Source organism: Panicum virgatum, chromosome 4N (genome assembly GCF_016808335.1).
Source record: "Panicum virgatum strain AP13 chromosome 4N, P.virgatum_v5, whole genome shotgun sequence".
NCBI lineage: Eukaryota > Viridiplantae > Streptophyta > Magnoliopsida > Poales > Poaceae > Panicum > Panicum virgatum.
Genome location: NC_053148.1, coordinates 37,632,848 through 37,704,936, shown reverse-complemented (window position 1 = coordinate 37,704,936; position 72,089 = coordinate 37,632,848). Strand labels below are relative to the sequence as shown.

General features: G+C 44.5%; 1 long non-coding RNA gene and 2 other non-coding genes across 3 annotated transcripts; 2 read left to right on the top strand and 1 right to left on the bottom strand.

The window, feature by feature from the left end:
* Positions 1 to 12,346: 12,346 nt before the first annotated feature.
* On the top strand, positions 12,347 to 16,286 carry LOC120669015. The gene is made up of 2 exons (XR_005672656.1): positions 12,347 to 12,589; positions 15,839 to 16,286. It is a non-coding gene; the product is annotated as an uncharacterized LOC120669015 (long non-coding RNA).
* Positions 16,287 to 27,299: 11,013 nt separating this feature from the next.
* Positions 27,300 to 27,406, bottom strand: LOC120671750. The gene has a single exon (XR_005673840.1). It is a non-coding gene; the product is annotated as a small nucleolar RNA R71 (small nucleolar RNA).
* Positions 27,407 to 41,197: 13,791 nt separating this feature from the next.
* LOC120671653 lies at positions 41,198 to 41,304 on the top strand. The gene has a single exon (XR_005673753.1). It is a non-coding gene; the product is annotated as a small nucleolar RNA R71 (small nucleolar RNA).
* Positions 41,305 to 72,089: the final 30,785 nt, after the last annotated feature.

The window sequence follows — 72,089 nt, the reverse complement described above, 5'->3', positions numbered from 1 at the left end:
TGACTAGCCATCACGGGATGCACCAAGGGGTCATTGACCGTTCACTTAGGTATAACCGGGCATAAGTCACTCGGGGCTTATCCCTTTTCCTTAGTTACCCGTTGCTCTCAGCTCTCCTGATGGCTACCACACCAACTAGTGGGATTTATGCTACGCCATTGCCCATTCAACGGTCGAGTGGTTTGCACGATAGTGGAGTTAGGTGAGATGACACACCAACTCGGTCCTTAGACACGACAAGATGGATATCTCCCTTCTTTGCCCTGCCACACAGGCATAAGCACACCAATCGGCAATTCACACAGAAATGCCGTCCATCCCGTCCATACTCATCTTTCGAAAATCCACATTTTATTCCCTTCCCACACGCACACATTTTCTTTATCAAATAAATTATATTATGAGTAGAGTCCTAAGCGTTCTAATATCGATTAACGTCCAAGCAAAATCAGACATTAATCTAGGTGGTCAAGGAATAGTCGTCACAAATCAAGGGGTGGCTATCCAACCGTGTTTTCATGCAAGTAAAACATATGCCACTTTATAAAACAGGCCATTGGGTCGTGTTTATAAAAACTAGGACAGAAACATGCATCAAAGGATGGGATTGAACTTGCCGTCTTCAAAGCCTTCGGGGAAGTCCTGTCCTTCGGGCTCGGGGTCGCGGATCGGGTCCTCGTCCACCTGCTCACAGCACTGCTCGTCAACGGGTTCTCCTTCGTTCACTCCGTGGTCTACAGCGCACACAAACAAACATTCAATCAAAACAAAGATTTGTCGTCGAGCTCGAAACGGGAACACATGAAATATAGAGCATAGATTGTTATTTTTGAATGGTTTCTGAATGGTATGGCCAAAACTGAGTTAGGAGAGGCGGGGTAAAATTTTAGGTTAAGCCGGGGTCATTAGGCACATAAAATGATAGGTCAGGGGAGCGTTTAGGCCCTAAACAGGGGTTCAGGGACCTAATTGTAATTAAAATTAAGTAAGCAAGGGCTTGGTTTATATTTTAAAAGTTACTTGGGTTAAGCTAAAAGAGTCAGGGCTTATTTATAAATATCCTCATGAGGCGGGGTCTTATCTCATAAATAAAACAAGGGACAGGGTTTCATTTGCAAAGAGTGGAGGGCTTCTTTTCTGAATCAAGGTAAAGGGAGGGGGTTTTGGGCTAAAAAGCCCTTTCTTCCTCCTCTCTCCACGGGAAAACAGGGGAGGAGGAGGTGCTCGTCGGCGGCGGCCGATTCGGCCGCTCTGGGCCATGGCGGCGGCCGGGGTAAGGGGGAAAAGGAGCAGGGAGGCGGGGTGGCTTGATTCCCCCACCTGGTTCGTCTTGAGGTGGAGCGAGGCGGCGGGTCTTCGGGAACGGGCGGCGGTGGCCACCGGGGTCCGGCGGGGCGACGCTGCAGCAAGGGAGAGGGGGCCGTGAGGGGGTCAGTGAGGTCGGGGAAGGAGAGAGGGGGGGTCGGCCCCGGGTGCGCGCGGCAGAGGGAGAGAGAGAAGGAAAAGAAAGAAAAGGAAAAGAGAAAAAGAAAAGGGAAAAGAGGGAAGGGAGAAAAGCGGGCACGTGTCGGCGGCAAATCGCGGGGCGCGCGGCCAGCGGGCGGCGTGTGCGGGTCGGGAGTGCGCCAGGGAGGAGAGGGGGAAAAAGGAGAGATTCGCGCCGTGATGGTGGCGCCCGGTCGGCCACGCGCGGCGCCTGGGCGTGCGTGAGCGCGACGCGCGGGTGTTGGATACGGGTGTCGGGACAAGTTTTTTGGGAATCGGGAGATCGGAACAGGGAGGATTCCGGAAAACTGGGGTTAGGGTTTTAAGGAGGGGTCTCGAGCTCAACGACGAAGCAAAATTTTAGCGCACGATTTATTTTAGGTAATTTTCGGGATGTTACAGAGGAGGTGGTGGGTTGTTTATATTTATTCCATTGGTGGGGTTGAATATTATTAGAAGGTCCCTAAAATTTACAACTGAGTCCCTAAAACTTACAAATAGGTCCCTGGATGCTGCAACTAAGTCCTTAGACTTCACAAACAAGCCCTTAAACCACTATTTCGGGCCTCTTTTGTACACAAAGGTATGCTTACCCCTTGCAAATCTAAGGCGCACCCCCAACAGAAGCCCCTCAGCTAGTTGGTCTCGGCTGGCACAACGAGAGTCAGTAGCTGACCATATCAAAAGAGGCCTATTTACAACACAGTCTCTGGTTACAAGGAACGTCCTTTGTAACCTTATTATGTGCGCCTCACTAAAAACTCCATCCCGAAAACCCAGTGGGCAAAAAGGGCATGGAGAAAAGAGCACGCACATGCTTAGATTTACCCAAGTGCCAGTTTTCGATTTCGTGGGTAGCTTCACTCTTGAGCTTCGATTGGCGAGTGGCTTCTTCTCTTTGCTTCGGACAGAGCTTCATCATCAAAGACGAACTGGTCCTCCAATACACCCCACCTCTGTGCTTTGGACTCAGTGCAGTATACATATCCTTGAGTGCTCAGTGCAGTATAGGACAACTTTTGAAGCTTTGTACTCACAAGATCTTAGTTATGTGGACATACCTTTTGCTGATGAATGGAAAATGGCAGATCTTTTCTGCAAAATATTCAAGCCTTTCTATGATGCTACAAATGTGATTTCAGGTTCATTGTACCCGACCACCCACCCATGTTATCATGTTCTCTGGACAGTAAAAGAAAAGATAGAAAAGGAGGCTTCAAATGAAGATCATTGTATTGCAGCAATAGCAGTTAAAATGAAAGAGAAGTTTCTGAAGTATTGGGATTTATCCTTGCTACAGATCTATGTGCATGTTGTTCTAGATCCTAGATTCAAGTTCAATTTCATAGCCTTTCGCTTGGAGGCACGATTTGGCAACAAAGATCCCACATACACTGCAAAAGTGAAGCCAGCATTGGAGGATTTATTTTCTGCATATTCATCACAAGCACCTGATTCAAACAACAACTATCAGCCACAATTCAATGATGAGATCATCCATGAAGATGACCCCTGGGCAGACCAGGAACAACACCTTACAGCACAGAAAAAGAGCAGAGTGAAAAATGAGCTTCAAGTATATTTGCAAGATGATCTTTTTCCTCGGCATAAGGATTTGGACATTCTACAATGGTGGATGATGCACTCTATTTGCAGCACCTGCATCTACAGTAGCTTCCGAGTCTGCATTCTCTAATAGTGGGAGAGTTATTAGCGACTATAGAAGCCGGTTGACAAGCAAGAATGTAGAAGCATTAATTTGCCTCCAGGACTGGTTGAGAGCATAAGGTAACCTTTTGTTAATTGTTTTTAATAACATGCTTTTTCAAGTAATGATGTGATTCTAAAAAATATGTTCATCTCTTTTTCTTATTTCAGGCCATGGCAACTTCAAAATTGCAGAAGGTGATATTAGTGATGGTGAGGATCGGTTAGAATAAAAACTAATAGGTATATAATGAATACTGTGCTCAGTTCTTTGAATGTTTACTTAATTGTTCAACATGAAAGTGAAAGACTGAGGTGCTGCTGTTGAGTAGGCTGGCTGTAGAGCACTTCTGTGTTGTTTCCCTTTGACCTTATTAACAAGTATTTTCTTCTTGAATTACACTCTTGTCATTTACCTCAACAAACAATGTTTAACTAGATAATAGATACCTTGCTTAAGTTGTTTACTATAATTGGTATTGTTGGGGTTGGTCCCCCGAACAGACGAGAGATGAGATAGAATGAGAGGGAGAGCAAGCCAAGCAAGCAAGAGAGCAAATGGCTAAAAGTCCCCACCTCCACCCCATGGGGCGCTATTTATAGGGAGGAGGTGGTGGTTGTTTATATTTATTTCATTGGTGGGGTTAAATATTACAAGAAGGTCCCTAGGATTTACAACTGAGTCCCTAAAACTTACAAATAGGTCCCTGGATGCTGCAATTAAGTCCCTAGACCTCACAAACAAGCCGTTAAACCACTATTTCGGGCCTCTGTTTTACACAAAGGTGTGCTTACCCCTTGCAAATTTAAGGCGCACCCCCAACAGGTATTGGAATTTAGTCTTGTGTAAGCAATAGTGCTCTTGCTAAAAATACCTGTTCAATTATTTTTGGATCTGGAACCCTTATCCAAACTGGTACTCAGAATTATCCAAACTGGTACTCAAAATAAGTACTCGTCCAATGTTGCTTGTATCCAGTTGTGCTTGTAGTGTGATGACAACACTATCATGTTGTTTGTAATTACTAGTTCTATGCAAAGCTTATATATAATGTCTATTTTGCCATTTTTGTTCACTATTGGTTTGAAAACAGAGCTCTAAACTCTGAATAACTATGTACTGTTGATAAAAAAAATCACGAAATTGCTTGTCCAATGTAGCTACAAATTTTCCCTCACATTGCAGACAAACAGTTCTGTTGAAAACTTCTGTTTTTTGAACTTTTCAGATTTGAAGAAACAAGATGCTTAGGAAAAAAGTACTATGATTAGTGTAATATAGCCTCATTTGATTACCCGTGAGTCACTTTTTTGAGCTACAGAGAGGCGTGGAGCTGTCTTGTCTGATGAAAAAGTACTACAACGTGATGATGTAATCTATCCCAATTTGATAACCCGTGAATATTGGGTTATTAAAATATCATGTGATGATGTGAACCAGGATGTCTTTTGGCAGTGTCATCACTTTTCACTGTAATTTCTGAGTTTCAGTTGAGTTGACGTATTCTAATTCTCCGTTAAGTATTGAGTTGATGTGTTGAAGTCTGAAGAAAGCTAATAGTTAGTTCGTCATGTACAATACAGAAGCGGACAGACATGCCAGCAGACCTGCACTTTGAATTTTGACATTGCATCAGGCTGCTCAAGCCGATTGCATTGTGTTTTGCTTGTTGCTCGGTATTGTGAAGATCAAAAGAAAAGCAAAGCGTTGGTCATTGATTGCTTAGATTATCAAGAATATTTTGGACTTATTGATCACAAGATCAGAAGCATCAAGACCTACTACAAAACATACATGCCGGGTTATTCATATGCACCACAGCAATATTATTACACCACGCCTGAGGTACAGCATACAAATACATTATATGTTTATGATAATTATTATACTAGTACCACAAATTCTAATATTGATGTTGCTAGATATAATGATATTGTGCATATTGCATCGGCTAGTAATTATTCAGACAGTTTTAGTTATGTTGATTATAATTTTGAAAATTACATGCAACAGCCCATGTTAAATAATATGCATACTTTGAATTTTGATGCTACTAGCAACATACAACATACATCTTTTCATACATTGGCAGTGCAACATGTTCACATGCCGATGAACAATTATCAAGGCCAAACTAACATGATGAATTCAGCCAATCTTTATGAGACACCATGTGCTAATAATTTCAGTGCTATTCAGCAGGGTGTTCACATGTTTATTCATCGGCAGCAAATTCACAATATTTGACTCCATGTCAGAGCATTGCCAATGAATGAGAAAATTGGCCATGCTGATTTTAGCTATCCGGCCAACTATTCTCAACCATTATATGCTGCACAACATATTACTAGAGTGGAGGTTGCACATATAAATTCAGCACCATATGCAAATGCTAATAATCATGATTTGGCTCCAAATGTTCCTAGTAACTATAGCCAAATTAATGAAATTTCAGCAAGCATGAATTTACTTCCACATGCACAAAATAGTGCAGTGATTGCAAAATCTGGATATTCAGTTTTTGAAACAAAAAAAAGTCCGATTTTCTAGATGAAAAGGTAGAAGTGAAAGATCTTCCTGAGGAGTTTCACCGATAGTTTGAGGAATACGTGAAGATTAATATAGAACAGTACATGCATGAACATCTTCCTCATATCAAGAACAAGGAAGTGAATGCAAGGGCCAATTCCTCGGTGACTTCCAACAAATCTGGAAGAACCGGTTTGACCGGTTCCATAATCCAGTCTGACCGGTCTACACATAGTGCTATTGCAAGATGCCGTCAAAAGGAGAAGCATGATATCATCCAAGTCAAGGCTCCTGGCCTCTCCAATATATTTGACAAGGTACGCTTTGCAAGTAATTTACCCAATTCCTAATCAGATACTATTTTTCCAGTCGATACATCCACTAGTGATATAATTATGAGTAATCCTAGGAGATTGATTGAGGAGGGTAATTTACTTGCTAGCAATGAAATAATTTCAGATAATATCGGCCAATGCATTGTGAAAATTAGAAAGGCTGATAATAGTAATACTTCAGCATTTAAAATTTCTTCATCATCGTTGCCAAAACTTCTCTCTAATTGGTTTACTTGTGGCCATTCTGGATTTAAGAGTAAAAAGCCAAAGCTGAGAGACAACATAAAGGCCAATGCCAATATAGTGATCAATTCCAAGGTATCGGATATGCAAAACACATGCAAAGGTATAGCCGAATGGATAGATGGAAATCTAAACCATTCTTTTGCTTAACCTTAAAGCTGTCTCCACAAAAGAATCGGCTAAAAAAGATAAAATACACTTTTGATTTGACTTTGTGTGATGAGTTATTTGATATCTTGCTTGAACAGAATTTGATTAAACCTTTTGATCACAAAGTCTTGCTGTCACCTCTTGATGCAAAGGAGCAAGAGTATTCCAAGTGGCATAATTCATTTGATCATAATACTCAGAATTGCAATATGTTTCTCCAAATTATAAAATCGGCTATTAGCTCCGAACGATTGAAATTTGCTCATGCACAAGAAGATAGCCAATTGAAATCAATTGGTCTTGATGAGAACAAGTTACAAAATTGGCCAGCATCAGCTAGTTCATGTAATAATGAAAATAATGGTGAAAAGGAGAATTCTAACTCCTTAAGTGATGATATGGGCATCGTCCATGAGTTACAAAGTGATGATATTTGTGAGGGCGATGAGCTTAGTAAAATTCCAGGAGGCGCTGGGGGCAATCAGGTTCTTCACAATCGGAACAAGAACTGGTTCCTCCTACTGTGCTTGTAAAACAGGTCAGATCGGTTTGCTCAACCGGTCATATCGGTACTGTCAAAAAGGTCAGACCGGTTGCTCAAACCGGTGAGACAAGATTTGATCAAGGACGCCCAGAAAAACTGAAATCAGAGCGTCCTAAAACAAATGGGGGTAAAGACCATTTTAAGCACGAGAGCAGAAAGCCGAAGCTCAGTTTTGATGAACTTCTGGCTAAATATCTAAAAGAGAATGAGGCCAAACGTGCTAATCGGTCAAATGATGTTAAATCATCAAGATTTCCTCCTAAACATAATTCCGGGAGTTGGAATTGGCAAGAGAAAAACTTTCATTCACTAGCATCATATTCTCCTTTGAGACCATCAATGCCAATTCCATATGCTCCACATCCTACTAGTTTTTATTGTTATTCATCATGGGGGTGGGATGATTCATGGGCACATACTCCTTCATATTTTAGACCATATCATGTAGAGTATGCGGCTCCAAGAGAACCATTGCCTGCAGGACAACCACATATTGTAAATGATCGTTTTATGTCAAAGAATCGGTCTAGAGTTCATAAGAACAAAAAGATTGTCAAGCAGGTTTATAGAGTCAAAAAGGATGACCACAAATATATAAGTTCAGATCTGAATTCAATTAGTGAAAAGCCGATTGATGTGTTGAAAACTTCGGCTATTGATAGCAAAGAAAGGGAAAAATTGAGTGTTGATGTTCCTAGTGTCAAATCTGAACAAAGTAAGTTGAAAGGGCCAAAAATTAAGAAGGAAGTGCCGTTGTCCAAAACTGAAGTACAACTGAGGTGCTTACTCGGCTCATCAGGTTGCCAAAAGAAAAAGCTCCAAAGACTTAGTGCCCAAGAGTTGAGAGAGAAGAACATGGTGTGGGTTCCTAAAGGGAGCATCCAAACTTAAGACAAGGATGATGTTCACACAAAAGGTGCAGCACAATTGAAGGAAAAAAGAAGGTCCAAGAGACGATCTTCGAATATGAGGTTTGCACCAAATCATCAAAATTATTGGCTAGTCCATCATCCATTTGATCTACAAATGTCATACATGCCTAGGTCTTGGAATTCATCCTTAAATATGTTTGGTTAGCCCTCACACTCTTATTTTGATCCTTTGATGACATATGGGTCTTTATATCATGGAGGGTCATCACCAAATTGTTATGCATATTGATTAATTTTAAAAGCTGAAATATTTAGTTCCTAGACATGGTTTTAATTCTTCGATTTATATATCTCTCTACACTTTATTTTGTTCACTATGGATGATAATTTATATCATTGTTGACAACATCTACGGCCGATGGATACCTTTGACCATTATCCTAACAGTCATAGCTCCCTGATGAGAGGTCATTTATTAGTGGTTTTAATGCTCGGGGGCAAGGTGTTAGTAAAATGAGCAATTTTCCCTTATTGATTTTATACTTTGTTGAATCGGCATGAAAGAGTTCTCAAGGCATTGGTGCTGTTTTATTTCATCAAGTGATGCTATTTTGAGAAGTATAGCCGATTTAAATACTTTTACACCAATAATTAAGCCGAATATGAAGTTTTGTATTCGAGCTAGAAATCTTGTGATCCATAGGTGTGAAATATCCAAAAGTGTTTGGTGGTTCAATACTGATAGGTGCAGCAAGTACCTAAGTTAAATTAATGCTTACTTGGATCACTAAATGCTTATTATGAGAATATCTAGATGTGATATCTTACTTTGATGGATTCGTCATTTATCATATATCTAGACATGTCAATAACGGAGCTAATATTTTGACAAATTAAACATCTGGCTATATGATTAGAAATGGTCATTTTCATATCAAAAGGCCGATGTTTGTTGATGCCAAAGTGTGCTCTCTGGAAAAACCGGTCCAACCGAATCATGAGACCGGTCTGATTGGATTCCAAGACCGGTCTGACCGCTTGTAAGACCGGTCTAACTGTTTTTCCTGCAGAAAACACTAAGTCGGCTATGGTAGCCCAAAATCATAATACAACCGAGGTTAGTGTTTCCAAAAAATCTTTTATTGATTATCAGTAGAATTTAAGCTGTATAAAGGTTCAGCATTTCACATTTAGTTATATTTTGATGATGAGTTATGCCATCAAGTTGCTGAAGTTGCCAAAGGTTAGTTCTTGACAATCTTGGCCATTTGCACTGTGATTGTGGCATATTCATTTATGAGGCCGATTGCAATATTTTGCACTAATAAGCAAGCCGAACAAGTTTCTTTTATTTCGGCTAGAGATTTATGATTCATGGATGTGAGGCTGGTGGATACTATCTTTAGTCATTATATGCTCCCAGTCTTAATTCTGGAAGACATTGGAAAGACCAATTACTCTTGATCATATTTTAGTCAATTTGTGCATCCATGGTCATTTGAAGATGTGAGAATGATTTTGAACAATATTTCAAATACTTATAGCTGAGGTGGTGTGTACTCATGCTCATCATCTCACTGAAGATGCAGGAACATGAGCAGCAAGGTGAAACCATTGTGTTGAGCCATATCAAGATATGTGGTTGATCGGATTCCTTCATCGTTGAAGACAAGGTGTGATTGGTGCACATGTGCTTCTAACTATTTCAGTGCAATTTTGATTTCGAGAAATGTTTCTTGGTTCGTAAGCTTTACCAAGAAACAGAGGAAGATATATTGACACCTAAAATTGGCACAAGTCAAGGTTTCCTAGACAATATGGGCAAATCGGTCAGACTGGTCTGGGTAAAATTGTCAAATCACTAATTGGACTTCACCATTGTGTAGATCTCGTCGAGACGATCGAAATGCATATATAGAACGTCCAATTTGGAGTCCGGATGAGGAATTTATGCCTTCAGGAAGACCTGCACTTTGGTCTGACTGGTCAGACCGGTCCAGGGGCGGTAAGACCAGTTGGTGGACCAGTCAGACCGGTCCGAACAACCCAATCTAAGTTAGGAGTTGTATTTTGATATGGAATATGTAAGTGTTTCGACTCCTAATGGGTACAAACCTCCCAACCCTATAAATATAAAGGGATATGGCCGATTGAGACACATTCAATCGAATCAAACAATCATGTATCTACTTTTTTACCTTCCAAACCCTAAAACTCTCTTCCAACCTTTCCATGCTATTCATCTGTGATCTCCATGACCATCGATGGCATCCTAAGATTTGCTGGTCAACCTAGGACACGTTCGTCGAAGTTCATGCCCTGACGGGGTCCCTCCCGGGCGAGAGCTTCGACGGCCTTTACTAGTTTGCTCGTAAACTAGTCGTTCTTCGTCACGTAAGCGCGTTGGTTATCCTTTGCTAGTTTGCTTGTAAACCATGCCGTTCTTCACCACGTAAGCGTAAGGATGGCAACGGGTCGGGTTCGGTTCGGGTGGAGTGTCTGGGCACCCAAAACCGAAACCCGAACCCGCCCCGAACTCCAATTCAGGTGAGAATCAATCCCCGAAACCGAAACCCGCGGATACCCGAAACCCGACGGATAATCCAAAACCTGCGGAAACCAGACGGCCAGGTCGTGATTTGGGCGTTTGGCGAGGCGCCGAGGCCGGCGAGGTCGCTCGTCGGGGGCTCGGGGGCAGGGCTTCGGGTGGGTGCGGGCGGACCGGAGGCCGGGGTAGCCCTCGTCGTCGTGCTGAGGCCCGAGGCCCATATCCGTGACCTCGTTCTAGGGCGCTGAGGCCCGAGGTCGGTCGCGCGTGCGGCTTCCCTTCCTTGGAGGAGGCGAAGTTGGGGGTGGAGAGGATTGGGTTTGACCAGCTAAAGAAGGAGCGTTCCCGGGGTTTTATCGGGTGTATCGAAGGACGGAGGGAGACGAGGCGACTAAGGAACAAGGCGACAGGGCCTCCGCCGTGTGTTGTGGGGCGCGGCTGCCTCCGCCGTGCGCTGGCGCCGCCTGCCTGTGCCATGCCCAGCTGGTGTATTCGGCGGTTCCCTATTCAGTGCTATGCTACGGCGGACAGGCCGCAGGCGGAGTGCGGGAGCGGGGCACGGGGCGGCGCTGCCAGCGATCGGTGGGTGCGGATGGATCGGGAAGGGTGGGGGTGGGTGAGGAACTGAGTGATTTGAGCTTTATATGTCTAGGGTTGCAAGACCGGCTTTTATTGGGCTGAGAGTTTTTGAGGCCCGATGGAGCTCCGCAGGTATATTTAAGGATCCGCCTCAAACCCAAATTATTTCGGGTACCCGAACCCGCAAATCTGCGGGTAAAAATCAGAAACCAAACCCGAAACCCGCAAACCCGAAACCCACGAATACCCACCCCGAACCCACCCCGCTGCCATCCTTACGTAAGCGTGATATCCATCAAGACAACCGATTCCGGCAGAATCCTAGAAAACCAGTCTGACCGGTTTGCGCGGCCTCGCTGCCCTTCGGTTCGTTTGCGACCTGCACGCTCGAGTGCTCTCGTGTGTTGACCGAAATTTGTGTCAACAATATGCACGTTATTACAATCACCAGGAATTGTTGAACCCTGAAGGTCGTCAAAAACCCATGATAAACTCTTCAGCTGCCGACATGGAACTAAGCTAACAAGGCATGATATGCTAATATGGATTAACACTGTTAGGAATTTCTGGACACTGGTGAACAGTCTTAGCAAGTTATTAAGTAATATAGAAGGTTCAATAGTTCAACGGCTGACATCTATCTTTGAACAAATTCGAGAACAGCTGGTGTAAAATAATATACTGTCACAGTGTTGTCCATGTCGTGCTTGCGAGAATGACGTGAATGTTATCCTTTTTCAAAGCGCGAACGAATCGTGTGAATTGTGCAGTGGAAGAACCGGGTGACACGAGCTGTTGTGGACTTTGACTGGTGACCACCATTGCCTTGATGCCGACTGTCGGAAATTTAAGTACTTTTTTTCAGTTTAAATAATAAGTCCTGTCACATCGTATATTTAAACACTAATTAGGAGTATTAAATATATACTTATTACAAAACTAATTTCATAAGTCGTAATTTAATCACGAGACGAATCTATTAAGGCTAATTAGTCCATAATTTGACCACTAATTGCTACAGTAATCACCCACTAATTGTGCATTAATTATACTTAATAGATTTATCTAGAGCCCTAGTTACAACTTATACAGTTAGTTTTATATTAAGTTGGCATCCAGACATTCAAATTAACATTTAAATATTTGATGTGACAGCTATTTAAAAACCAAACTAGGCCTAAAGGCCAAGCGGACCTGGCATTTTACTTTTGACTGTCCTTTGCTGTAAACGGGCATTATATCATTGGAGATGACTCAGACTTGACCCGTGCAAGACACGCCGAGCTGACCGTGAGCCCAGTCCACACTTTGAGCGATAGCTCCTCTACAGGTGAGCTGCTCTATAGATGCTGCGGAGTGCTGTCATTTGGGCTCGCTCAGCCTGGCATGCAAGTGTTCGCTTTGGTTGCTAACTTCTGCCCTCTCCCAACTCGCCGACCACACTGCAGAACAGCAAGAATGTCATCAAACACATGCGTTTGCCTGATACGACTCCTGATTGTCGTCCTCAGCTTATTGGTCCTAGTCAGCAGAAGCAACCTTATTGCAGGTAGCTCAGAGCCTCAGACTCAACAGGGCCATCTTGCGGTTCTACTGGTAAGTACTGAATACTCTCCTGATCCTTTTTTAATAAAGAAATAGTAAATATCCCGACCTCTACATATCCCACCATTATTACAAGAAAGAAAGCATAGAAGTTCCAAATAAAACCAAATAATATGGATAGATTAAATGCAAAACCTACTACTAAAGTGCCACCCGTTCTTCGCGAAGATTTTCATAGCTATAGATTCCAGACAAGCCTATGATATAGTATCGGGTCTTCTTCTTTTTGAAGTAGGCCCCAGAATCCTGTCCACTGTGTGGCCTTAAAAAGAATCCGTAGACAAGTTTGATTGTTCCCTCTGTCAAATATGACATCATTTCTGCTAAGCCAAATGAACCAACAAACAACAATTACATCAGTTAAAAATTAGTTACTTTTGCCTCCACCTTACCCCTTGTAGCCATGACCTAAACATATGTGAAATGTTACTAGGTTTATATAGGCCAAGGTGATGTGGGATTCTCCAATGTTTCATTGTTACAAGCATTATGACAATCATCCAAGCATACACATTGTTTACGTTCATGCCAATTTTGCTTAACCAAGTTATCTTTTTTATTGCGAAATGATGTACAAATACAGAAGCTCACATACACATGCACACTCGCTGTCAATAGGCACGTCGCTTACCACTAAAAGAAGAATAAAACCAGTTAAATCATGGAATGAATTTAAAAAAAAATACAAGCATCCATGCTGAATTGAGGGCTCAAACCGATGTGGATAGGTTCAACCACAAGAAACCTTACCGGTTGAGCTATGCTCGCCAAGTTATCTTTTATTAGGATAGCATCAGGATGAAGGAGCCAAAGCAAGACTTTAACTTTAAAGGAAGTTTTGGTTTACATAAAGTTTTATTTATCGGCAGGATCCTTTCATCTAAAAGCGGTTTGTACAGTGAATGCACCAATAATTGTCCACTCTTATGTAATGTCCCGATGCATATGTCCGGTTGATTGATAAGCAGCACTTTGATAACCTTGTTCACCAAATCATGCTAGGTTCTTATATTATTACCTATCAATGTCCTTCTAAAAGAGATGTTAAATGGAGTTGCCGCCATTACCTTTTTCACCGTTTCATGCTTTCAAAAAACCAGATTAAACAAATTTATGTACTTTCTCACGGAAGCTAGTGCTTCCCATCCATTTGTCCTCCCAAATTCCTACTTCAATATTTTGGATTTTGAATGTTACACAACTTAGGAAGTCACTTTTAACCTTCATTAATCCAAATAAAAAATGGGAATCAGCTGATTTTTTCTCCACTTGAATAATGATTTTGGTGCCTAAGTACTTTTCCTATTCTTAATTAATCGTTGCCGGATACCATCGTCATTAATGAGCTTGAAAAACCATTTGTTTAAGTGGAATTTGATCTGGATTTCTAAGTCCATAATTCCTAGACTCCCTTGATCTTTAGGTCTACATATGATGGTCCACTTCATCAATCTATATTCTCATTTGTGACCATCCCCCTGCTAAAAGAATTTTGACTAAAAATGGTGACGTTTCATAGGAACGTCATTTGGGATCTCAAAGAAAGAAAGCATATATCTAGAGAGATTGCTCAGTACAGAGTTAATATATTTTTTAACAAATTATAGACACTACTACAAAAATAATTTGTAGCAACGCCCTGATTTTTTTAGGGGCGGATCAAAATGTAACCCCTTGCTGCAAATGGAGTGTGGTTACTGTAGCATCCGACCCGCCCCTAGAAAAATATTTTTAGAGGTGGGTCACCCCCTCACCCGTCTCTAAAAATAAGTGTCATTTTCAAGGGCGGGTGATGGTGTCACCCGCTCCTAAAAAGAGTATTTTTAGGGGCGAGTGACCCCATCATCCGCCTCTAAAAATGGTGGCATCTCCAGAGGCGGGTGATGGCCTCATCCGTCCCTAAAAATATATTTTTAGGGGCGGCTGATGGCATGGTCCTCCCCTACAAATGTTCCCACGCGAAAAAATTTCATAATTTTCTAATATGATCTCGGATGAAGTCAAACTTTATATCAAAATTGTAGAGAAAGACGAGATCTAAAACTTTGTAGTTGGTAACCTTTTCATTTAAGGTAATTTAGTGGTCCAAAAAATTAATATAAGTTCTCTAATAGCTATAACTATATAGTATGTCATATAACTCATGTCATACTTTGAGGCTTCCACAATCTTAACCTTTATTTATACTAAAATATACTTAATATTTTTTTTGTTTATATAGTTCATAATAACCATAGTGTAGAAGTTTCACTTTTTTGATTTATTTTGCTATATGTAAATATTTAAATGAATTTTTGGATAAAATAAAAAAATATTTTTAGAGGCGGGAGGTGGCGTCACCCGCCCCTACAAATTAATTTTCAAGTTAATATAAAAGAATAACATACCCCAATAGAGTCACAAGTGACTGTGTAGTGTGGTGGTAAGGAAGGTACGTGCGAGGCTTGAGATAGGCGGTTCGAATCCCAGGTGAGGTAAGTGTGCATATTTCATCAAAAAAATTGTAGCTCGACACTACAGGGCTAGTGATGGTGGCTGGTTGGCTGAAATATTTTTTTCTTTTTTCTTTTGCCGTTTTCAAATCATTTTCAGGGGCAGACGTGTTACCCGTCCCTAAATATAACATTTTTAGCTGCGAGAACTAGGGGCTGGCGACGCATCCGCCCCTAATAAGACATTTTTACCCGTCTCTAAAAATCTTTTTTTTTTGTAGTAGCGAGAGCTAATAGTAGTAAGGCTTCCTTCATGTCCTCTTTTAAACTGTTAACTCTTCTGATCATATGTTACCTTGACATAAAAAAGAATATTTTTTTTATTTTTCTTTTTGTGAAACACAAATCATAGAACCCATTCAGGAAAATGCGAGCACCGAAATCCCGGTGGGTGGCAGGTTTCCCTACCAAGGATCTAATCGATTGAGCTATCTCCATTTGCATTTTTCTTTTAAAAATGACACTGCAAAAGTCTCTAACCTCTCATCCACTTCATCTGCAAACACTATATGTGATTTTACAAAAATAGCTCCAGTTAAACAAGAAATGTGTTTCAATTACTTCAATCGTTTGGCTGTAGTCATTCATTTGTGAATGATCAAGGTCGGAACTTTTTTATAATCTAAATAAAATTACTTCAATCGCATCAGTAATTTTCTTAAATTTAACTATATTGTAGGAATATCTTGATTTCTCTCTGACGCTCTTTCTTTTTTATCCGCGGTGTAATTTTTGACCTTCATTGCAGATCCGAACAATCCCTGCCCACCACGGTGCAGTCCGTTCTCATCTTCTTGTCATTAGCACGTGAGAGGCTGGGCGCTCAGATTATACAGGATGCATAAAACTTGAGAAGATTATCTTGTTTCCTTTGATCTGTTTTTCTTTTGAGGAAAAACACGAGAGCTTTATTGAATTAGTAGCAATCCGGTAATCGAGCCAATCTGGAAAGTGACTAAACCAAGCAGAGACTTGATCAAGTCTCGTGGGTTTCTTCGCCTGGTTTCCTTTGATCCGTTAATGCTGACACATTTGAACGAGTGCATTTTCCATGTCTATAAAAACATGAATTATCAAGTAGGCTATGTTTCTTGTAATAGGAATTAGTATATCAAGGAGTTTTGGTTAAATTTCATACTTATGTAAATGTAAGATGCCTTTGGTTTGGTAAATTAGTCCATCCCGCAGTTTTCGCTCTCCAGTCGTCACCCGGCACTTTAAAACTGGATGGCCTGAATAAATAAAACGGTAATGCTACGTCTGACGCTGTTTACAAAATCGGATGGCATGTGGCTATATGTGCAAAATTGGATTTGCGGTCCCCGCGCAGAGCGCTCACAGCGGTCAACGCGCTGCACGTCCACGTGGTGGGCCACGCACAACAGCTACCCACATGCTGTCCGCCTCTCCTTCCCTTCAGAGCTCCCAGATTCATCTACCCTTTTCCATTCCTCTTTCTCCGCTCGATCCAGTACCAGCCAGCAGCAGCACGGCCGGCCGGCTGGAGGAGCACGTGGGAATGGGGGCATGTGCGCGCCCTCTCCCCCGGCGGCGCAGCAGGTTATAATTAATTTAATTAATAACTATTGAAATTAGCTTTTCTAATTAAAAGCTATTTAGAGTTCTAACTCAGTTTAAATAATTATTGTTAAATTAATTAATACTAAGATAAATGTGTCTTTTAAATGATTTGTTTAGACCAAACACGCATCATAAAATTTTAGGCTAGATGCTCTCACATGTTTTATTTGTTAGTTAAAATAATTAATTGGTATAATTTATATACAAACTTGATAAATAAAATATGACTAAGTTTATCTTAACTACAAATATAAATTAGTATGAGTTGATTATAACCTTGGTTGCTTCTTTTAAATATCCTTTACATATATTTTCCATAATTAAAATAAATCCAGCTTATAGTTTTCTTTTCTGTATAATATAAATCTTCTGTTAGCTTATCTTTCCAACCTTGGTCCGTTTTCAGCGTTTCTTGCGCTCTCGCTGTCGTGGTTTCGATCCCTATCGTCTATTGCACACTTTTAATGCTTTTCTTCTATTTGATGTTGTGCTCATAGTGGTGCTTGTTTTATTTGTTTCTTGTATGTTTGTGCCGATGCTTGTCGCAAGTAGAAGGAACGTAGTTCGAGAGCTGAAGGTTAAGATTACAAGAGCAGGTGTTGAAGACTCTGAGTAGCTTTTCTCTAGAATCACTATGTTCTGCTGGCTTGTCAGTCAACTAGCAAGCATTATTTTTCTCTCACACCAAATCAGCACCAGCCACCAGCCACCAGCCAGACAACAATACTTTTCTCTCACAATAAATCAGCATCATCCACCAGCCACAGCCAGCTCTGAAGGCAAGTATATTCCTTGATTATATTTTATCCTAATAACTTTTATTTATTTACGAATGCATGCATTAATTTGATGGGTTCCTACTTTATCCTTATTTTTTATCCATGTCCTCGAAAGTCAGGTTACTTTAATAAATTTTTTGGGTAGCTTGCTTAGTTGCTCAATTACGATTATGGGTGGTTTATGAACATTACACTGAATATATGATTTATATCTTTTGGAAACATTATGTTGATTCGATAGTGATAATTAATTTAAACCATGGGAAACCACCCAGAAAAATAGTGCAACCATAAGAACTATATGGCTCTAGTCTTGGCTGATTAATTAGATTTCTCTAGCTTGTTAGTAGCTTAACAAAACGCGCAAGAGGGAGGACTATTCAAGAGGGGTACTCGCCTGCCAAAGGGGTTTGGTACGCCTATGGGGTATGCTTGCTTTGGGGGAGGGTGCAGTCGCCTAGCGGCTAAAACTTTAGCGGGCTACTATTGGTTAGGGAGTCTTTGTAAAGGTCTCGTAGTGAATCCTTGCCACTCACCTCGTGTTGGGGATCACCACCTTCGGGTGTGGCAAAGCCCGAAGGTTGCCTCGTGATCGAAGGTCCACTGATGGTCAACCCAGTGCCAAAAGCGCCATCGATTTTGTTCTGGTCTTGTAGGAACGGCTTTGACTTTGTCTGGGTTAGCTTCGATGCCCTTGGTCGAAACCCAGAGATGCATTTCTCGGGATTGAGGCTTAGGTTCACACTCCTCAGATTTGCGAAGGTTTCAGGTAGGTCCGCAACATGGTTTTGTCTAATGGTGCTTGTTACGACAATGTCATCAACATAAGCTAGTACGTTTCTTCTGAGCTGAGGTCCAAGTACCATGGTTGACATTATGGAAAATGATTGTCCCGTATTTTTTAGACCTTCGGGCATCCTGATAAAACAGTATGTGCCGAAGCGGGTGACAAAACTTGTTTTTTCCTCGTCCTCTTTTCTCATCCAGATTTGATGATACCCTAAAAAACAATCAAGACGTGACATGAGCTGGCTATTTGCTGCATCATCAACCGCTCTGTCAATTCTAGGAAGGGGGAAATCATCCTTCCGGCAGGCCTTGTTTAGATCGGTGAAGTCGATGCACATTTGCCATTTTTCTTCTTCACTGGAACTGTGTTTGCTAACCAGGTTGGGTATTTGACCTCCCTGATAACCTTCGTGTCAAGCAGCCTCAGGACCTCCGCTTTGACTGTCGCGACCTTATCATCGGACATTTTGTGTAGTTTTTGCTTTTTAGGCCTTATTGGGGTCAATGTCGAGGCGATGTTCAATGATTTCAATTTTAACTCCACGAAGGTCATTGGCGGACCAAGTGAACACGTCTCTGTTTTTGCTGAGAAATTCTAGCAACTCTTTCTCTTCGTCTGGTTCTAGGGCTGCACTGATGGTTACTACATTATTTGGGAGGTGCTTGTCGAGGGGCACTTTTTTTATTTTACATTCTTCCTCGAAGTTAGCTTTTTTTTGTTCTTTATTGGCTCCATGAAGGGCGGAGGTTCGCTGTCTGTTTCAACAATGTGAACATTTCTTTGTCTAGGAGTGACACCGTGCTCGATGTCCCTGGCAAGTTGCTGGTTGCCACACACAGTGATGACCCCTTTAACTACGGGCATCTTCATACTGAAGTAGAGCTAGTGTACTACAGCTTCAAATTTGTTTATAAGGCCTCGGGCGAAGATGGCCAAGTAGGGGTAGTTCATTTCTACCACGTCGAAGGTTACATAGTTAGTTCTTGGGTTTGATGTGTCACCGAAGCTTACGGGCAGTGAGATTTTTCCCAGAGCATTGACCATTTTCCCTCCGAATCTGATGAGTGGGATGTCAGCAGGTTGGAGTAGGTTTCTATCAATGTTCATGCAATCGAAGGTGCTGGAGAATATGATGTCGGCTGAGCTGCCGTTGTTGACTAGGACCTTTCCGATGGTCCAGCCTTGTATGTTTGGCTCAATCACGAGGGCATCAGTCTATGGGAAACTGATGAGATCTACATCTTCTTCGGAGAAGGTTATGGAAGTGTGGGACCACTGAGTCTTCTTTACTGGGCCGTCCACTAGAATGGAGTGGACCTATCTGAAGTAATCTTTTTGTTGTCTCTTGTTGTGGAATTCAAGAAAGGAACCTCCGGATATGGGAATTATCATGCCAAAGATTGGGAAAGCTGAGGGTTGGTTGTTTTGGGAGGTTTGCCCCTCCAGCTTTGGTGGGGGGACTGGGGGCGTTGGTAGCTCTTCTCGTGGAGCATGGCTTGCGGATTGCGAAGGTGTTCTTTGGTTGTTTGGGACTAGGGGCTGCCAATTTGCAGGGTAAGGGTTGTAGCTGAAAGCTGGTGTAGGTTGGAAAGGTTGTTTGAAGGATGGAAGGGGTGGGATGTATTGTTGATTTGGTGGTGCAGGCCAGCTAATGTGACCGACCATCTTGGTTTTCCTCTCTGTCTCCATTCTTTCTAAGGTTTTCTTCTTTTCGGGGCACTTATTGGTAGTTGGCACTCCATGGAAGTTGGCAAAAGAGCTTTTTTGGCTCATCAGAAGATCTGCGACCTCTGTCTCTCCCTTGGCCTCGGCCTCGGTTGCACCTTCCTCCCCCGTAGGAGTTCTGGGGATTGCTTTTGGCGGGCTCGCTCGAAGGTGGAGCGGTAGGTGGAGTTATATATGTATGGATCGGAGGTTGTTTGAGGGTCAGAGTCCTGCGAAGGTTCCACCAGGAAAACATACTGGTTGTTTTGTCTTGAGTTGTTTCGGTTGCCTTATTGCCAGTTTTGTTGCTATCTTGTCATCTTCCTTGGCTCGACTCTTCTTTTATGGTCTGCATCAAACCTTGCATATTTTTCCATTTCCGAGTACAACTCCGCTAGTGACTTGGGTGGCTATCTCGAGAGGTGAGAAGCCAATTGGCTGGGGAGCAGGCCAGCAATGCATTTGTCAATTCCTGCTTTTTCAGGGAAGTTAGGTGTTTGTGCCTTGTTCTGAACGAACCTTCAAAGGTATTCAGGCAGGGGTTCTCTATCCATTTGTATGCATTGGAAGTCCTCCACGGAGGTTACATCCATCCTTTTGAAGACCTGGAAGTCTTGTCTCAGCTTTTCTTTGAGGTGATGCCAGCTTGCGACTGACAGTGGCTGAAGGTAGTAGTACCAGTTTGTGACTGGACCTTTGCAGGCCATGACAAATGATTTGGCCATGATTAGGTCATCTCCGCCAGCGAGGCAATTGTAGCTTCGTATGCCATGAGGAACTGGGTTGGATCCAATGATCCATTGTATTTCAGGAGTTGGGTGGGTTTGTAGCCGAGAGGTCATGGTGTTTGCTATAATGCTGCTGAAAGTGGAGAGTTTGGGTCGAATGGGGGGTTTGGTGGGTATTGATGATGGTTGTATTCTTGGCGAAGGTGGTTTTGCTGGCGGAGTGTATTGTCATCCATCTGGTAGTGACCTTTGGGAGGCTGATGGCCTGGTATTTGTTCATTTTCATCACCTGTATTGATTTGGGCCCTTCGCAGGTCTTCGACCTCGGCCTCTAACTGTGCTAACTTTAGTTTGGCCTCGGCCAGCTGTTTGGCTTGCAATGCTGCCTTCTGCTTTGCCACCAACTGCGCGTTGAGTTGCTCCTTGGCTTTCTCCATGGCTTTGAGCTTTGTAGTAGTTGCTGCTAACTCATCTTGTTGTGTCTGTGAAGGTTCTGTGTTCTCTGGGTTTTGGTACTCGGTTTGGAGAGCTGCCCTTTGTTTGCTTTTGGCTTGGAGGGCGCACTCAACTCTGGCTTGCTTCTCCTGATCAGAGGTTAGGCAGGGGTTTGCAGCTTCCTGGTCGGCCGCTTGGATGACAAGGACCTCATGGAGCATGGGTGGTTCATTCTCGCTAGTGTTTTGAGGGTTGGTGGCTCTTTTCTTTGCGGGTGCCTTCGAAGGTTGTTTCTCGAGCTAAGAACATGGTGGGTGCCTCTGATGGGATCTGAATTGCGAAACCCGAATAGAAGGAAAGCTAAAATGTAAACAAGTGTGATGGACCAGTTAGTACAATGGCCAATTGCCACTATATCCAAAAGAATCAACCCTTTGCAAGGTAAATTGGAGGGGGTATTTATACGGTCGCATCCTTCCCTCATGCTTCCTTGTTGGTCCATGCACCATTTGGGCCGCCCATGACTCCGCCTGTGACTCTGCCCGACCTCTTCAGGTCCCTCGGCCCAAGTCTACTCGTGTTCATCCCCGAACCTTTCACTTGGCCTTCACCTCGCACCGTCGACCGCCATGTCGCACCCTGCACCTGCGCTTCACAACAAAGGCAAGCATCAACATGCAATGGTTGTCAATCACTCATCACAACCTGGGCTGACCACCACTGGTCCTCAATCTCCCCCTTGACTAGTGCATTGACAACACCCAACACAAATTCATGATTTAGAAATGTTAAAAGAAAAGAAACCTAAAAGAACCACATTCAAGAAGATCCAAAAGCCAAATGAAAAGGCAAGAACAGGATCTCTTGAAATGAGAAGTCTTAGTTCCCAAAAGACAAGGGCAAAGGCTTGACACAACTGAGATGAAAACACATGATCCCTTAAGAAAAGGCAGAGAAAGGGCTCAACACCGATCATGTGCAAATTCAAAGCTCAAATCAAACGCTGGCTCCTTAAGAAAAGATAAAAGCTCAACACAACCAGCACACGAGCAAAAGTCAAACTCAGAGCCATACAAAGCTCCCCCTGAAAACATGAACTCCCCCTGAAAGCATGAACTCCCCCTGAAAGAATGCCACAAATAAAATCATGATCTTCTCCCCCTTGTTGGCAATGCAAACATCAAGACACTTGTTGGCGTTTCTTATGCCTAGTAGAATATGTATTCCGCAAGTGCACAGAATCATCGCGATAGCACTTCACCTTGGAGTATTCTAGGGTATCGAAAATTTCCTCAGGGAAGCACTATGGATAAAGAGTATCAAAGAATTGAATGACAAACTTTACTAGAGATATCAACCGACTAACTTAGTTGGGTTAAGCCTGATAAGATAAATAAGATAGTGGCCAAGTGATGACCATCTGACACAGGAGACTCTAATCCTTAGAGAGGTAAGCAGCTGGGAGGACGATGAGCGAGAAAGACTCCTAAAACACTTCTTAACTACCGAGCTAGCCTCTCTAGACTAAACCTTGATTCTAACTAGTTATCGAGAACCTAGAGGTTACTTCGGCGGCCTCAGAGAAGGACTCAGAATGGGGTGAGAAGGGAGTTCGATGTCAGGCGACTACTACTGCTATGAAAGCACTCAAACGTGATGGACTACAAGGGACAGACAGAGCTGTCACCACCTGCCGCCTACCACAGTGGTACCGTTGGGTGGAACACACTTTCTAGCTAACACTGAGCTGAGAAACCATGTCTGTACTCGGTGTTAGGATTTCTCTTGCCGCGGACAAGAGAAATCCCCCTCAACCTAGGGAACTGACTTGAGCCCCCTAGTCCGGGCTAGAAAACCCGTAAGGTAAGATCCTGATAAATAAGAAAGATACAAAGCCTAAACTTGAGGAATTACTTCCGCACACAAGCAAGATAACTTGAAAAGGTAAATAAATGCAGAAAGTAAAGCTAACTCGAAAAGATAAAGAATATAACTTATATTGATAAATGTCAAAGGAAAGGATACAAGAGCTTACACCCGACTTCCGATGATGACTCCGGAATCCCGAGACAAGCTCGACTCAGCTCTAACTCCCAAACTACCTAACCTACTCTAGAATGTGAAAATGAGAAGAGAGAACTCCTTTGGTGTGTGTCTCACAAGTGAGGGATGGGAGCCTATTTATAGATGCTGGAGGTCGGTAAAAGGATGAGCGTTAGTTGTACGCAGTTGTGGCGGTTGTGCTTAACTTCCATGCCAAAGCTGAGACCGAGAGGCTGCAAGTTGGGGCTGGCCGGCCTGGGATTTTTGCCGTTTGGCGCAGACCTTCTCATGGACGCTCCTGATCTTCTCTAGATGGTGGTGGATGGTTGCTTCGGTTTAAAGCTGAAATTTGTAGGACGGACGACCTCTCCTAGGCCGGCCGGCCTGGGATTGGCACGTCTCGGCCCTCCGTTTCACCAACTTCTCGATCAACGGGTGCATGAAGTCCAGAGAGGTGGTTCCGGGCCTAAAGATTAGGGTAAGTGCTGCAGGTGGGTCCTTCAATCCATGTGTTAGGCCTTTCGGTCTATTTGATCAAACCAACTTGCAATCCACGGTTTAGAGGCAATGTCAGTGTGTTTCTTCACTCCTGGATCAAATATGGCGCGCACTTAGTTGAGATTCCAGGCCGGCCGGCCTAGGTGAGGCCGGTTGGTCTGGGTTTTCACCCATTTTTGCTCATTTTTGGTATATAGTCTCCTGTAAGGACAACTCATCCAAAACTTGTGAAACTCGTTAGAAATAAGTAAAATATGTATGGTACATAGTGCAAAGCTCATTTTATTCCTAAGAAGTTGACGGTCAAAATGAGAAATAATGGCCGTCAACACCCCCCAAGCTTAGACTTTTCCTCGTCCTCGAGCAAAGCTAGAACTTAGGCTCGGTAGATTAGGAGTTGTGTCGATGCTCATACCCTGCCGATACCTTGTTCATGTTGATGGTCCTTAAGTGCCAAATTCGACCGTCAACTAGACTCATTAATAAGGGAAAACTATACATCTTACTCACATATTTGTATCACTAACCTCGCTCCATAGTTGTTTTCGAGAATTATACATTTCAGATGAGCAAGAGCGGAATAAGACAAAAACACGCAGCAGACGCAACACAACTACATAGAAGATTGCATCCGATGTCACCCACTTACAAAGAGGGCCCATCTGGCAGAGCAAATGGGCGCGCCATGCAAGATGCACGAGAGGATAAGGTTCAAGGCCCACCTGTCAGCCTACCAGGAGAAGATAAGGACAAGGGGCGCCACTAGGTGTTCGGCCGAACCCCTGGGTCGGCCAAACCTAGACGGCCACCCGTCCAGGTGTATCTCGAGGAGGAGTAGCTGCCAAGGCACCTAATCACCTTCTAAATGTGCAGATGGCGGGAACCGGCCTCCACTAGTATAAATAGGCCTCCCCTCTCCCTCTCTCAACACACATTACACACACACACACACACACACCACACTTCACATTTCATGGAGGCTCTCTCTTGCTCTCTTAGCTAGGTAGTGGAGCTAGGTTAGTTCTTCCTTAGCAAATCAGGTCGTCCTCAGGGTCGTTGAGCAATCCTCGGCTCCTGGTATGGCTTTGTATTCAACTTGTCAGCGTTCTATTCATAATATAGAGTTGTGCCATGGTTGCTTTACTATCTTGATAGTTTATCAATCCGCGCTCTGTTCATTCATAAGTTGTGCTACGGATATGTTTAGGCCAGATGATCCGGGTATGGATAACGGTTTGTTGTGCTTTCGGGCTTGCTCTAGCATTTTACTTGTCCATCCAAATGGTGGGAGACCCGGGGACGCTCGGGTATGCGGGATCCTTTGGATATGACCATGCTCCACAGTGTGACTGGGGTAGACGGCAGGTGGTGATAGCCCTGTTCGTCCGTCGTAACAGTTGTGTTGCAATTAGTGCACTCCCCGATATTCGGGTACAGTATAGGAGTTCATGCAAAGATGTAACGGGACTGGATATACTCCGGTGCGGGACATTCTCCCTGTTATCCCATTTTCCTAGCACCTGCAGCCCTAACCATGTTCTAACATAACCTCTGCTTTGGATAGAAGCACTAGGACCTCTAACCTAGCCTAAGCTGCAACTAACTTAACATAGGGTAGATTAGTTCGTTCTTTTGTTCTTTCTTTCTTTCTTTCTTCCTTTCTCCTTGGTTGTGGTTGTGTGCTTGTGTCACATTACCCTTGCTTATCTTTTAACATGGATTACCCCTGTCAGAGTTCTGCCTATTGCTTGAGGCACAATATCATGATTAATGTTAAGTACAATACCTTTGCCACTGCCATCCTTAAGGAAAATATAAATCATGACACCCTTACTCAACGGGTGAAATGCTACAACGGTATATCTGTGCGCTTGCGGATCCTTCTGTAATCATATGGACTATACCACGAGAGTGACGTTTCTTGGTGCAGTTGCTATGGATGGGCTTAACACCCCCATTCTTAGTAATTACATTAAGAAATGTCAACAAGCATTTCTAGCACAGTTGCCGGGAACACAAAACCTGGTAGCGATGTTAAGAAATGCAAATAAGCATTTCTGGTGCCGTTGCCGGGGACACAAAACCTAGTAGCGACCTTAAGAAATGCCAACAGTTCACAACAAATTACTCTAACTATTTGTACATTGAATAAGTTGGCTCATACCTTGGTTTCTGGAGATGGGGCTTACTCACATTTCATCCCTCATCTTGGGCGGTTGAGAGACTGAACAACCTTCACTGGAATATTTCCTGCTTTTTGTTCAGGTTCCTATCTCGGAATATTTTGCAAGTTTTTTCAAAAATGGTTTAAGATTCCCCAATGGTGCTCTAAAATCACTCAAGGTGTATGATCCTCACCATGGTCGGATTTGACCATCTCCTTCCTACTCTAAGGCTGATATGTGGAGTTTTAGGTAGGAAGAGTGTAGTATACCTTGGTTTCCTGTGTTGCTGAGCTGAAGAGTGGTTCGCAAGAGGTTGGTATTCGATCAAATTCCGATCTTATGGAAGGTAAAATGTTTAGTGGAGAGGGAGGAAATGGACTCACACTTAGGAAATTTCTGGTCTTTTTATTTGAGCTCCTTATTTCAACACTCTTGAGTGGAGGTATGGGTCTTGTCTCCTTTTTCTCATTTTTTTTCATTGTTTCTGCTCCAGTTTTTTTTAATGGAAGATGACCCATACTTCATAATGATAGAGTTTATGGAAGGGAGAAATTCTTGGATAGACCATTTGAGATGGATAGGCTCACTGTGGAGATTTTGGGTTTTGTTGTGAGGGGAATTGCCTGGCGAAGGTGGATATCAATACTCGGGATAGGTCATTGATATGCCAGACATTTTGAGGCTAGCAAAACAATGGATACGCAAAGGAGAAAGATCAGTAGATGATAAGTACCTTCCTCGAACGGACTCATCATTCGGCACAGGATTTCCACACAAAAGAGTTGGGAGTTTTATTGAAAGCATGAAACATTTTTTTATACTTTTATTTATTTATTTATTTTTGTTTTTAATATATATAAATAAATATTTTTTTGAATTTTTGAATTTTTTGAATGACTCAAACTAACTAATGTTTTTTTTGTACAGAAGATGAAAGGATAGGTTGGATGACTTACCTTGATACATTGGCACGTCCTCCAAGCTTGAATGAAGCTCCCTGTTGGAAAATTACACCGAAAATCCAGAGAAGCTCGTGAGAAGGGCACGACTTCGCGTCATTCCTCTCGCGCTATTCTCCCGGCACAAGAACCTATTCTTGAGGCACCAGTCATTCTTGAGGCTATGGCTGAGAAGACTCTTCGCGAGTTCTCCGTCCCCTCCACCGCCAATCTGGCTACCGGACCCAACATCAACATTGAGGGACATGAATTTTGAGCTCAAGTCCAGCCTCATCAACATGGTGCAAGCTAGCCCGTTCTGTGGCTAGCCTAATGAGAATGCCAATGCACATCTACAGAACTTTCTGGAGCTCTACGACACCGTAGTGATACGGGGTGTCGCCACCGATGTTGTCAAGCTTCATCTATTTCCCTTCTCCCTGCTGGGGAAGGTGAAACAGTGGTTTTACAAGGAAATTGACATCGACACCTGGGACAAATGCTCCAAGGCGTTCCTCGCCAAGTTCTTCCTGCTGGGCAAAACCAATGCCCTCCGCGGGAAGATTTCAAGTTTCCAGCAGAAGATGATGGAATCCATCCCAGAAGCTTGGGAAAGGCTGCAGGAGTACATCCTAGCATGTCCCCATTATGGCATGGACGAGTGGCTGGTCCTACAAAGCTTCTACAATGGGCTAATGAAAACATCAAGAGCCCACATTGATGCCGCTGCTAGAGGAGCCTTTCTCGACTTGACCATCACTAAAGCTAAAGAGTTGATCGAGAAAATGGTCTCCAATCAGGGGTGGAGTGATGAACGACTCCAACCCCGGACAAAGGGCATGCATACCGTCAAGGAGACGGATATGATTGCTGCCAAGCTGGAACTTCTCATCAAGAAGATGGAGGAAGGGAGCAAACAACAGATCCGTGCTCCCGTATATGCCATGGGTTCGCACTTCATGTGCGAAGTCTGTAGCAATGATGGACACTCGGGAAACGACTGCCTAAGACCCTTGAAGACTGCGCCTACCTCAACAACAACAACAACAACAACAACAACAATGGGTATCGTCCACAGCAAGGTGGCCAGGGGTGGAACCAGTCACGTTCCACCATTTCAGGGTGGTAATAACTTCAACCCTTCTTTCAATTCGAATTTCAATTCGAACCAACCTCCCTTAAGAGAACTCGTTCTTGGCCAAGTTAAAATTAATGAAAATATAAATAAAAAGCTCTTGGCCAATGATAAAACCCTGGAAAGTTTAAAAGTAAAACTTGAAACTTTGTCTTCAACTCTTAAAAATCAGTTAAGTTTCAATAAAATGATCGAAACCCTGCTTGCTCAAATTGCTGCTTCTTTACTTGTTGTTGAGAGTAGGAAGATCTCGGGGCAACCCGAGACTCCTGTTGAAAATGTCAGCATTGTGTCCACTGGATGGGGTAACCCGTCTCGGAGGCCACCGCGCACTAACCATGCAGGTAGGTACAATCCCTCAAAGAATGACTCTTGGGATGGCCTGGTGGCAGCAGTGCAAGAGGATCCAGGGGTCCCCATGATTAGCTGCTCGATCTACAACAAACACTATGAGCAATGCCTCTGCGATCTGGGGGCAAGCGTGAACATAATGCCCATGGTAATTTACGAAGAACTTCAATACCCTGCTATTTCCCAAACATACTTGGCTGTGCAGCTCGCAAATTCTACGATTTGATATCCCGAAGAGATAGTTGAAAACATTTTGGTATGAGTGCAAGACTCCTTTGTCCTTGCCAACTTTGTGGTAATGGATATAGAGGGCGACCTCGGAATGTAGCTCATTCTTGGGCGACCATTCCTGAGGGCCGCCAAGGCAAGGATCGACGTCGGAAGAGGAGAAATCCGCTTCCGTGTCGGAAAGGAGGATATGTTTTTCAGGTTGAAGCACAGGGAAGAGCAGCGCTTCCTGATTCGTCAGGACATCGAAGGGCAGGCACTCTGGGGTGAACCGCTACCCCAGCTAGAACACAGACCTACCACATCCAGAAGAAAGAGGAAACCAAGGAAGGTGTAGTGAAAGGTCGAGAGTTCGGCTTCGTCCTATTCTCCAGGACTGGCCGACCAATGGTAAGTAATGCGGAGAAAAGTCGTGCACGTCGGACTTTAAACGACGCGCCCTTGCCAAAGGTAAATTGGTATTTATCTCATATTTGCTTTCTCCGCCGTTTTTTATTTCTTTCACCTCTTTTGATTTTCCCCACTGCACGTTTAAATTTTTGAAAATTGTTTTCTGCATGCTGGAATTTTTCTAGCACTTCTCCCTTTTTACAAAAACAACAAAAATATTTTCTGAGTTTTAAAATCCCTTAGAAAATTATTTTGAACATCTTTTCGGGCAAACTTTGGTCGTGCACCATGTTTTTAAAGTTCTTGATCGTTGATGAAGCATCAGGCAAAAGATGAATGTCAAGGGGGCCCACAGGAGGCTGGCTGACCCCATGGGTCGATCGACCAAGGAGCAACGGCTCCTGGGCCCCACCTTCTCCAACGGTTCTCTAGCTGTTGTGTCCTGGCTCTCTTCGGGTGCATGCCCAGTTTTCCTTTAAATAGAGGCCGAGAGGGGGGGGTGTGAAGCTCTCATGCTCACTCTCTCACTCACACTCTCTTTCACAAACTTTGCTCTCGGGTTTTCATTGGACTTTGGCTCAAGTTTGGTTTCAAGAAACCTCTCTCTCTCATTTCTTTGCTGCAAGATTGTCTACACACTTGGAGGAACAACTTTCGAGTAGGGGGTTTCATTTTGATTTCACTGATGTAACCCGAATCGAGTTGTTCTCATTCGTTCTTGTTCGTTCTTGTTGCATGAGAGGTGCAGGTTGGAAAATTTTCGGAGCTTTCAAGAAGATGACGGGGTTAAGCTCATCCCGTTCACGGGGTGGGTCGAGCTCCCGTTATTCTCCCGAACCTACACCAACATCGACCACGATGGACTATGAACAAGGAGAACAAGAAGAACAAGTTGAGGAGCAAGCTGAAGAACCACAAGCCGAGGACATGGAAATAGACGAAGATGATGCATCGTACCTCGACTTGCGAGACGACCGCGAGCGTCAAGCTTACGCCATGCTCAAGCATCGAGACTTTGGTCATACCAAAGCTTTCGATCTGGACCTCCTCGAGAAAACAGGTATGGACGTTGATTTTGCTCGTGTTTGGCATGCGGTTGGATGGGATGACTTTGTGCCCATTGAGGAGAATGGTTCTCGTCTCCTCACCATCCAATTTCTTTGCACTCTTCGGGAGATGGACGATGGTGTTTGTTTCCGGTTTTTTGGAAACAAATACTATTTTACTTGGAGAAATTTCAGCCACCTCCTTGGTTTTAATGCCCGCTTGCCAGTTTCCCTTGAAAAATCTCGCCGCGGTTTTAATCGACATGAGTTTTGGGGTTTGATTTCGGGTCAAGTTGTTCATGGCAAGTTTGCACCTCGGTGCAATGACATTCAAAATCCGACTCTTCGTTTGATGCACAAGTGGGTGGCCATCACTCTCTTTCCAAGAGATGATTCACGACCAGTGCGCAACGATGAGTTGATGATATTATATGCCATGGTCAACAAGATCTGAGTCTCCCCTACAAAAGCAATGGTTAAGCAATGGCTTACAAATTTCAGGATGATGAGTCCTATTGAGTGCACTTCTTTGATTACTCGCATCGCATCAAACATGGGAATCTTAGACGGGAACCCCGTTCCCTTCATTGAGGACCCCTGTGCTTTGATCGATGAGGCTTATTTGGTTCAAGGCCACACACTCAAGAAAGGCCCGAATGATTCCTTGGTTTTCTTCTCTCTTAGTTATGCAAATGAGATTCCGTTACCAAACGCGGGGTATCATTTGTATGACTGCCATTCGCTAACCATGCCTCTTGTTCCGCAAGAGGAAAGCCGCAGGCATAGTATTTCTGGTCTACCTGGTAGGGTCACAAGAAGCAGGACCAGAAGGGAAGGACTTCAGCGGCCACAACCATAGCCTCCACGTCAACATGAGGCTAGTGGTTCTTCATGGCAAAGAGCTAGCTCTAATGAGTGGGTACGGCAAACCCAAGGGCGCCGGTCCACCGGCTCCAGCTCCAGCGGACCTCTGATCTCCACTAGACGTTTAGCTTCGTCCAGAGGTTTCGCTACTCTGACTCAGCAGATGGGCGAGCTGAATGTGCGCGCCAATGACATTGAAGAATCACTAGGCCAACACATCCAGTCCACTCAGAACTCACAGTGATTCACAAGGGAGAGGATCAACGCTATGGAGCAGCGTCAGCAGCAGATATAGGAGGAGTGGAGGGCTTACTACTGTTGGGCTGGGCTCAAACCCAACCAATAACAGTGAGCCTGAAGCTGGCTTGGGGGAGGACCCCCACGAGAGATAACTTGTATCAAACTCTATCTTTTACCGCTTTCAAAACCATTGTATAAAACCAAATAAAAATTTGCATAACTAAAATCCATAAAAATTTACAAAACTTAGAAAAACTCAAAAATATTTACTTGCTTTCCAATATGTGTAGTAAGCATGTGTAGTTTTTCCTTGTTGGGATGATGAATAGTTGCTCTATTAGTTCCTTTCTTATGCCTAGTTACAACCTCATGCTCTACCTAAGTTTTGAGTTTGGTGGCTAAATGTTTAAACCTCAAGCTTGAAACTTGTGGATAGCAAAAAGCAGAATCTGAATCTAGGTTGTTGTGGGTTATGATATGGCTAAAAAGAGTTGCTACGATCTTCTCCTATGTGATGCTTGATATCAGGAGTATTTCTTTTCAAAAAAGATAAAGTTCCTCGGTGATATGAAAATTCCTATCCCGAGCCAAATGAGTTACAAGTTCAAAAAGCCTTTCCACGTATGCAGCTTGTTTTCTCATTAAGCGTTGTCAAATTGTTGTGACCCTTTGAAAGATTCATTTCATACGCCCATGATCGAGATCACGTACATATCCACTCAGATGCTATACTTCTACACTGGAAGATAGCAAGTATATCCATCCATCCATCCACAAATAAAACTCCATGTCATACCATGACTATCTCTCTCCCAAGTTATCATCAAAAGTATGGGCTATACAAAAAGAAATAAAAGATGCATACCCAAAGAAGGTATGCCACATGCCCATAAGGCATGTCAAAAAAAAGGGACAAAAAGAAAAGATGCATACCCAAAGAACGTATGCCACATACTCACAAGGCATGTCAAAAAAGAGAGAGAGAGAAGAAGAAAGAAAATATAGCCCGTACCAAAATAAAATATAAAGAAGTGAGAGAAATCATGCAAAGGAGTTCCTCCACCATCCACAAAAAAAATATCCACACACTTGCACATCTTGATCAAAGTTTATGACTTGTTTCTCCTTTGGATCTGGTTTTTGACTCAGCATAATATGAGAAGCAGGTTTTGTCACAGAATAGTCCAAATAATACTAATCAAGTGCAATAATTAACAATTTAAGCTTAAACCACAGCTTCTGCACTCAACCAGTACACCCAGACTGTCTGCTGTAACCAGGATCGATTACACAGGAACTCTCGACAAAAGACGAGCACAGGTGATTACAAGCAAAAGCAGAGTTCAAATTACTTTACAAACAGAGTTTAACACAAGCTTCAGATTAATTTACAACAAAATTTTACAATCCAGAGTTCACAATCCAAAACTCAGAGTTCAACACAGCGAAAGTAAAATAGAGTTTAAAATAGAGACCCAAAATACAATACGATAACTGCCATCGACGACAAAAGACGAGCTTCACATCTTACCCACTGATGTGAGGTCAATCTGCCTGTACTTCATGGAGAAGACGAAACCCACTCGATACGGAGGAAGAGGCTGACCAACCCGAGACGCGCAGATCTCCTTGAAGTCTTCCGGAACACAGCCTGCTCAGAAGGGGGTACAACCAAACCCTGAGTACTCTAATACTCAGCAAGACTTACCCGCCTATGGGTATATTTAGCCCATTATCTAGACATGCAAGGCTTTTTGGCTCTGGAGTTGTTTTGTGGAAAAGCTACTGATACTGGATCCTTACTTTCAATATTTTAGCTCCAATTGAGTTGACAGCTATAAACTACGTTCGCCTATTTCTCTAGAGCAAACATGGTTGATCATATTAATGTTTAGTAACATACAACTCAACATTTCCACTCTAGTCTCATTCCACTTCTTTACTACAATGCGACGAAGTGACCAAAGTTCTCATAACCGCGAGTCACGGCGAATCAATCCGATTTAACCTTGCAAGGTGGACCTAACTCACACGCCAAGTGCGACCCCGGCAAGTCACACCGAGCAACTGTTCCCATGATTACCCCGAAGCCTGAGTCAAGCCCGCAAACACCCGGATGATGAGCCCCGCACGTGGGAACACCCGGTGAACCCGTGGACGACTTCACCATCCGTCAACCCTTGCCCAGCACCACGGGTCGAGAATCAGATTCCGACGCAATTTAGGTAATTAGCTTACCGGTTTCGACTACCTCCTACTTCTGGCATGTGGTTAGTACTGTTCAATCTTGGTCAGCACGGCCAGCGACGGTACGGTCCTCAATCGACACAGGCGGAGACTCAACTTTCCTTTATTCCATGGTTATGTCAAACTTTCCCTCCGACCGGTCTCCATTTCCATTCTCATAGCATTATTTCTTACTTTCTTACTGAAGTACCAAACCTATATCTCGTGGGTGACAGGAAATCACCCGTCTTCTACCGTATCCTACTTAAGCAAGGCAGTGCTATCGACCTATCATGCTAGTAAAAGACCGGGGTCTCCTAAAGATAATGCATTTAAGGTTCCAAGTAACCCCTAGAACTTAATGCACAAGTACTTAAATAACACATTGCATAAGTTTAAAAGTAGGGGTTATGCTCCGGGGCTTGCCTTGCAGGTCAGCGAGGTTAGCAATTTCCTCCATAACTTGCTCAGCTGCTTCGTCGGCTTGTGGTTCCCCGGCTTGCGGCTCCTGGATCGGTTCAGCGACCAACTCGTAGATGGCTTTGCTCGTGACGTCTATACATAAAGAAGGATGCCATGCAACAATTAAAACAATGCAAGAAAATGCTACAAGGTACTCACGATGCAATGCGAGGTAACTAAAAAGGAAGACATGACTAGCATCAATTACTACTGATCACAAAATACTGAAAGCCCCAACGCATAAAAGGATTCACTTAACCATAAAAAGAAAAGCGGCAGCTAGGAACGAAAATAAAAGCAAAACATAGCTTACAGACTTAATCGAGCCACCCAAAAATTACCAGTAAGCCAAGATATTGCAAGAACATGCAACAAAAATTTACCAACATTTATTGATGACCCAAAACATTTATTTAGTCTTAGAATGAAAATCAAGCAATATTAAATCTACAAACATGCACATAGGCTATGCTCACGAAAATTTTTCAGTGAACTACACATATAAAGAGCAAGCTACTGAATAAATTTCATAATTTTTTAGACAAACCGAACAACCGATACAAAATAAACTAGCTTAAGCACAACCCAAAATTTAGTAGGGGCAAAAGTGACATTTCACACGCATGACTATTTTTCCTCACAAACTTTAGTTTGCATTTTTCACATTTTTCTACAATTTACTATGCATTTTACAAGATCAGTACACAAAACTGAAACTGGAATTTAACTGGAAACTGGAACCTCCGGGTTCCAAAACCAGAAGTTCCGGTTTTGGGGCAAAAACAGGGGACAATCAGGCCAAGGCCATGGCCGGCGTGTGGCGTGCAAGGGCAGGGGCGGCGACGCTTTGCATTCCCCGCTCGTGGCGTGGCTGGCCTGCGGCCAGGGGAGCCATGCGGCCCCGGGGCTTGCGGCGGTGGCAGCCGGGCCTGCGCAGGAGCAGCCCGCGGCGTGCGCTGGTGGCACAGCTCGGCGGCCACGGCGGCGCAGCGGCATTCCGACGCCGACGGCGCCCAGATCGATGGGGAAAAGGGTCGGGGAGGATGAGGGGCTCACGGAAAAGCTCACCACGGCTCGAATCGGGCGGAGGACGGGCGGAGAGAGTCGTCGGTGTGAGGGGCGGAGCTTCGACTGGGACGGCAATGTCGGGTCAATGGAGGAGGGGCCGATTCGGCTGGGATAGGGCTCGGCCAAGTTCAGGATGGGGCGGAGGAGGTACGGGGTGAGGCTGTGCGGCTTGGGGCGTGAAGAAATGAAGCGGGGGCGGCGGGGTTTGGCCGGAGGGGCGCCGGCGACGAGCTCTGCTCGCGTCGGGCTTGGCGTGAGCACGAGGAAGGAGAAAGGGATAGAAGGGAGGAGAAGCTTCCCGTGCTCGCGAAGGATAAGGGCGACGCGCACGGAGGGCGAAGTTCGCCGCGACGGCCGATGCGTGGCATCGCCGGCGGCACAGTCGCCGGTATGGACGCCAGAGTAGGTGAAACAGAGCAAAACCAGAACTTTCGGTTTCCAAACCCGGAACCTCCGGGTTTTGGGGCAAAACAGATTCAATTTTGTAGTGCCCAAAACTAAAATTTTCGCACAGCAACTTGAAATTTGGCCAAAATAAAAGTTGTAGAGGAAGAAAAGATCTACAGCATTGGTATTGGATAAAAGTTGTTTTGATCAATGATTTGAGAGATAAAATTGGGTCAAAAGAAGATCAAAGCTAATTTTAGACTCAGTGTAAAGAGGGGTTCAGACAGAGATTGGACTGGATTTTGACTGCTGGTTTGTAATTAGCATAAATTGCGCAAACATAATTAAACTTGAATGCATGTGATGACATGAATTCAAAATATAATTATGCAGGCACAATTACCACTAATGACAAAGCTTAAACTAATGATCATGATTAAGCGATGCTTAGCTGCTAATGTACAAGATTAACACCAGGGGTGTTACAGGTTTGCTTTCATATCCTCCATACCTACAGCTCCACCAAAAAGAAGCCTTTAGGAGTAGGATGGAAAAGAAAGGCACATGAAAAGGCCTTGGTGAGGGATGAAACACAATGAGCGATCTGAGAGATCACCCGAGGAACTTACAAATTTCTTTTCAAAAACTATATAAAAACCTCCGGATTGACAGTTGAGCAAAGGAATAAGTAAATGGTACTCTACAAAGCCGTTCTGACCCTCAACCGCCAAAGATGAGGATGATGCTATAAGCCCCGCAGGAGTAAGGTAAAAGGTGCGAACAAGGCCAACTTATTCAAAATCAAGGTGAGAACACTTGGTTGTGCCTTGTGCATAAGTTAGGAATGCGCCATTGTAGCAACTCCTGATCAACAACCTAAGTCTAAAACTTTGCTCGGGACAAGCAAAGGGCTAGCTTGGGGGACTTGTTGATGGTCCTTAAGTGCCAAATTCGACCATCAACAAGACTCATTAATAAAGGAAAACTATACACCTTACTTACATATTTGTATCACTAACCTCGCTCCACAGTTGTTTTTGAGAATTATACATTTCAGATGAGCAAGAGCGGAATAAGACGAAAACACGCAGCAGATGCCACACATCTACGCAGAAGATCGCATCCGGCATCACCCACTTACAAAGAGGGCCCATCTAGCAGAGCAAACGGGCGCACCACACAAGATACACGAGAGGATAAGGTTTAGGGCCCACCTGTCAGCCTGCTACAAGAAGATAAGGACAAGTGGCGCCATCAGGGGTTCGGCCGAACCTGGACGGCCACCCGTCTAGGTGCATCTCGAGGAGGAGTAGCTGGCAAGGCACTTGATCACCTTCCATATGTGCAGATGGCAGGAACCGTCTTCCAGTAGTATAAATAGGCCTCCCCTCTCCCTCTCTCAGCACACATTACACACACACACACACCACACTTCACATTTCAAGGAGGATCTCTCTTGCTCTCTTAGCTAGGTAGTGGAGCTAGGCTAGTTCTTCCTTAGCAAATCAAGTCGTCCTCGAGGTCATTGAGCAATTCTCGACTCCTGGTATGACTTTGTATTCAACTTGTCAACGTTCTATTCATAATATAGAGTTGTGCCATGGTTGCTTTACTATCTTGATAGTTTATCAATGCATGCTCTGTTTGTTCATGAGTGTGGTGTACGGATATGGTTAGGCCAGATGATCCGGGTATGGATAATGGTTCGTTGTGCTTTTGGGCTTGCTCTAGCATTTTACTTGTCCATCCGAAGGGTGGGAGACCCAGGGACTCTAGGGTAGTGACCTCATACATGGGCGTGGTGCTTGGGTATGTGGGATCCTTCGGATATGACCATGCTCCACGGTGTGACTGGGGTAGATGGCAGGTGGTGACAGCCCTGTCCGTCCGTCGTAACAGCTGTGTTACGATTAGTGCACTCCCCTACATTCGGGTACGGTGTAGGAGTTCATGCAAAGATGTAACGGGACTGGATGTACTCCGGTGCGGGACATTCTCCCCATTATCCCATTTTCCTGGCACCTACAGTCCTAACCATGTTCTAACATAACCTCTGCTTTGGATAGAAGCACTAGGACCTCTAACCTAGCCTAAGCTCCAGCTAACTTAACATAGGGTAGATTAGTTCGTTCTTTTGTTCTTTCTTTCTTTCTTCCTTTATCCTTGGTTGTGGTTGTGTGCTTGTGTCACATTACCCTTGCTTATCTTTTATCATGGCTTACCCCTGTCAGAGTTCTGCCTATTGCTTGAGGCACAATGTCATGATTAATGTTAAGTACAATACCTTTGCCACTGCCATCCTTTGGGAAAATATAAATCACGATACCCTTACTCTACGGGTGAAATGCTACAACGGTATATCTGTGCGCTTGCGGATCCTTCTGTAATCGTATAGACTATACCATGAGAGTGACGTTTCTTGGTGCAGTTGCTATGGATGGGCTTAACACCCTCGTTCTTAGTAATTACATTAAGAAATGTCAACAAGCATTTCTAGCACCGTTGCCAGGAACACAAAACCTAGTAGCGATGTTAAGAAATGCCAACAAGCATTTCTGGCGCCATTGCCGGGGACACAAAACCTAGTAGCGACGTTAAGAAATGCCAACAGTTCACAACAAATTATCTAACTATTTGTACATTGAATAAGTTGGCTCATACCTTGGTTTCTGGAGATGGGGCTTACTCACATTTCATCCCTCATCTTGGGCGGTTGAGAGACTGAACAACCTTCACTGGAATATTTCCTGCTTTTTGTTCAGGTTCCTATCTCGGAATATTTTGCAAGTTTTTTCAAAAATGGTTTAAGATTCCCTAATGGTGCTCTCAAATCGCTCAAGGTGTATGATCCTCACCATGGTCGGATTTGACCATCTCCTTCCTACTCTAAGGCTGATATGTGGAGTTTTAGGTCGGAAGAGTGTGGCATACCTTGGTTTTCTGTGTTACTGAGCTGAAGAGTGGTTCGCAAGAGGTTGGTACTCGATCGAATTCCAATCTTATGGAAGGTAAAATGTTCAGAGGAGAGGGAGGAAATGGACTCACACTTGGGAAATTTCTGGTCTTTTTATTTGAGCTCCTTATTTCAACATTCTTGAGTGGAGGTATGGGTCTTGTCTCCTTTTTTTCTTTTTTTTTTCATTGCCCATACTCCATAATGATAGAGTTTTTGGAAGGGAGCATTGCTTGGATAGACCATTTGAGATGGATAGGCTCACTGTGGAGATTTTGGGTTTTGTTGTGAGGGGAATTGCCTGGCGAAGGTGGATATCAATACCCAGGGTAGGTCATTGATATGCCAGACATTTTGAGGCTAGCAAAACAATGGATACGCAAAGAAGAAAGATCGGTAGATGACAAGTACCTTCCTCGAACGGACTCACCATTCGGCAAGGCTCAAAATAACTCAAGATAGCTTATATCGGTTCATATGATAAAACATTATGGCTCTGGATATGACATATAACCAAAGGGGAGATCTTTACCATGTTTCATTTTAAAGGAATTCCGAGAGGTCCCCTACTAGAGCATGCAGTTTTATTCCGATTCGGGCTATCTCAAATGTCACAACTTAGACATGGAAATCAAACTTGTGCTCCCAAATAGACTAGATTTTCAGTTATATTTCCATGAGCCAACATTTCAAGTACTAGGAGAGTAAAAAGCTATAAACGAGGCACTTGCATAGCATCAACAGAGCAAGTATTCAACATCCCCATGATAAGAGCTTACACGGATTTCCACACAAAAGAGTTGGGAGTTTTATTGAAAGCATGAAACACTTTTTTATATTTTAATTAATTTAATTTATTTTTGTTTTTAATAAAGATATATATAATTTTTTTTGAATTTTTGAATTTTTTTGAATGACTCAAACTAACTAATGTTTTTTTTGTACACAAGATGAAAGGATAGGTTGGATGATTTACCTTGATACATTGGCATGTCCCCCAAGCTTGAATGAAGCTCAGTAGGTCTGCCACCTTGGCCACATGATGACGTGTTGAAGTCGGCCAATTTTTTTTTGTATGCAGTGTAAAGACAAAAGAATGCATTTGCAAGAATTTTAAACATGCCATGATGTGGAAGGGAAAACTATGCAAGAAGATAAACTATCCTATATGCAAATGCAGGAATGGATAACTACCACGTACCTCATGGCAAGGGCTCGACTTTCTTGTTCTGAGCGAGACTATCCATACCTTGGGTTCGGTTGTCGTCACCTAATGGAGATGTTAGTCTCGACGCTTTCTTCTGCCACACCTTCCGTGTAGGAAGTGTTACTTCGAACTCTTTCTTCCCAAATTCTAGAAATTTCTTATGTTGAATTCTTTGCTTCATGTTCCGTTGGTTATACACCTTGATCTTCTCCCGAATTAGAAGATTCTCCACGAATTCGATGAGGGTATTGATGGATGGGGGTATATGGCTTCTCCAGCTCTTTCAAAGATTCCTTCCGGTTGAAAATTTTGATCTATGAGCACTGTTCATCCTTCGGTCTGAAGGCGAATCTCTCCTTCTGCCCATTGATGTTGAGCTGAATTTCTCGAGCCCCCACATCAATGTGTGCATTTACCGTACTCAAGAATGGCCTTCCCAATATGAGAGGGGTCTTGGTGTCGACTTCCATGTCAAGAACGACAAAATCAATGGGGACAAAGAAATTCCGTATTTTCACCAAAATATTCTTGGCGATCCCCGTGGGGTAACGAACCGATTGGTCCGCTAGCTGCAAACATATGGCAGTAGGAGCAAGCACATGATGGTTAAGTTTATCATAAACTACCTTGGGCATGACACTGATGCTCGCTCCCAGATCACAAAGAGCGTGCAAGTGTTGAGCTCCGATTGAACATGTGATGGTGGGGCATCCTGGGTTCTTCTTCTTTGCCAGGAGAGGGACGAGTATAGCTGCTCTACATCAGTGAGCTGCACGACCTGGGTGGTCGGCAAAAGCCCTCTTGTTGCCAAGGATATCCTTGAGATACTTGGCATACGTGGGATCCTGCATAGTATCAAGAAGCAACATGTTGACATAAAGCTTCTTAATTACCTCGACGAACTTGCCGAATTGCTCGTCGGCCACTGGCCTCCTTCTTCGCTCTAGAAACAGTAAGGCGGTTGTATCATGGTACTCTCAGGAAGCTCTTGGGGCTTCCTTGGTGTCTTCCTGGGTAGCAATGGTGTTGGATTCTTCGGCCTCCTCCAGCACCACGTCTCCAGCTTCGGTATTCCTAGCGGTTACGGTCTTCCGCCGTGTTCCTGCATCCTGCAGAAAAGGTGGTTTCTGCGCGGATTGTCTTGCCCGCGTAGTCACCACATTCACACTTTCTTTCGTGTTCACTTCCGGTTGCCCAGGCAGTTTCCCCGTGTTGTGCTTAAGGCAAGATGAGGCTAGCTGAGCTACTTTAGTTTCTATCATTTTATTGAAACTCAGCTGATTTTTAATAACAGAGTTGAAACCCTCTAGTTGTTCAGCCAGAGACTCAAGAATTCTATCATTAGCTAGAAATTTCTTGCTAATGTTATCATTAATGTGTTTCTAGCCGTACACTAGGTCTGTAAGTGAAGGCTGAATACTGTTATTAAAATTGTTAACTTGCTGTTGCCTGATGGGGAGGTCGGGCTTGGAATTCCAACCTTGCTAAGAATGGTTGTCTGAGTTATTGGGATTGTCGTTCCCAATGAAATTCACATCCTCTTGAGTGAAGGGCAAGAGCTGCCTGAGTGCCCAGTATTGCCACATTTCTCACATGTAATCTGAGACTCCATAATCTGGTTAACCTCCTAGTGTGGAGATTCTAGCTTTTTCATGAGATGATCCATTTTGGTTGCCAGCAAATCGACATTGTCGATTTCATGTATCCATTTTGCATGGGATGGCTACCTATCTCCCTGCCAACTCTGGTTGGAGGCAATCTTGTCGATGAGCACTTTAGGTCCTGCAACATCGAGAGAGAGGAATGCTCCTCCCACTGCTGCGTCCATGTGATCTTGCGATCGCTGGTTCAGGCCATGAAAAAAGTACTGAATGATAAGACATTCTTTCATGCCATGGTGTGGGCATGCTGCAATATATTCCTGGAGACGTTCCTAGGCTTCTGGGACTGTCTTGTCTTGGAGTTGTTCAAAACTGGAAATCCTGTTCCGAAGGGTGTTGGTTTTGCCCACCGAAAAGTACTTGGCCAAAAAAGCATTGGAGCACACATCCCAATTGACAAATACATCCTTGTTGGTGTAGAACCACATCTTTGCTTTCGCAAGCAAAGAGAATGGGAACAATCGAATACGAACATTATCCATCATAGTGCCTTTTGGGTTGATTATGCTGCTCACTTCCAGAAAATTCAGCGGATGAGCGTTGGCATCTCTGATGCCTTACCGTAGAAGGGAGTTGCTTGGACCATGTTGACAAGTCCAGTCTTCAGCTCAAAGCCTTCATTGCCTTTGTAATTGTTCAGTCCAGTAGGGATATGGCTGCTGGACGGGGCTGAGAATTGACAGAGTGTCTTCTGAGCCATAGGTGATGAAGCTGGTATTGTCAAACTTTGATGGTAAGAAAGTTTCTTCTGAGGTCGGACGACTCTGCATCTCACAATTTGCCCAATTTCTGTATTTGAGATGAAGTGATATGGTAGATCAAAACTAGTCCTGCACTGCTCTGCAGAAATCACAAAGATACTGAGAGCAATGGTAATCCCGCTAAAATTAGAGCTGATAAATTAGTAAAATTTATCAGACTATTCAACGATATCTTTAACCAATTGCTTCCCCGGCAACAGCGCTAGAAATGCTTGTTGGCATTTCTTTTGCCCAGTAGAATATGTATTCCACAAGTGCACAGAATCACCGCTGTAGCACTTCACCTTGGAGTATTCCAGGGTATCGTAAATTTCCTCAGGGAAGCACTATGGATAAAGGGTATCGAAGAATCGAATGACAAACTTTACTAGAGATATCAACCGACTAAGTTAGTGAGGGTAAGCCTGATAAGATAAACATGGTAATGGCCAAGCGATGACTGTCTGACAAAGGAGACTCTAATCCTTAGAGAGGTAAGCAGCTGGAGGAGAACGAGCAATAAAGACTCCTAAAACACTTCTAAACTATCGAGCTAGCCTCTCTAGACTAAACCTTGATTCTAACTAGTTATCGAGAACCTAGAGCTTACTTCGGCGGCCTCAGAGAAGGACTCAGAATGAGGTGAGAAAGGAGTCCGACGTCAGTCGACTACTACTGCTATGAAAGCACCCGAACATGGTGGACTACAAGGGACGGATAGGGCTGTCACCACCTGCCGCCTACCACATCGGTACCGTGGGGGTGGAACACACTTTCTAGCTAACACTGAGCTCAGACACCACGTCCGTACTCGGTGTTAGGATTTCTCTTACCGCGGACAAGAGAAATCCCCTCAACCTAGGGAACTGACTTGATCCCCCTAGTCCGGGTGAGAAAACCTGTAAGGTAAGATCCCGATAATTAAGAAATATACAAAGCCTAAACTAGAGGAATTACTTCCGCACACAAGCAAGATAACTTGGAAAGGTAAATAAATGCGGAAAGCAAAGCTAACTCGAAAAAGATAAAGAAGATAACTTATATTGATAAATGTCAAAGGAAAAGATACAAGAGCTTACACCCGACTTCCGATGATGACTCCTGAATCCAGAGACAAGCTCGACTCGACTCTAACTCCCAGACTACCTAACCTACTCTAGAAAGTGAAAATGAGAAGAGAGAACTCCTTTGGTTTGTGTTTCACAAGTGATGGATGGGAGCCTATTTATATATGCAAGAGGTCGGTAAAAGGCTGAGCGTCAGTTGTACGTAGTTGTGGCGGTTGTGCTTAACTTCCACACCAAAGCTGAGGCCGAGAGGCTGCAAAGTGGGGCCGGCCGGCCTATCCCAGGCCGGCCGGCCTGGGATTTTTGCCGTTTGGCGCTGACCTTCTAGTGGACGCTCAAGATCTTCTCTAGATGGCGGTGGATGGTTGCTTCGGTTTAAAGCTCAAATTTATAGGCCGGCCGGCCTCTCCTAGGCTGGCCGGCCTAGGATTGGCACGTCTCGGCCCTCTGTTTCACCGACTTCTCGATCAACGGGTGCACGAAGACCTGGGAGGTGGTTCTGGGCCAAAAGATCAGGTTAAGTGGTGCAGGTGGGTCCTTCAATCCATGTTAGGCCTTTTGGTCCATTTGATCAAACCAACTTGTAATCCACAGTTTAGAGGCAATGTGAGTATGTTTCTTCACTCCTGGATCGAAGATGGGGGCACACTTAGTTGAGGTGCCAGGCCGGCCGGCCTAGGTGAGGCCGGTCGGCCTGGGTTTTCACCCATTTTTGCTCATTTTTGGTATATAGTCTCTTGCAAGCACAAGTCATCCAAAACTTGTGGAACTCGTTAGAAATAAGTAAAATATGTATGGAACATAGTGCAAAGCTCATTTTATTCCCGAGAAGTTGACGGTCAAAATGGGAAATAGTGGCCATCAACAACTCTCAAGTATACATGCTAAAGAGTATACAATCTACCAAGCTTCCCAAATATATCACAAAGCACTCACAAAGGCTATAGGTGAACTAATACATAAGCAAGTAGATCATTGAGAGCAAAAGCAATCGCCAACATGAAGATATTATGATATGAGTGTAAGGCGAGGCAGATTTTAGGCGATTATAAAAACCTCACCACATGAGCAACCATCTAGTCAAGAACTACTCAAGCAAGAATAGAACTAGATCATGAGAGCTCGTACGAGGAAGACACATTGTCAATAATAGGTCATTGCAAACACCCATATGAGCATCACAAGTCATGTCAAAGCTTGTTGAAACCAAGTGCCTACTTCTTTTGGTAGACATCATGTAACAACTAAGCAGCAGAGAATATCATCATGGAGTATAAAGACTTGAAAAGCATTTCATCATAATTATTCATTTTTGTTTTATTTTTATCTTATGCAAGTGAACCAAAACACATGAAGTGCCTTTGCGGCACAAAGAAGCCATGCTCCCCCTTGGGTGCATCATGGGCTAAACATTTGCAATGACACCTAGATCATATATCCACTTGCAAAGAACATGAATTCCAGGCAAAAGCTAAACATGGAGCTAGGATTCAAGCAAAAGTATTTCATAACCAAATAGCTACTCATGGGTGATAAGCATTTCAAGTTGTCATAGATCAAGTTAACCAAGTGATTCAGAAAATAAGCATGTGATACATATTATCACGAGCATAACCTGTCCAAAGCCTCATGATTACAAGCACATGCACTAGTTCACAAATAGCATAAGCAGATGCTTAGGATATATAGGAGAAGCTCAGCTAGTGCAAGGTGTACAAAATGCAATATGAAACATATGCAATGCATGAGTATATCACAAAAAAAATGTTACAAAACCAAAGAAAAGGCCAAAAACAAAGATCAAGTGTACAAAAACCAAAAATCAAGAAATAAGTATACAATATATTACAATGACCAGAAAAACCAACTCAAAATGGGAAGCAAATACCAAGCTCACCTCACAAACGAGCAAAAGTGGCTTGATCCAGAGGTTTGGTGAAGATATCGGCTATCTGGTTTTGGGTGGCAACATGGTGAAGCTCGATGTCTCCTTTTTCTTGGTGGTCTCTCAGAAAATGGTATCTCACATCTATGTGTTTGGTTTTGGAGTGGAGCACTGTGTTTTTGGCAACACTGATGGCACTTGTACTATCACAAAAGAGAGGCACTCCAGAAAAGCTCAAACCAAAATCACGCAGAGTGTAAGTCATCCATAAAAGCTGGGAGCAATAGCTAGCGGCAGCAGCATATTCAGCTTTAGTCGTGAACTGAGCAACACTAGACTTTTTGCAAGAAGACCATGAAATGAGAGACGAACCCAAGAACTGACAAGTACTAGAAGTAGACTTTCGATCCAAATGGCATCCAACAAAATCAGCATCGGAATAGCGACAAAGAGAGAGTGTAGAAGAAGAGGAGTACCAAAGACCAAACTTAGGTGTGAAATGAAGGTACCTCATGATTCTCTTCACCGTTTGACGGTGTGAGATCCTTGGTGACGCCTGAAAACGAGCGCATAGACACACTGCATAATGTATGTCTAGCCTCATCGCTGTCAAGTACAGCAACGACCCAATCATGCTCAGGTACTCCTTCTGATCCACTGGTTCTCCTTCCTCACCCGCGTCCAAAGCCATCGCGGTCGACATAGGAGTTGAAAGAGGCTTGGCCTCACCCATGTGGAACTTCTTCAGCACTTCCTTGGTATACTTACCTTGGTGGATGAATGTGCCCTCCTTGACTTGCTTGATTTACAAGCCTAAGAAGAAAGTGAGCTCTCCCATCATGGACATCTCGAACTCCAGACTCATGGTGTCTGCAAACTTGGCAACAAGTTTATGAGAAGAGCCACCAAAGATAATATCATCCACATAAATCTGAACAATTAGGATGTCCTGCCGATGCCTGAGGAGAAACAAGGTCTTATCAACACTCTCCATCTCGAAACTGCTCTCAAGCAAAAAGGATTTCAGCCTGGCATACCAAGCCCGTGGTGCCTGCTTCAACCCATACAAAGCTTTCCTAAGCTTGAACACTTGGTTTGGGAACTGGGAACTCTCAAAGCCAGGGAGTTGCCTCACATACACTTTTTCCACTATAAACCCATTCAAGAAGGCACTCATCACATCCATCTGAAATAGTTTAAACCCTCTCAAGGCTGCAAAGGCAAGAAGGATCATAATGGCTTCTAGGCGAGCAACAGGAGCAAAGGTTTCCTCATAGTCTATCCATTCATTCTGGCAAAAACCTTGTGCTACTAAACGAGCCTTGTTGCGAACAACAAGTCCGTCCTCCCCCTGCTTGTTATATAGGATGGAAATTTGGTGGAGGCTCAACTAGGGTCCAAACTTGGTTTCTCTCAAAGTTTTCCAACTCCCTATGCATGGCATTAACCCAGTTTGCATCAGATAAAAGCATGTCCAATATCTCGGGGCTCAAAGGAGGCAACAAAAGCAGAATGTACAAAGTGTGAGATCCTGGAGCTATGCCTAGTGGTATGTTCATGAATGTAACTGATCATCTGTTGAGGAGGATGAGCAGCCTCAATGTGTTGTGGAGCCTGGGGCTCTGAAGTAGCCTCCCCCTCAACTATAGCTGGCGCCACCTGGTCATCATCAGTGTCTTCATCCCAAAACACTTGATGGAGGCTTGAAGTAGTCGGAGTAGTGGTTGGGCCCTCCACCAGTGTAGATGATGCAGTCACCGGAGGCTCTGCAACTGGCTGATGATCAACTCCAACATCTTCAGCTTCAACACCTGCATCAACAACAATGTCCTCCTTGAATATGCTCTGTTTGAACTCATCGTCACCTGCAAGCTCAAAGCCACCATTTGCACAAGGTATGGACTCATCGAATGTCATCTCATTCGTCTCTACTATCCGGTTAGTCTCAAGGTTAAGAGCACAATAAGCACGACTATGATTAGCATAACCAAGAAACAAACCATCAGAAGAACACGACTCAAACTTGTCCAAGTTACCTTGTATCAAGATGAAGCAACGGCACCCGAAAGATCTCAAATGGCTTACCTTGGGTGCACGCCGGTGCATGAGCTCATAAGAAGATTTCTTCAAGAGAGCACGCAAGAAAATCCGGTTCGAAATGTAACAGGCAGTGTTTATCGCCTTAGCCCAATACTTCCTTGGAGTCCTGTGCTCATCAAGCACCGTCCTAGCCATTTCAACGAGGGTCCGGTTCTTGCGCTCAACAAATCCATTCTGAGGGGGCACATGGGGTGAAGAAAAATGATGTTCGAGACCATGATCATGATAGAAAACCGCAAAATGAGCATTCTTGATCTTTGTCCCATTGTCGCTACGAATAGCTCTAATGGGGTCATATGGTCGCTCATTCTTCAGCCTCAAAATCAGATTTCGAACCAAACCAAAGACTTCATCCTTTGTCTTAAGATAATAGACCCAAGCGTAGCGAGAAAAATCATCTACGGTCACTAGAACATACCACTTCCCACCAACTGAACGCACCCGAGCAGGACCAACAGTGTCCATATGTAGAAGCTCAGCCGGATGGTCTGTCATCACTTGGTTTACAGGTGGGTGAGAGGCAGCAACCATTTTCCCATGATGACACAGGGTACAAACCAAATCCTTCTCAAACTTCAACTTAGGAATACCTCGAACAAGACCCAATGAAATTAGGCGTGAAAGCAAATCAAAACTCAAGTGTTCTAGTCTCCTATGCCATTTCCAAAGCTCAGAAGAAGAACTGGCAACCAAACACCGTAAAGGTCCAAAGGAAGTAGAAAAATCAGCACGGAAAATCTGACCCTCAGGGATGATCATGCACACAAGCTCACCCTAGGAATCAAGAATCCGTGAAGACCCATTCTTGAAATGCAACACAAAGCCTTCATCAAGAAGTCGCAAAACCGAAAGCAAATTGTAGCCAAGGGGTCGAACAAGTGCAATGCGTTTGAGTGTAACTATGTCACTCACCTTGATCGCACCTTCAGAGACCACCTTACCTTTGTTGTTATCCCCAAAAGTGATGTACTCCTTGGTACTCATGGGGGTGAAGCTAGAGAACCATCTAGGATTTTTGGTCATGTGACGAGAACAACCGGAATCGATCAGCCACATGTCCTCCAGTCCTCCAACTTGCATCAGTAGCGAGAAGAAGAGTGAGCAAAGGTGCCGACACTAGGGTTAGTAAAACAAGTGTTGTACCAGTGTCGAGCCATTTGCTCAAAAGTGGGGTTAGACACATCCACACTTTCATTTCTCCTCTGAGACTGATGGCCACCACGTGGAGGAAAGCGTGGTCCACCGAACCTCTGAAACCCAAAGCTACGGCTGTGATCCCCAAAATCATATTGACCATGATTCAGATCACGCCTAGCAAACTCTCTCCTACCTCTAGCGTATACCTGTTGCTTTCTATGTGCACCACGAGGAGTGGGAAACAACTCAGGCCTATGTACACCATGACCAAAGTAGTACATATCCTGGTTCCTCTACTGGCGCTCATGTCTCTCAGCTCTCTTACGCCAGTAGTAGAACTCAACCAGGTGACCATCTCTCCCACAGTGCTCACAGTGAAACCTCACTCTCTTAGGCTGTGGGTTCACTTTGGGTTCAGGCTTCTTGTTTTGTGGTTCATGGAAAGTGAAGGATCCTGATTTCCCAACTGGCTGGGGCTTTGGTTGGAAAGGAGGGCTGTTCTTGGGGATCTGAGGTAGTGCCACTCGGGACCTACACAGTGGGTCTAGGCATTCTTTGAGGCTTTGGGTGTTAATAGGCAATGTCTGGAATGGTATCAAGCTTGTTTTTCAAGTGGTTTGGGTTCTCTACCCAGATAGTTTTCTTTGGGACTTTTGGGGATGGTTCGGTATACACTCCATCTTTGATAGGGATAGGCTTGGAGGTGGAAGCATGGGTGTCACTCTTCTTAGCACGCTCACCGTCAAGCCCATAAACCCAATGATGATTCAGATGCTCAATGTTTTTTCCAACCCCAAAACCATCACGCCTTTTGAACTCACTGAAAATCATGCCTAGTTGTGGTTCCTTGTTAGAGACCCAACTCAAGACTGTCCTAAGGTATTCATTTTCCTCCTCAGTTAGGGCTTGGATAGTCCACAACTCATTCAGCTCATCTACTCGTGCCAGACATAGATTAGAAACTGGGATACTTGATTTCTCAAGTTCCTTAATCTTAGCACGAGCTTCATCGAGCTTACTCTGGAGAGTGGGACAAGTGTCACAAGCCGAAAGCAAGACTTTCCTAGCCTTAAGCTCATCCAAAGAAGCCTTAGCAACATTTAGTTTGCAAAGCAACCAAGTCTAGCATGTGAGCAGTACATTCAGAACATTCATCTGCTTCAGACTTAGCTTTTCTAGATTGATCAGATTTTAGTTCATCCAATTCAGACTTAGCAGCCTTAAGCAGCTCAATTTCCTTAGCAGCATTTTCTAGATCAAGTTTAAATTGAGCATGCCTAACCTTGGTGTCCTTAATGAGCTTGTTGCAATTGTCTAGAGCATAATTGAGAGCCTTAACCTCAAGTACAAGGTCATCCTAGGTTCTCACCTCGGACTCATTCTCAGAGTCGCTGCTGTCGTCGGTCTTCTCATCCTTGGAGTCTTGGCCATCAAATAGTAGCCGTTAGGTGTTGGCACTCCTTAGCCTAAACGAATTACTCCGTAAGTGCACAGAGACTGATTGTAGCTTTCACCAGGGAGTATACCTGGGATATCGAATCCAAGGAATAGTAAGGCTTCGACCAGACCTTGAACTATTCAACTGGACACACCAAAGAGAAGAGGTAAGAGGGAAGAGGGCCTAACTCCAGATAACCTACTACTCTAGCTAGTTAACAAGGTAACTACTAACTTGATCTGCTTCGGCAGCCTCAGGGAAGGACTCAGACTGGGGTGAGAAGAGAGTCCAATGGCAGTCGGCAACTACTGCTATGAAAAGACCCGAACGTGGTGGACTACGAGGGACGGATAGGGCTGTCACCACCTACCACCTACCACAATGGTACCGTGGGGTGGAACACAACCTGAGATCTCTAACCAAGCCTGGGCACCTCGCCCACAGCTATCAAGCTACTTGCTCCTACCATGTACTTAGATAGAAAGCAACCTCAAATAAGTAGAACTTGCTACTTATGTAGACTTAGGATCCCGCAGATCAAAGGAAGTAACTAAACAAGTAACTAAAGCAGAAAGTAAAGCTAGCGAGAAACTGAAGTTGAGACGAGGAACTTACTCAAAGATACATTCCTCCGAGGTGGATACAAAATATGGAGTAAGACCGAGAGAACTCGAGTCCGCTCCTTTAGCCTGGTTTTCACCAAAGCTCTCACCTCACACTCTCCCTGTTCTAATACTAAGGAAGTAACAAAAGTGAACACTTCTCAAGTGATGGTGTTTTGTCTTGAGAGTGAGGGGTGGAGCTCTATTTATAGTGCTTCAGGGTCGGCACGAAGCTTGGCGTCAGTTGCAAGCAGGTAAGGCGGTAGTGCTTAACTTCCACGCTAAGGGGGAGCACCAGTCACTGACAAGTGGGGCCGGCCGGCCTCCGCTAGGCCGGCCGGCCTGCGGTTGTCTCCGAACTAACACCGCCTTTTTGTGGACGCTCCTGACCTTCTCCTGAAGTCGGTAACAATTGCTTTGGTTCAACGCAGGCAGATTTGGGGCCGGTCGGCCTCACCTAGGTTGGTCAGCCTGGCTCTGGCTTACCTCGGCCCTCCGTTGCTTTGTCACGTTGGTCACGAGTTGCACATTGTCCCTCAAGTCAGTTTGGGTCTTGGTTCACTAGTTTTTCGCTGCAAGTGGACCCAATTTGACTTGGTTCAAGCCTTTCGGTCTCAACTCATAATTGTTGTGAGAGACACCCTTGGATTGGCTTGATCTGGAGCTCAGGACCGAGATATGAAGTTGCACGATGAAGTTTCACGTGGGTAGGCCGGCCGGCCTGGCCTAGGCCGGCCGGCCTGGGATTTCTCCCAGTTTGGCTCATTTTTGGATATGTTATTCCTGAATTCAAATACTCACCAAAACTCGTGGAACTTGTCAATGTTAGTGAAAATTATAAGATTACAGTCTTGAAAGTATCAAATCCGAAGGAATGTTGGTAGTAAATTTCATTGAAAACGACCGCCAACACACCCCCACACCTAGACTTTGCTCGTCCCGAGCAAAAAGAGTCGACATAGATCCTGAGGATCAAGCAAAGTCCAGGGTTCATGAGTTCGGGTATGCATAAGAATTATTTCAAAGCTTTCCCTTCATACCTTGGATTCAGGGTGGCTAACGCCGTTACGTTCACCCATTGATCTTCAGAACAAATCGACGAAGGTCATGACAAGCCGTTGCTTCTCAGTACTTGGAAGGTTTTTCATAATTTTTATAAAAACCAAGGCATACTCCTTTGCTCAAACTACTTAGTCGCTCTTCCTATTCAAAACCACACCGGCTTTTGTGAAAGCCTCTCCTACCTCTAGAAAGTAGTATGTGGAGCTCAAGTTAAGGGGTTTGCATATCCTCAACACTTATATTGCGAGTTCAAACCTCGTGTCTCCAAGTAGTCAAGTCATTCATAACTCGGGTCACGTGCAAAGGTGAATGTAGATACATGTCCTTTGGTGGTTTTGAGTCTCAAGCGTCTTTCATCTTCCCCTTTTTTTTACTGAACCAGCACGAATACCGTTCATAACTTCTTTTTCTTTTTAGGGGGATGAAGAGCTGATTTGACAACCACAATTGGAGGACTTTGAGATGGTGATCGTGTACGTGAATGACCCGAGAATGAACGATCAAGACATACTTCAGAGACAGCGACGTTTGAACAAGCGCAAAATGCAGAAGATAGCTATAGGTTTGAACTAGTATGTAATTGTATGTGGCTCTGGAATAGGTATTGGCAAAGTTGAGCATGACAATTGCCTTGTTTTGTTTTTCGAAATAAATTCTTCCAAGACTTTGAATTAGGAACAAGCATGCCCTCATGTCATGATATCGTAAAGATCAATAAGTAAAAGATCAAGCGATCCTAAGCATGAGTTCCAAAGGCATTGCGGTAGTTGCATGAGAAATAAAATTTAGAAAGACAAGATCTCATGAAAAGATTTCAACTTTTCCTAGGTATTTGATTCAAGAATTTTTTTGGATTTAATCAGGACAAATTTGAATGAAAACCAGGAAGGAAAAGGGAAGAGAGGTTTCGAACCATCACCACGCGAAGGGGCTCGGTTTGTGCTCCTCCAGAGAAATTGTGTTGGTTGATTTGGCGACGATCATAGGCCGGCCGGCCTGGTGTAGGCTGCCCGGCCTGGGGTTCACCCAGATTTCGTTCAAATTCCTCTAGAAAGTTTGTAACGTTCTCCTCGTTTGAATCCACTGCACACTTGACAGAACATCAGAACAGGGGTGTGGTTGGCACACACATGTGCACCGACCACAAAAACACAAGGAGGAACAAAACTCTTTTTATTTTATTGAATTTATGATGAAGGTACTGCTGATTACAATTGAAAGGGAAATTCAGCACCCAAGCTAAACCTACGACTCGATCTAACTCCTAACACCCTACTTCGGGTCCGGGGATCTATAGAGATCCTCATTCCCGGTCGCCTTCGCAAGGCGTTTGATCTTAGAACAAATGGCCTTGCGGAGGGTGTCCACCCTATCCCCGAGCTCCATCCTGTTGATCTCGGACTTGGCTACGCGCTCATCCATGTTGTTGAGGCATAGCCGGAGGGTGGCAAGCTGCGCATGAAGCACTACGACATCGGTGGGCTCCTCCTCCTCCTCCTCCTCGTCATCGTCGCTGGTGTCCATGTAGGCGTGGATCTCCGGAGGACCAAGGATCGGCGGTGGCTTGATGTGGCACCGCACCGAGTCCGGAGGGGAGTCCACACCGCTGCGATCCAATGGCGGGCGCAACACCTTCCCCATTCCAACCTTGGCTTCGATGATGCGGTGGCGTGGCAGGCTAGGACTGGCAGGGGAGTACTCCGGGGAGTATGTGGACGAGTCGGGCTGCACTACTTGGAGTGCAGCGACCTGTGCAACACATGCCCCACCGGATGATGATCCCGCACACTTCATCACAACTTTCCTAGGGGAAAGAACCCCTATGGTCGGCCGTGTCGGAGTGTGCGCACGGGAATGCGCATTGGCCCCTGATCCAAGGCCCTGGACGGAACTCTCTGCGGAACCAGGGGACGACCGGCCCCTGTCATAGGCTGCTCCTCAGCCTTGGATTAGCGTTAGAAGCCTGTCCAGAGCCTGTCACAAGGGCCAAGGAGTTAGGATCCTTCACATGACCCTCATGCTTGGCTCGGAGCTGAATATCAACGTCAGTTGATTTCAACTTGGAGAAAAGTTCATCGGTGCCAAGAGTCTCGTAACCCGTGGATTCTATGATGGCATCCACCTTGGTTCCCCACACTAGCCGATCCAAAGTATGCAAGAGCTTCAAAGCTCTGTCATGGTCAGAATAGGGCAACACGGTGATGTTTGCCTTCATTGAGTTCACGATTATGGTAAAACACCGAAACATCACTTCAACAGATTCACCAGGCAAATGAACAAAGTTCTCGTACTCACGTCGATAGGTCTTGAACAAGCGAGCCTTGACCTGGCCGTTACCCTCATGAGCACTCCTCAGGGTCGACTAGATCTTGTGAGCCAAGTCCTCAAAATCTTGCACACGATTGAATTCAGCTTCACACAAACTTTACAGCAAGAAATTGATAGCCTTGTCATTCGCCAGAAACTTCTCCCTATCGTCATTAGACATTGGAGTCTATGGAAGGCGATAGGTTTCATCCTGAGTGATTACCTAGATTCCGATCCCCGACTCTTCAAGAAGGCTCTCATGCGGGTTTTCCAATACTGGTAGTTTGAGCCATCGAAGTACGGAGGGCCGGACTGGCCAAATCACTCAGAGGTCGCCATAATTGATCACAAAACTGATTAAGACAAGGATGTGATCCTAACCGATACCAATTGTGGGACCGAAATGGTGACCAGAGGGGGGTGAATGGGAGCCGATATAAATTTCTTCAACGAGAAATTCGGCCTAAGCCCCAACACGAACTCTAAAATCTCTCTTCTAGCAAATTCAAGATCATGCAGCTATGAGAGAGCTAGTGACCATGAAAAACTATTAGGAAGCACAGTGGAAAGATTCTCAGTCAAATACAGCAGAAACTCAGCTAAAGTCCAGATTGTCCGGGTTACCGGATGGATAGTCCAGATTTCAGTGCCAGGAGTATCTAGAAGAATACCTGGACTCTTCGGATTTTAGGTCCCAGAGTATCCGGACATACACCCGGACTATCCAGATTTTCCTACGCAGAAAGAGGTGAGAAAACTCAAAAACCAATCAAAGCAACTCCAAACCCTGTGAAATTTTAACCAGAGCTTTGCTAGTACATGATGAGTCTTTGCCCAAAAGCTCTCTTGAAAAAGATCAAGACTTCACCACGGATTTGACAAAATTGGTCAAGAACGCTAGAGAGGAGGGGTTTTGGGAAAACTCAAGATTCGAGGTGCCCGTGCATGGATTTAATAGGGGATCACCCTAGATATGTTTGCACATGTCCTAGCAACAAATCCCTCCAAGAAATCCGACCCAAAACGCAGCCAAAGTGAAGAATAAAAAATCACTCAAAAAAGGCTCCGAAAATTGCAGAAAAAGAGAAACGTGAAGAACGAGAAGATGGACTCAGATCGCTCAGATCTTGACACCCGGATGACAAAAGGAGGTTGGGGCCTCCATTCCCATCAAAATCTTCACAAACCCTACTCCAAAGATCAAATGAAAAGCTGAAAATGGGGGATGGAAAGAATGGAATAGAGAGGGAACTAGCCATGCCTTAATATAAGGTCTCCGGCGAAAGACTAAACTACCCCTACCGATATTTCTGAGATAACTACCCACGTAGGGGAAAGATGGTCCAAGTTTTCATACGAGCATCGGACGGACACGCCGCCTTCATGACTTTGCTTCGCCTCAATGCAAGCTTCGCGATGGCGCCACATGCCCTCCACCTCAGCAATCCGACCGCACCGGACGCGCCCCCGATTTTGAGGCCCAAACCGGGAAACCTGCCTGCACGGTGGTTTTGAGGCTAAAACCACCCAAAACCATCCATCTTCGCTTGGCTGCCACGTGACCTTGCCGATGACGACGCGTGTCCAGCCTCCGCCACGCTGATGCCTTCGAATCTTTTGCACGCGCCTGCTGCATGAGCCGCCTACTTGACTTCGCCATCGTCCTTGCCGACTCAGCCCAACGCTGTCGCATCCTTCCCTCGTGCTTCCTTGTTGGTCCATGCACCATGTGGGCTGCCCGTGACTCTGCCCGGCCTCTTCGGGTCCCTCGGCCCAAGTCTACTCGCGTTCATCGCCGAACCTTTCACTTGGCCTTCACCTCGCATCGTCGACTGCCACGTCGCACCCTGCACCTGCACTTCATAACCAAGGCAAGCATCAACACGCAACGGTTGTCAATCACTCATCATAACCTGTGGTGACCACCACTGTTCCTCAGTGGCTCACACATTGGGATCAGGCCCTTAGTAGCTAAAGCTTTTAGGCAAGGCTTCTTTAGGCCTTCGGCCATAAAGGACGCAGAGCAAATTGTAAAAACCTGTGAAGATGGCCAGATGATGGGCCCGAAGTCAAATAGATCTTTAGAACCCTCACAACTCATACCTCCCACATGGCCACTCCAAAGATGGGGCATGGACCTTGTCGGACCCCTCACAGCAGCTCAAGGCAACTACAAATATGTTGTTGTAGCTGTTGAATACTTCACCAAGTGGATTGAAGCAAAGCCACTAGTGAACATAACCTCCGAGGAAGTTCAAAAAATTTTCTAGCAAAACATCATATGTAGATTCGGAGTGCCAAAAGAACTGACAGTAGATAATGGCAAGGAATTCAACTCTCAACATTTCAAAGAATTCTATCACATCGTTGGCATGAAGGTTGTGTTTGCTTCGGTCTATCACCCTCAGTCCCATGGGGCGGTCGAAAGAGCCAATGGAATCATTTTCACCAGCATCAAAAAATGTCTCTTCGATCAAAAGAAAGGAAAATGGGCAGATGAACTCTCGAAGGTTGTCTGGACTTACAACACCTCTGAGTCCAGAGCAACCAAATTCACCCAGTTCAAAATTCTATACGGAGCAGAGGCAATGACCCTAGAGGAGCACAAACACAAAAGCCTCAGAGCACAAAGCAAAGATGATCAGCTTGTGAGCGAAGATGACCTCATCGAGGTAGACAGTCTGCAAGCTTTGAACAACCTTAGTAGATATCAGCAAGAGACTCGCAAGTGGAGAGATAAAAAAGTTGTTAAAAAAGACATTTACGTAGGAGATTGGGTCATAAAAAGGAAACCAAATGCAGAAATAGTTGGCAAACTGCAATCGAAATGGGATGGGCCTTTTCTTGTGGTCAGCTCCAACAGACTAGGCTCCTTTCACCTGCCGGATGCCGAAGGAAACGAGCTGCAGTATTCTTGGAATGCTGACAGTCTGAAAATACTACATTTAGTATAGTCTTGTAATTGGGGCTGAGTTGCGGAACTATAAGCAACTTCAGACCTTCGAACCTTTTTGTTTTCTCTTTCTTTCATTCTATCAATGGGCCGTACTCTTTTCCTCGTAGAGGGAAACTCCACAATGGAGGTGAGGTTTTAACGTGGCGGACCTAATGTAAAACTCTACATTTGAATAAAGAGTTCTTTCCCCTCAACACTTGTCATGGGTCGAAGCAACTATAGAGTTGCAAACATCGGCCATCGCATTTTATGCATGCTAACTCACCTAAGTCAGCAAAGTTCACAACCTTCGCAAACTTTGCATACTTATCTAAAAGTGCAATAAGCACCAAAAAGTTAAGGGGCTAGCGACCCTAAGGGGCTCGAAGCAAAAAAACACCTTCGGCTCAAAACTGAAAGTGCAATAAGCACTAAAACGCAAGGGGCTATCGACCCTAAGGGTCTCGAAGCCAAAAACACCTTCGGCCCAAAACTAAAAGTGCAATAAGCACTAAAAAGCTAAGGGGCTCGAAGCCAAAAATACCTTCAGTCCAAAACTAAAAGTGCCATAAGCATTAAAATGCCAAGGGGCTATCGACCTTATGGGGCTCGAAGCCAAAAACACCTTTGGCCCAAACTAAAAAGTGCAATAAGCACTAAAACGACAAGGGGTTGTCGACCCTAAGGGCTCGAAGCCAAAAACACCTTCAGCATAAAAACAAAGGTGCAATCACCACCTAAAAGGCCAAAGGGGCTGTAGACCCCAAGAGGATCAAAGCCAGAAATACCTTCGGCGCAAACTAAAAATGCAATAAACATTGTGAAACCAAGGGGCTATGCACCCTAAGCGGCTCGGAGCCTGGCCAAAAATAACAAATGCAGCAACCTAGGTGCAACCATTAACCTTCCAGTGTCATAGACAAGGGAGGGGGGAGATGTTCTAAAGAATTGTTTATACCCCTCGAAGCAAAACACCAAGGAAAACTTTAGCATCAGCACCTCCAAGCAACAGGAATTAGGGAGGAGGAGACATTTTATTTAAAACAATTCCCGTCACCTGGAGCTACAGAGGAAAAACAACCTCCTCTAAACTCCCTCGAACAAACTTCGATAAGATCTCACCATGGGCATTCCTCTTCCCAAACACAAAGTATAAAATAGAGGGAGATGCTTTCAAAACACAAGAATCCAAGTCGATAAGCTCTCCAGCTGCAAATCCACGGGTCTGCGAAGGACCAAAACCTTCCTCACACTTTAGGAAGCATAGGCAAGGGAGGGGAGTCTCGACCCTTTCAAGAATTGCCCATGCATCCAAAACTAGTCACCCACTATCTCGAAGGATAGGGCCACAACAAACACTCACGAAGAATAACAGAACACGAATTACCTTCGGGAGCATAGGCAAGGGAGGGGACACTCGACCCTTCCAAGAAATTGCCTATGCCCCCAAATTTCATTCGCTCACCATCTTGAAGGATGTAACCAGAACAAGTTCTCATGAAAAATGAAAAACAACATCCATCTAAAAACAACATACATATTTACACACATTCACTAGTCACATTTACACTTTAGATCGAGCCCTCCCTAGACCACCGCAAAAAAATCAGCTATGCTAGCACCAGGATGAGGGAAGCAGTACCGTTCCCATGTAGTTCCAGACGCGATAACACCCTCGTGGAGAATTCGCAAAGGACAAATGTTGAGTGCAGGGCTCATAGGCACGATTGCCTGCCCAAAAGTTGGGAATTTATTACACAAAAGTTCAACAACAGTTACTAACCAAAAGAATTCTAAACCAAGCCAAATTTCTACACCTCCAGTTCTCCATATTTGGAACCATCAACCGTGCTGCTCCCGGAACCGCCGGCGATGTCTTCAATCCTCCCTCCCTCATCCACTAGCTCCTTGCCAGCCTCCCAAGCCCTCTTTACCTGCGAAGCAAAAGTTAGCATCAAAAACACCAAAAGTGGTTCGAAGGTCTAAGCAAAACAAGCACGAACCTCCTCCAAACGCTTCCACGCAATCTCTCTAATAGCTTCCTTTCCAGCCACCTTCCAAAACCTTCAAACGAACCACTTCTTCACAGCTTGGATATTCAAGATATTTGTTTCAAGCTCCGAGTAGGAGGGGAAAACATAATCCCCAAAGCTTATCCGCTACAAATCTTGACAACCCTTGCGATCCAATATAGCAAAAACGCTTTCGCACGATATCATAGCAGAGTTGTCCGAAGTCAAGTTCAAGATATCCGCCAGAACCTTGAACTCGCTCAAGATCCAGTTAAGCAACCCAGACACCCCCCCTCCCCTTGGAATCTTCGGGAAGAGCTGCTGGCTCTGCCCCGAAGGTGGTCAAGGCATTCTTGTATTCTTGATAAATGGCATCACCTTTTTCAACAATCTCACGGATGGCCCCATCCATCAAAACATGATCATCCTTAGCTTCTTTCAACAATTTTTCGACCTACAAATCCTTCTCTGAACCTTCGGTCTTAAGCTTTCTTTTCTCTGCCTCCAGCCTAGCAATTTTGATGGCATCTTTTTCCACAGTAGACCAAAGTTTCTCCAGAACACCGTCATTTTGGTCAATGGTCTCTTGCATTTTTTGAATCACTTTTTCTTGCTCGTCAGCTCTTCAGCTTAGACCATCAACCCTATCAGTCAGCGAAACGCGAAGGTCCTCCAAAGTCTTATTCTCCTTCAACAATATATTGTTCTGCTCCACCAGGCGAAGGTTATTAGCAGACCTATCGAGCTGAAGGGACCCACCTTCCTTGCGCTCTGAACGGTCACTCGGCCAACCAGTAGTGCCTGCAACAAAACAAGGATCAACAACAAACCCTACCCAATGAGATAGCAACCAAATCGCTAGTAGCATGAAAGAAAACTCACCTTCAGGCACAAAGAGGTGGTGATGTGGCCCAAATACTGTGTGTCGTAAACACTCAAGTTTTTCTTGAATTCTACGAAAGTCAAAATCTAAGAAACCCATAAAATAAAGTAAAAATAACAAGACAAGAAATGCCGGAACCCAAACCTTCAATATCGAAGTGTTCAAACTCCTCCGAAATGCTCCTAGGTTGCGCGCCCACCTCAGCTTGCGCGGAGGTGCCAGCTCCGGATGAACCTTCGCCTATCAGCTCATGAAGTTCAGTCATCTAACTTGCAACATCACCTTCAAGAGCACATCAAAGATATGGGTCAATATCGGGCCCCTGAAAAGTGAGGCGGCTAGGGGTCAAAACAGTACCTAGTTCAGAAATCTCACGACCTGTGTCAGCACCTTCTAATGCGCCAGTCGGCGCCTTCTACATTCAAGCAGGTGAATATCTCTCAGGCAAAGTTGCCGTTTCAGGCTCCTCCATCATCACAGCAACCTTCGGAGAAACCCAAAGTCACTGTCTGGTTAAATAACCAGCGGTGGGCCTGGAATTACTGTGCGGAAGATCAAGGGTTATGTGCCAGTTAACATTTATTTTTGAGTGGTAAATTAGGGATTATTGAGGATGTTATTTGCTTAACCATTTTTTCTGGGATTACATTCCGAAAAAAGAGGTTTTCAAATTTCTGACCCAGTTAGCCCAACTATACCATCAAAATAAATTCTTTAATTTTACACAACCCATGCCACGATTCTTTGCATCCTTTTACCTAAATTTTTGGATTTGGATTCAACGCTCGGGGGCTGCGGTATACATGTCATAAATGGCTTGTTTTTCAAATCGATTTGAAAGGCAAGATCTGAAAGAAAATGTTGAAGACTGATTTGACCCTCAGCTTGATTCTAAGGCTCGGGGGCTACTCCATATGGAGCGCGAGTTCATTGCGCACCATATAAAAGAAGATGATTCGGGGCTTGAGTATCTCATAGCCTCGATGCAGCCAAGAAAGTACTTGGAAGACTACTCGAAGCACTCGAAGACGCCTTCAGAAGTACTTGACGCCTGCAGTACTCGGCTACAAAGAGCTCGGGGGCTTGTCAGACCCGGGGCAGCGTGACTGTTTATAGGCGTAGAATGTTCTAGAATAAGGGATAGCACATGGCATGTATCTTATCCTCTTGGCTTGTACCTACCCGAACAGGAGTAGAACTAGTCGATATACAAGGAAACTACTCAACGGGCTCGAGTAGGACTCTGGACTCGTATTTGGTTAGGATTTCCATGTAACCCTGTCCCCACAGGGTATATAACAGCGGGCAGGGACTCCTCCAAAACATACAACATCATACAATCATCTAAGGCAATACAAACCAACACACAGGCCGTAGGGAAGTACACTCTCGACGGCCTGAACCTGTCTAAAGTTTTGTGTTCCTTGTACCTTCAAGTTCAGATCTCGGCGAGACCCTACCTACATCTTACCACGTCGGGGGTATCCCTAGGTGGGCTTGGCGGTAAAACACCGACAAACGCTCCCTCAGTCTGCGCGTAAAGAGCCAAATTGCTCAGTGTCAATTTCAATTGGCCTTCCTCTACTCCCAACGCTCTAGGGAACACTCCACTCAATGGCTCGAAGCTCCTTCATGAAGGCGTGCTTCCTATGTCTTTTTCAGCAATTTTAAAAGAATAGCTGCTAGGATAAATACCTTTCCTTTTGAGGGCCTCCGCCTTTCGTACCGTCACCGTCGCGGCAGGCACCCGCGAAGGTCGGCCAGCAGCAACTTTTGTAGCAGCACCTTCGGCAGATGATGAGGCGGTCTTTGTTGGCGCTCACCAGTGTCACCGCTAGGTTTGGGTGCTCCTAGGCAGCAACGCCCGCGAGCGCCAGGTGTGTGCAGGTATTTCGTAAACCACGAATGAATCTGCAAGCGCACGGAATACCACTGTAGCATTTTACCCGGGAGTATTCTGGGTATCATTTATATTTCTGTAGGGAAGGTGGTGGTTAAAGTATATAGGCTAGTTAATGAACTAATCTTGATTGGATATTCTATCGCATAAATAGGGGTAAGATAAATGATATAAAAAGGTAGTGTGACATACAAGTTTATATTCAGCTCAAAACAAGATAAAGACAGGGAGAAAGAAAGAAGTTAGCAGCTCGGGTTTTATGTACTTAAGTTAGTTGAAACTATACTATCCCCTGATTAAATTAACTCTAGTCAACCTAGCACTACCGGGAGACCGCTACTGACTGGCAGAATAAATCTGACCAACCATATGGCTCTTTATGGACCTCCTACCCCCTAACCGAACGTGGAGGATTACTAGGGCATGGACAGGGTTGTCACCACCTGCCGGCTACCTCTACAAACCATGGGAAAGAGCAACATCCAGCAACACTTAATTATCCCAGACACCACGTCTGCATTAACAAGCGATACTCTAGTATCCCGCACGGAGCCCCGACCCTTCGGATGGACAAACATCATACTATACCAAACATACGAATACTGGAACAGGTACCGTGTTCTAAAGCTAATTGACTAATCATCTCAAGCATAGGGTAATAATGCACACAAATCATAAAGTATATGTCTGACACCGCAGGATATAAGTCTTGCAGATACAAGTAACTATAAGATAAGTCTATTACAAACGACCGAAAATTACAAAGGAGAGCTAGAGACGAACTCATACTGAAACTCCTGAGCAACTTTGGGAATCTGATGGCTACTACTTTCAGCCTAAACTCCACTAGCCTATAGAGCTAAACAATAGAAGAGCTTGAGCTTCCAACTTGAGGTGTGTCCTTAATCTCACCCCATCTACTATTTATAATAGGGAGCCATGGGGGTCTACGGTGCCGAGCTGCAGCTATGCCTCCAAGAACCGCCATTGGGATCCAATCAGGAGATGAGACGTCAAGGGAGAAGGTCGGTTGTGACAAGATGGGCTCGGCTGACCATGGTGGTCGGCCGACAGTCCATCAGCACAAACTACCCCCAGCTTTGAGTGTTGGGCTGTCCTGATGTCCCTAGTGTCCAAAACACATGCTAGGCCTTGTCCTAAACTGGTTATCTACTGCATGTTGGCCCCTTTTGATCCATGTGAGCCTGATTCTCGTGCTCTGATTGGTCGATGATTTGTACCTTGGATCAAAAGGTGCTTGCAACTTGCATTTTAGCTCAAAAAACGAACTTGCATATTTTCTAAAGGTAAAGTGGGTTTCAGCCTTTATTTGGAGATAGATGTGTGTAAGAAATGTAAACTCTCATAATTTTCTGATCAAATTGATGCATGAAAATGGTCATTATCGAGCGTCAACAGTCTTCTTCCCTTTTTTTGATACAGGCTCATCCCCCACCGTAGTTGCCGCAACACCACTGGCACTTCCTCCCCTTTTGGTAGGTTCGGGAGGCACATCCCTAGGACCGTACTGCACTCCCATCTCATGGAAACAACGGTTCACCCAGATCTGGCCCGCACAACAATCCACAAATGACTGGTGCTCCTTCCAATGATAAGGACCAACTAGAGCAATAGCATCATGCTCAACCTCCTCCACGATCGTCTCATCAGACACTCCAGCTGACTTTACCAACCCAAACTTCACGTAGGGAATGGTATTCTTCAGCCCTCCAAATTTAACCTTCAAAAAATCTTCGAGTAGCCAGCCCGAGGTCAACGGCCGGACCTTCGCCGCCAAGTACTCTTCAATCAAATCATGACCGCTGAAAAGGCGTGATGCTGCAGTAAAGGCAACACAACATTCCCTGAACCCTGGCACGATCTGTCTGAAATCTGGTTGGTTCAAATGCCCGAAGGGAACACCTTTGAGGCAAGCAGATACAAAACCTTCGAAGAAGAACTTGACTTAGAAAAACCAATTTTGGCATAAAACCAATATTGCACCCAGTCATCCTGCCATTTATTCTTCTTGCAATAAGAGAGCTCCACATGCTCAATCTTCAGCGATTTGTTGTTCCTCCTTGGAACAAAGATACAACAACTTTGGGCATTGTAGACCTGATCATCATCTTCAAAAGAAACCTTTCTTCCTTGAGGATGAAGTTTGTAAAATCTATAGAAAGCATCGGGCGACTCTGCCTAGAAAAATTTGGAGAGTTGCATAATGGCGTTCTGGGTGAAATGATGCATCTTCACCTTGAACCTAAACTGTATCTCTGGGATAAGGGGATCGAGTGGAAACCGAAGCCCAGCTGTGAAAAAAATCTCTAAAAACCATGCACTCCCCTTCGCGAGGGTCGGGTATTTAATCAATCTCGGGCGCGCGGCAAACACCACCTTCAAAGTAACCCTTTTCCACATAAGACCCAATGAGAGCCTCGCTCACAAGCGAGGTGCCAAATCTCAGAGTCATCTCTAGCTTCTCGTGACCGACAAGTTCAGATGGATCAGCTTCAACTTGTGTCAGATCTTTGTCTGCCCCCAAAGGTCGGTTCTGTTCCTCAGCAGCCACACCAACCTCCTCACCTTCGATCGGTTTAGCCGTCACCTTCAAGCGAGCCATTCCTAGAAAAAAAAGACTCGCATAAACAAAAACACTCACATCCATCCCTAAGAAAGAAGAGCCTTAGAATCACTTACAAGTTTCGCAAACTCAGCCAAATTCTGCCTCCCGAAGGTGGCAGCAAATCAACTTACGACATGTGTACTCGCAAAAATAGCACCGAAGGTTCGCAAAGTTCGGCGGCATGAAAGTGACTGACCACCCCTCCACCCCTTATATAGGGGAGTAAAAAGCACAGTAACAACCACCGGTAAAACCGAGCAGAAGTTGAAGAGACAACCAATCAGGTCGCGACACGTGTGAAATTCTAACCTTCGGTTCATGCCAATCTCCGACGTTCGGGGAGACATTCTCGGAGGTCGGCGGGCAATCATTTTCATTCAATGGTTCGGCCCGTCGGAGTCGGCCCTCGCCCACGAGGGGCTACTGTTGGGGATCACCACCTCTGGGTATGGCAGAGCCTGATGGTTGCCTCGCGATCGAAGGTCTGCTGGAGGTCAACTCAGCGCTAAAACCGCCATCAATTTTGTTCTGGTCTTCCAGGAACGGCCAGGCTGGTGATGAGGGATCAATGAAGTCTCTCCGCCAATGCAATCCCTCTACCCTCTAGGAACCTTCGCATATGTGGTGAAGGCCCGAAGGTTGGGAGAGGCGGCCTCGAACCACCGAGGAACCACAAGGAAGGACCAAAAGAAAGTGACTTGCGGCGGCACACTCCACTTGCGCTCAGACAAGGCCAAGGAGCTTGCGAAGGTTTAGCCCGAAGGTTATCAATGAAATCACATGAGAAATGTGAGTATTTAGAGGAGTTCAACTTGTATACTCCAACCTCTAGAAATGACCAAATGCCCAGGATGATGCCATGTTGATGCCGGTAGGTAGGGGCATTTCCGGAATCATGTAATGAAGGTTGGGGAGTACAAATACCCCCTCCAATTTACCTTGCAAAGGGTTGATTCTTTTGGATATGGTGGCAATTGGCCATTGTACTAACTGGTCGATCGCACTTGTTTACATTTTGGCTTTCCTTCTGTTCGAGTTTCACAATTTAGATCCCAACAACTCGAATGTGTTTAAGGACCTTGTAAACCCAGGAATCAAGGGAGACACAACTTGTGGGTAAAGTGTGCAACCTCTGTGTTGAAGGCTCTTAAATACAAAATTTATGTCGTCAACTCCTACTTGAACACGCCAAAAATGAACATAAATAGTAGTGGTAGGAGTTATCATTAACCTAGCTCGACATGTATTGTATACATAGGCATTTCAGGAACACATGTCAGAATAAGAGGAAAACATGCAGAAGATGCCACAGGAATGCACAGAAGATCGTATCTAGTGTCACACTTACAAAGAGGGCCCACCTGGTATAGCAAACGGGCGCACCACGCAAGATGCACCTGAGGATAAGGCTTAGGGCCCACCTATCAGCCTGCCAGAGAAAGATGAACCAGGGGAGGCTCCACCCGGGGTCGGCTGAACCCCAGGGTTGGCTAAACCTGGATAGAAGTCCGTCCAGGTGCATCTCGAGGAGGAGTAGCCCCTACACCACCACCACCAAGTCCTCCACACCTTCACTTGAAGATGTAGCACTCCACTCCAATGGCGAAGCTCTTCCTAGGCTAGTCCTTAGAATAGGGAGAGGGAGAGAGAGGGGGAGAGGGAGAGAGAGGGAGAGAGGAAGTAGCTCGGAGGAGTGCTGAGGAACTCAGCACTCTACCTTGGATATGTACCTCTACGGATGCTGGCTTCCTTCGGTATGAGTAAGTATTTATGATTCCTGTATTGCATAGTATCTATACTTGAGTGAGATCAGTTTTCTTACTCATGGATTCGTCGCTCTGTATTTATATAGAGTGCCGTAGTTTGCTATGGAGTTCCAAACGTAGTTAGATTGCGGTAGTAATCAGTGGCATAGACGTGGTGTCTAAGTCAAGGGTTACCTTTGTTTGCCTTATATCCCACGGTTTGTAGAGGTAGGCCGCAGGTGGTGACAGCCCTGTTGGTCCCTTGTAATCCTCCATGTTCGGATATAGCATAGAGCCGTTGGCCAGAGTCTCCTGACCATTTCAGGGGTAAGCCGGTGCCCGAAGCGAGTCTTACCCGAGAGATCGATCTTTAACTCTTCTACAGTGCTACTGCATGAATCCTCTCTACCCTTCGCCTACCTTAGCTGGTTGGTTGTCCTTGGGCTACTAGAGTCATAGGTATACACACACGTTTCCTCGGATTCGATACCCTTGGAATACTCTTCTCTAAGGCGAAAGCTACAGCGATATTCGTGCGCTTGCAGATTCACTTTCGTAGTTGTTAAAATACCCAACACTCCACAGAGTGTAAAACTGATATATCAGCCGTGCTCACAGTAAAGGATGGCTCGGACCCTCACATGACAAATTAATTGAAATTATCTCTTTATTTTCATAAATGTGGGCAATATTCACTTATGGCTTAGTAAATAGGTTGTTAATGTTCAACTATTTATTTTAAATGCTTACCACTTTATTTAGCCAACCTTTATCCTTGTTTAAGCCTTGCATATCATTTATTTCCTAATATACTTGCTGAGTACCAACTACTCACACTTGCTAAAACCACTGCTCAGAAGTGAAAGTCGCTGTAAAGTTTTCTAAAGATGTTGCTGAGTTCTAGGCATACGCAACCCCTGGTTGACTACCTTTGAATTGTGGAGTCGTTGTTTCTACGATAAGATGTGCATCTCTGATAGGCTTTTAGTTGTAATACATATAGTCATTGTTGACACCATTTTGGCACATGTTTGGGTAATGCTGTGCAGTAGTTAGCCGATGGAGGAAGGCCGGCGCTGGAACAAGGAGCGATAAAGCATATTAGGCTCACGGGCCAAGGAGGCATCGAAGCTGATGGAGCAGAATTGAGTTGGCAGATTTTGTCAACAAGTTATCATGTCGAGTCCGAGTCGTTTGTGTTAGGAAAGTTTATTTTCTTTATTATCAAGTCATGTAATTTGTGACCAACAAGGAGTCTAGGTTTAGGCTATAAATAGCAGACCTGCGGGTCTTGTAAACTTGATCAACTACATCCAAACCAAACCTTTTACATTACTTGCATTTACTTTTCTGTCGGCGACTTCGCCAAAACCCTAGTTGCAATAGATTTTCCTTTTATGAGTTCTTCCCAGCAAGCAGGGCTGCTCGGCTTCAATGTCCAACATGTTGGTAAGTTCCGAGTCGAGTAACGTTGGTAGGCCCAAGGTTGATGGCGCATCACTTCTTCCTCTACTTGTTTTACTTAAAGTTATTGAATACATTAGATCTTAGATTTACAGTTTATCGCTTTTATCTAGATCTGATTTATTCACCCGTTATCGATATCAGCTATCTCTTGTTAGATTAATCTATTTAGTCTAGCTTGTTTTTAGCTTTTATCGCAAGTTATCCATGTTAGGCCCATTGTGTTCATCGGCTTACTATCGTGATTCTATCACTGCAGCCAATTGGGCTTGGATCTAGGATTTGCTCATGTGTCGCTAAGCAATTAGCAACACGCCACCTGCCAAATCGGCTATTCTCTAGCCGATTGCTCTTTTACCTGTATAGGCTGCCTAGCTGATACTCTAGTGGAACCATTCGGCCCCTAGCCGATACGTTCTAGAATTTAACATTTTCCCTCCTTTGTCAATTGCAGATCAAATTGACTGGCACGCCTAGTACCTACGTGACATCAAGTGGGTTCTGTACTATGGAGTGAAGCAGATCTCCCTGGCCCTCGCGTGTTACTGCACAGAGATCCGATAAGCGGATTTTTGTGTCAACATGCTTTTTGGCATGCCTGGTGGGACCTGTCAACAACAACTTCATCATGGTGGATGAGAAGTAGAGAGATGGCTCCGAAATCAACACTATCATCCCCGTCACCAAGGAAGACCTCGACGACGCACATAAGCTGCTCATCGAGAAGTCAATGGAGGAGTACAAGCATGCATGCCTCTTATCCTTCAGCACCACCACTAGGGGAAAGGTCATCCAGAATACCACTTTCCCCATGCTGCGTCAAATAACCATCACCGAAGACTCGGTGAGATTTCAAGAGATGTTCGATCAAGCCATGCACCATGCCATGATCAACTAGTCGAAAGTCTTGACGAACTTAGTCCAGAATGCCTTTTACCAGATGGTGAATGACAGCGGGCAACCTAGATACACAAGGCCGTGTTACTCCCAGCTAGAGTCATCGGCCGCAATAGCTAGCAAAGCATCAGCCTCAGCCACTGTTGGTGCTTCTTATGCTCATCAATAGAATCTGGGTATTCTGCAAACACACATAATTACCGATGTAGCACTTCATCTTGGAGTATTCTAGGGTATCATAAATTTCCTCAGAGAAGTACTATGGATAAAGAGTATAGAACAAAGGAGACTCTAATCCTTAGAGAGGTAAGCAGCTGGGAAGACAACGAGCGAGAAAGACTCCTAAAACACTTCTAAACTATCGAGCTAGCCTCTCTAGACTAAACCTTGCTTCTGACTAGTTATCGGGAACCTAGAGCTTACTTTGGTGACTTGAAGAGGAAGGAATTCAAAAAGGGGTGAGAGGGGAGTCCAACGGCAACATGCTACTACTGCTATGAAAACACCCAAACATGGTAGACTACAAAGGACGAATAGGGCTATCACCACCTGCCGCCTACCACTGCGGTACTGTGGGGTGGAACACACTTCCTTGCTAACACTAAGCCAGACACCATGTCTGCACTCAGTGCTTGGATTTATCTTGTCGCGAACAAGAGAAATCCCCCTCAACCTAGGGAACTAACTTGAGTCCGCTAGTCCGAGCGAGAAAACCCGCAAGGTAAGATCTTGATAAACAAGAAAGTAAACAAAGCCTAGCTAGAGGAAAGAACTTCCGCACACAAGCAGGATAGCTTGTATATATAAATAAATGTGGAAAGTAGAGCTAACATGAAAAAATAAAGATGATAACTTATATTGATAAATGTCAAAGGGAAAGATAAAAGAACTTATACCCAACTTCCGATGATGACTACGGAATCCTGAGACAAGCTCGACTTGACTCTAACTCTCAAACTACTAAATCTACTCTAGAATGTGTAGAGAGAAGAGAACTCCTTGGTGTGTGCTACAAGTGCGGGGTTGCTCTCTGTTTACAGTGTTCCAAGGTCGGTATGAGGTGATTGCATGCGTTGTAGGTAGGTATGGCAGTTGACATAGCTTCCATGCTAAGATGAACTTGAGACGCTGCAAAGTGGGGCCAGCTGGCCTAGGTTTGGCGCCATCTGGCACCAACCTTCTTGTGGACATATCTGATTTCCTCATAGAGTTGGTGCAAGGTTGCGTTGGTCCGAAGTTTGGCAGTTGATAGTTCGGCCGGCCTCTCCTAGCTCGGCTGTCCTGGGACTGGCACGTTGTTGATGTTTTGTAGCGTCACGAATAAATTTGCAAGCGCACGGATACCGTCATAGCTTTCACCTAAGAGTATTCCAGGATATTGTATCTACTGAGGAACGTGAGTATATTATCTAAGGCTTTAATTCATCCAAGGACACCACACTACCGAAGAGGTAAGGGGTAGAGAGGATTTCTAAGGCTCAGTCAAAGGTAAGATAGAGCTAACTAGTTGTTTACTTCAGGCTACCAGCTTCCCCTAGATAAGGCCAGCGAGTTCTGGTAATATAGCTACTACGATAATACCCGGACGTGGATGGTTTCGCTGACCAAAACAGGGCTGTCACCACCTGCTGGCTACCTCTACAAACTGTGGGGCTATATCGCAACCAAAGATAAAGTCTATTCCAGACACCACGTCTACACCGTCTTTTACTAACTCTAGAGTTGTACATAACATCCATCTCTAGCAGGAGTCTTACTCTAGAGGCATCCACTAAACTAGTGAACGATGGTCCCGTAAACAACTAGGGGACTAACACTACTTAATTGAGAAGCTAAAGCACAAAGAAGATCACGGACACTTACTATGATTGATAAGCATCCGTTGAGGTACAAGCAGGCGGAGGGTGCCGGTGCTGACAAACCGGGCATCTCCCTAACTTCCCCTCACTCTCTATCTATTCTCTCTAGCACTACCTAGGTAGCACTAACCCTCTAAGGCGAGCTCAAAGCTCAAATGTGAAAGTGAAAGCTCAAGGGGGAAGTGGAATGGTGTGTGATGGTGTGTCTTCATTTGAAGCCCCCCTCTACTATTTATAGGAGGTGTACATGGGTGCTCGGCCGAGAATTGAAGCCTCTTGCACCTGGAACCTCCTTTGTCATCCAATGGGGAGCTGTAACATGCTAGATGAAGGTTGGTGGCGCCAAGACTTGGTCGGGCGACCTTCCTGGTCGACCGACCAAAATGGTCGCCAACCGACCTCTCCTTTGGTCTAGAGGCTGCCTGGTGGGTCCCAAGGTCAGTGCAAGCATGCATGCCACGTCTCCTTGTGTTTAGGCTGTCGTGTGGGCCCATGAATCCTCGTGCTCAAACCTGATTCGCCGAGAAGGTATTCCCTTGGATTGATGATGTGTTTCTCTTGCTCTCAAGGTGTGTTTCCTCCTCATTTTTAGGGATAAGCAACCTGCACACAAATATTCACCAACACTTTGTGGAATTCGTTAGTAATAACTACTACCACTAATGTTGACGCTCGTCTTTTAAACTATCATGTAGAAGCTGATGGCCTGGATCCGGCACGTAAGAGCTGTCGATAGTGGCCCAAATGTGGGCCCTCTGATCCATGGGAGGCCAAATGGCATGCTCTATGACTAGTTGGGTTTTGTAGCTTCGAGTTTGGAGCGTGCTTTACCTACATTTCTGCCCAAATTCTGATATAGCAATATTTTCCAAGGGAAACGTGGAATTGGCCCTTTTATAATAAAATATGCAGGCATGAGATTTTAATTTTCATGATTTTTAGTTCAAATTGATGCTTAAAATGGGTTGTTATCGAGGTCAACACACGTCTAGGCCCTCCGTTGCACCGACTTCTTGATCAACGGGTGCATGAAGTCAAGAGAGGCGGTTTCAAGCCTAAAGATTAGGGTAAGTGCTGCAGGTGGGTCCATCCATCCATGGCTCGTTTCAAGCCTAAAGATTAGGGTAAGTGCTGCAGGTGGGTCCATCCATCCATGGCTCAAGCCTTTCGACCATAGGATGTGTTTCTTTGATGTGTGCAAGTTGGGATGGCTTGAACTTGTGCTTGTAAGCACACTAGTAAAATTTGAGCTTGACTTTCCACAATAGCTAGGCCGTTGGCCTAGGGGAGGACTGCCGGCCTGGGATTTCTCCCAAATTAGCGCATTTTTGTACCACGTGTTCCTGCAATCACAACTCACCCAAAACTTGTTGCACTTGTTAGAGATAAGAAAAATATGTATGGAACATAGTGTAAAACTCCATTAATTCCCGAGAAGTTGACAGCCAAAAATGTGAATTATTGGATGTCAACACACCCCAAGCTTAGACTTTTGCTCGTACTCGAGCAAAGCTAGAACTTAGCATCGGTGGATCAGGAGTTGAGTACATGGACTTCATGTGGTATGTCTTTCATATGTGTACCATGAGCACAAGCTATGGGGTAAACTTCCTAATTGTGTCAAAATCAGTGTGCATACATTTGCTTGGTGATTCAAACACTAAATGCACACATTTAGGGGGAGTTCACTTTATAGCTTGTGGTTTTGAGACTAACATGTTTTCTAGTTTATCTTTTGTAGTCTCACGTGGAGTTAACACTCTAAGAGAATGTTTCTCACGATCAATGTGAACAAATAACTCTCTAAGAGTGGTTAAATAAATTGTGCTTTCATGCATATTGAGCCATGCTCTATTGAACTTAAATGCTCATATCTAAGTTCATAGGCTATGTGCTCATACATTTGCTTAACCTTGGTGTACCAAGTGCTTCTTGTTTAAAGACTTTCATTTGGTTGCAAGTCACTTTCTTTTGGTACATACAAGGTAAACAAAGTTAACCCCCGGAGGTATGCAAGATTCTAAACTAATTAAATTGGTATCTTTGTCATATCCTATTTACTTTAGAGCTACCTCCGTGTATGATATGATCTAAGCTTTCTAGTTATTACTTTTAGTTGTGCACAAAATGATAATGTGGATCAAAGCTATATTGCATTCAGGTCTTTTTGTGCACAATACTTATGGAAAGTTTAGCTCATGTCATGCTAGTTTCGTGATTTTGTGATCCACCATAGTAAATTTTCAATTGGTATCTTCATTGATATCATACTTTTGGATCATGAGTCATGGAACTAACTCCCTAAGCTACTAATCTTCTCTTAAGCTATATTGTTTTGCAAAACCTTTGTCGGAGCAAGACCTTTTAGGTGATTTGATTCCAAAGGGGAAGAAATGTGGATCAAAGCAAGGTATTTTCTCAAGAAAAAGAAGTATATCCCAAAGGGGGAGAAATACCTAAG